The 67,538-nt window shown below is 44.0% G+C and overlaps 1 protein-coding gene across 1 annotated transcript; it reads left to right on the top strand.

The window, feature by feature from the left end:
- Positions 1–12,265: 12,265 nt before the first annotated feature.
- Positions 12,266–55,761, top strand: IMPA1 (inositol monophosphatase 1). The gene is made up of 9 exons (XM_029591557.1): positions 12,266–12,395; positions 15,061–15,129; positions 23,706–23,839; positions 29,333–29,437; positions 30,954–30,999; positions 42,707–42,815; positions 42,902–43,010; positions 51,281–51,432; positions 55,109–55,761. The coding sequence occupies exons 1-9, from the start codon at positions 12,270–12,272 to the stop codon at positions 55,213–55,215; spliced, it is 957 nt and encodes a 318-aa protein (XP_029447417.1). The 5' UTR covers positions 12,266–12,269; the 3' UTR covers positions 55,216–55,761.
- Positions 55,762–67,538: the final 11,777 nt, after the last annotated feature.

The following is a 67,538-nucleotide window of genomic DNA, read 5'->3' as shown; positions in this document are numbered from 1 at the left end:
CTCAGGCATTTCATTCTGTCCATTGGTGGGGCCTGGAAAACCCCACCAGCCTTCTCATCCCTGCTGCACAGTACCAAACCTGAGGCCTCCGGCGAGTTGGCCCAGGCCCCCAGCTCCAGTCGCCACCTGCTACTTGTCATCCTCCTCCCACTCTTGCTGCTGCTTCTGTCACCAATGCTTCTCCTGTTAGGGCTCCAGTGACATCGCTGTCCTCTGCACATGTGACATCATACTCACTTGGAGCCCCTTATAATTTGTTTTACTATACATACAGTATATAGATATAGCTCTGTATCTATATCTATATGTAACCCTTCTTTTTAAGTTCAAGTCGAGTTTGGAGGGGGACATAAAGTTATTTGTAAGCTCTTTGGGGCAGGGACCCTGGCTAGCTTTTACTTCTCCTCCCATCCCAAGGTGTAGGTCCTTCAGACTAGGGGTGGAAAGGAGTCCTCTATGGTCCCAGTACGGGGTGACTAGTGAGCTGTGCTGGAGTTTCCTCTTTCTGCTGTGCGCTGTATGTTGTGTGCCAAACGGACCACGTAGGCAGTGCCCAAAACAACACTTTACTGATACAGTTTCATTGAACGACACAATTAAATATGGTAAATCACACGCCACAGTCTCTGCAGTTTCTCTCTTTATTACAGACCTTCTCTCCTCTATCTGTCTTTATTAAGCCAGGAAGCCACCCACACTTCTGGATTAGATTGTGCAGTGGTCCCTCTGGGCCAAGCCCCCTTGAATGGCCGAGAAACCCCTCCCCATGGCACAAATGTCTATCTTGGCCAGAGCTAATATTTCCATCCCTCAGGGCTCTTTGTGGATGCCAGATGGGTGTCCTCCCTTTAATGTAGATCTTTTACTCACAATTAATAGATTAATCTTCTGGTGGGGTCTCTGGAGGAAGGAATCCTCGCAGACTGCAGTTCTTGTCAGGACTCTTGATGGGCAGGAAGAGGGGCAGAAAAACAAATCTTCTTCCCCAACTTAAATAACTGCAGGAATCTGCTGCAATGGGTCACCACTTTTGTTGGGCAGATCTTCCCTAAACACTGGGTGTCTTCAGCCCAGAGTTCCCCATTCCCTGGGCTTTGGAAAGGCCCAGGGAATGGGGAACCAGGGGGTCCTCTAAATGAAAGTCCTGAAATCCCAAATGTAATCCCAAAATTAGTCCCAGGGCAGCCATTTTGCACCTTGTGTAAAGAGTACAGCAGTGGAATCCCTTTGACCTATCCTGGAGGGATCTCGGAGGGTTTCTGAAGCTCCAGGCAGGCCCAAAATCCACATTGGGAAAAAAATACAACTTCTCACTCCCACTCTCAACTTGACTGCCCCCAGGGTCTATTGCAGAGCTCTGATATAAAACCTCAGGACGAAGGGTATCCATTACAGCTCTGCCAGTGGAAGGGCTGTGTATAAATACTTCCCTAATTATTTCCCTAACTGCAGCAGAATGTTGCAAGACCTATTAGTAACCCAAAAAGTAGTCTGGGTTACATATATATGTAAATATAGTATAACATTGTAAGGGGCTCCGGGTGAGCATGGTGGTGCAACTGTGCATGTATGCACATAGGATGCTCACCTGTATCTGGTGGAGTGGCCAGTCTGCCATTGCTGCTGCAGGAGGCCTCAATCAATGAGACATGTGGTAGCAGGATCAGCACTTCAGCAGTGGCAGCAAAAAAGCCTGTGGGGTTTCCAAATCCCACCAACCAAAGGCGAAAAGGCAGGTCAGTGGTAGAAGAAAGGCTAGCGGGGTTTCTCAGGCTCCACCAGTGGCAAGAAGACAAGGCCCAAAGTGGAAGGGATTGAGTGGGGATAGGAGGTAAGGAAGTGGAAAGTAGGGATGGAAATGGGTAAGGACCTGAGTGAAAAGGAAAGGAAAACAGGGAAGAGCTGAGGCAGAGGGCGGAGAGGGAAAATGGGAGGGGTGAATGAAGGGAGAGATGAGGGAGAGAAGAAGGAAGACAGGGTCGCGGTGAGGAGAGTAGGAAAATGAGAGGAACGGGAAAGGAGGGGTGAATAAAGAGAGATGTGAATAAGAGGAGAGGGAACATAAGGTAAGTGAAAGAAGGAGGCACATAAGAGGAATGAAAGAGAAAGTGAGTGATGGGGAAGGAGGGAAGGGTGTAGCTGGGTTCAAAAAAGGTTTGGATAAGTTCATGGAGGAGAAGTCCATTAACCGCTATTAATCAATTTTACTTAGGGAATAGCCACTGCTATTAATTGCATCAGTAACATGGGATCTTCTTAGTGTTTGGGTAATTGCCAGGTTCTTGTGGTCTGGTTTTGGCCTCTGTTGGAAACAGGATGCTGGACTTGATGGACCCTTGGTCTGACCCAGCATGGCAATTTCTTATGTTCTTAAGTGACAGGAGAAGTTTGAGTGAAGGAAGGGGAGGGGAGGGAGTGAGTGAATGAGAGGTGTTAAGACACAAGTGCCTCCCTGGAGTGAGCGACAGGAAATAGATCCATTTTGGGGGATCTGCAGGGTACTTGTGATTGGAATGGTCACTGTCAGAGCCAGAATGCTTGATCTGATGGACTTTGTTATGACCCAGAATGGTATTTCATATGCACTTATGAGGGTGAGGAAGTGAGGGAGGGAGAGGGAAGGGAAGGGAAAGGAGGAGAGGGGGAGAGTGAGAGGAGTAGGAGGGTGAGTGAGAGCGGAGAAGACAGGAAGGGGTGAGTAAAGGACAGGGTGGGGGTGAGAGGCAAGAGAGAGGAAAGGGAAGGGTGGGAATGAGTGAGAGAGGAGGGAACACAGAGATGGGGTGAGAGAGGAGAGGGGTGAAAAATGATGGGAAGAGGAAATGTGAAGAGCAGGACAAAGTAGAGACTGCAAGGGGGAAAGAGTCCACACACACCCCAATTCACAGTGGAGAGCCCCCTGGTGGGGTTGGTGAGCAGGGCACAGCCCCGAATATATAAATAAAATGGTAGACAGTTTTGTATGAGTGGCTGGGTGCCTGGCTAGCTTCCTGGCTAGAGGATCTGTGATATCATTAAGTCTTGTCAATGAATTGGCACAAGCATGGTGAGAAACCAATTGGGTTGAGTAGGCTTGCCAACTTTTAACACAGGCCAGAACTAGCACAAACTCCAACGCAAACCCTTTCTGTCTGTGCCCTTGATGCTGGCAGACTCAAACACATGCATGCAAAAGTAGAAAACTCACGAACACAAACATAAAGAATCACATAAGCACACACACCAAAATACACAAAACACCCCCCCCCCACACACATACAAACAAAACACCCTCATACACGTGCAATTTTCCAAAGTTCAAATTTTCTGTACATACATCACATGGAAAACCAGTGAATTTAGTGCTTCCGACCCTGGTCTTGTCCAGCATTATTTATTGTAGCTCACTATATATTGGGCATCCTGTTAATGCACTCAAAGTGCTCCAAATTTACAAAATTCTGCTGCTTGTATATTAAGTGGTTCAACCATGAGAAAGCACATCACTCCTATTCTCTACATTGGCTTCCTGTGCAATAGAGGGTACAATTAAACTTGCAGTATTAAGCCTCAAATTATTACATAATATTTCTTCTCCAAAGAATCTGTGACTCACTCTAATGGTATCCTAAGCAGCAGTGACAGATGCAGCATTTGCGTAATGTTTGGTCAGATCAAAGTGAGGAATGTTTCTATAGCTTGTCACTAACCAAAATAGTTTTTTTTAATAAATGCTAGTATTTCCCCATGAACAGGTTTCTTAGTGGCTCCTATGATGCTAAGAGTATCAGCTGCTTGCTAAAGAGCAGCTCACTAGGAAAAGAAGTAGCAATTCCACATATTTAAATGCCATAAGAACATAAGAAGTTGCCATACTGGGTCAGATCCAGGGTCCATCAAGCCCCCATCCTGTTTCCATCAGTGGCCAATCCAGGATACAAATACCTGGCAAGTGCCCAAACATTTAATAGACCCCATGCTACTTATGCCAGTAATAAGCAGTGGCTATTCCCTAAGTCAGCTTGACTAATAGCAGTTTATGGACTTCTGCTCCAGGAGCTTGTCCAAACCTTTTTGAAACCCAGCTACACTAACTGCCTTAACCACATTCTCAGCTGTGAAAGGAGAGAGCATTTTACAGAATTCTCTTTCCACCAGCAGCTTCTGTACTCTGTGCTGCATCTTCTCCTTCTTTCCATCCTGCAGCAACTCAGTAGCTTATACCCCCACCTCTGCCCTCCCCACGCCCCACCTCCCATGCCTACAGCGCACATGCATGCACACGGAGGTGAGGAGAGAGGGATGAAATGGAAAGTACATGGGGAAAAAATGCCCCCACCCATACATTCACCCCACCTCCCATTTCCTCCTGATTCTCACACGCCCCACACACACACACACAGACACAGACCCACGCAATGGGGGGAAAAGGGAAGAAATGCAAAGAAAGTTGAGAGTGTGAAAGGAAAAAAGCGTGTGTACACAGTACACACCCCAACACACTTCCCTAACACACATACAAATACCTCCCACACACTATCACTGCTCCCCCCACATACACCACATAATAACACCACTAATACCACCCTTATCACACACACACACACACACACACACACACACACGAATGAAGAAATAGGGAAAATGGTGCTCCCACCTAAACACAGAAACCCCTACCCTTGGGGGGAGGAGAGTATGAGGGGATGGGGAATGTGCCTTAACTCACACACACACACACACACACACACACAGGGGGAAGAGAGGATATAAAGTAGAGAGTGAGTAGGATACTGAGGGGAGGGAAGGAGAGGGTATAAGGTTTTGCATGTGTGCATTCTCACACCCTATATATACACACACAACAGGTTGAGGAGAGGAGAACAAATTGGAGAGCGCAAGGTGGAAAAAAATGCCCCCACACATATACACTTGACCCTCTTTCACCCACACACACATGGGGGGAGAGGATGACTACAAAGTGGACAGGGGGACAGAGACAAAGAGAGAAAAGAAAAGAGTGTGCACCCACACACACACACACAGGATGTGAGAATGGGGTAAAGAAACCCCCCCCCCCCCACAAACCACACACTTTGTAGTGGACCGGAGTGCCACAAAAGTGGACAGTATAAGGGGGAAGGAGGACAAAAAGGAGAAATTGTGTGCACCACGGGGGGAGGGGGAAAGACTGCCCCTCCACGCACACCTCTCCCCTAGCAGATACACACCCCATCCCAGCAGAGTTAGTGAGTGAATCAGGCAGGGGTGCAGCCACGAGAAGTCAATAGATAAGGTTGGCTTAGGAGGTAAACCTCAGAACTGTGGTGCTTATGAGATAAGGAGCAGGCACTATAAGGACAATTCAGGTCACCATTTTCAGAGCAGATATTAAAGGAGCTTTTTAGACTCTGAACCAAAGAAAAGAAGAAGGACAGCAAAGCATTATGGACATTCTTGTATACAAGACAGAAGTGAGAAATGCAGGCCTTGCAGAGAGAATGCCTGGGTTGTAAAAGATATCCTTGGCTCTGCTGCCACTCTGCCTACCATTAGCTCTACTTGAAAGAGAGCTTTGATACTGAGACTATGCATTTTGAGACACTGCAGTTTTCTATGCTAAAATGAACTCTTCACTTCTTATAAAATGTGTCAAACTCCCAGTCAGAGAGCTGTGATTGGCCTTCATTCATATGCATTGACTATGCATGTATTATGTGTATTCTTCTTTATAAAGGTAAATAAAATATAGGAGCCAGGATTCCCACCATCAGAGAGAATCTGCCATGAGAGAACTCCCACCGATATCAAAGGACAACACTCTTGGGACCACAGGAAGCCTGCCTGAATTCAGGGCCAGTACTAGCTTTTTTGCTGCCATGTGTAAACAATTGTGTTTCCCTGCACTCTCCCTCCCTGCCCCCGATTCATTCAGTCTCTGTCCCGGGCCCATCAAAAAAAAAAAAAAGCCCAGCTCCCTACAGCAATCTATATTTTTAAAAACTGACAAACGGAACCCATGGTCATTGTGTGCGCACACACAATTCAATTATGTGTTTATAACAGATTTTACATGAAAAAAAAACATTCAAAAGTATAGTCTTCGGAGGCAAAAATATCACTTACCACATGCATATTATATTTACATGCACTGCTGTGGTGCCAAACAGAAAATCCTGCAAAAAAGACACTTGGAACTTCTATGAAATTAGACTTTTTGTAATGCCTGCTGGGTGTGGGCTTGGCCCTCAGAAAGCCCTGAATAAATGGAATTACCATTGCAATATAGTAAACCTCCCATACCAAAACAACCTTAACTGCCAGCACTCAAACAGTAACAATCTTATCTATGAAAAGACAACACTGCACATATTACAACAGGCCCTAGAACATCAATACACTTCTTATTATGAAAACAAAGCAAATCAGACTGCTATAGATCCCCACAGATGAATTATACGGTAGCAGAATACCTCACCTTGGTCACATATGGAGAACACAGACAAACTCTGACTAAATAAAGAATTAAGAGACCAGAAAGTATAAATAGAAACATGCTGAGAAAAATTGCACTGGAACCCACAAAATGCCAGCCTCTATAAGCAAAGCAGCAATGAAAAAACAGAAAGATTACCATTTTTCATAAAATGTTAACAAATAAAATCAAGAAATACAAAACATCAATCATAATAGTAAAATAATAGTCATAAAAAGAATAAATATTTCAAACCAGTTAACATGGAATATCAACAATTTCCCAAACACCTATAAAATATTTCAAAACATCTGATGAATAAAAAAAATCCAATAATTAAAATATGTTCTAATATTTCCCAGAAAAAACATATTTCAAAATGGCAGAAACATCAAATTATACCCAATAATTAAAACTAAGGATTAAAAAATCTCCTGTTCTGCATACCTGGGATCTTTAGATTTCAGTCATCCTGAGATTGTCGTGGATTGGGGGAGATAAGACCACACAAACTTTATCTTCACACACACACACACACACACACACACACACACACACACACAGTGTACACACACATATATTCATTCTCTCACACACTCCTCCTCTCATATACAGTACATGCCTATGCTCTCACACACACTCACTCACTCTCTCTCACAGACACATTATGTGTGTGTGAACATGCCTGTGATAACCTATATGTGACACATAGGCTCTCACAGTTTCACACACACACAAGCTCTCACACAGACACACGTGTATGTTCATGTGTATGTCTCACATGGACATACACACGTGTATGTTCATATGTCTGTCTCACATGGACATACACATGAACACAAGCTCTCACACAGGTACACTCACATACACATGAACACAAGCTTTCAATATATACATACTCAAGCTCTCATACAGACACACACACACACACATGAACACAAGCTCTGACACAGGCACACATCACATACACATGAACACAAGCTCTGACCAGACACACACACACACACATATGAACACAAGCTCTGAATATATATACACTCAAGCTCATCATACAGACACACACACATGAACACAAGCTCTGACACAGACACACACTCATACACATGACATACACATATACATGAACACAAGCTCTGACACAGATTCACACTCAGGCTCTCACAGAGTTACACACCATGACACAAGCTCTCACACAAGACACATGCACACAGGTTCTCACACACACACATGGCCTCTTTTCTCCAGGCCATGTTGGGAAAGGCTCCACCGTGGCTCCCTCCATCCTCCTCTTCATTTCGGACTGTGGTGGGCTAGTCTTTCCTTCAGCCCCACTGGCCTTTCTGCGATGGAGGGGGTGGGCATGCTGGAAAGCTGTGGGTGCACACGCGCAGCTAAGAGGGGAACACTGCTGCAGTCTTCCCAACAATTTTGGCTGCCAGCAGCCGGCCTTTCTTCTTCGTGACCTTTTCTCATTTTCGGCCGCCGGTGAGTTGAGCTCTGCCAGTGGCCCCACATCCTCTCCTGTTGCCACCACCCACCCAGGTGTGCCGCCCCATGCAAAAACACAGTGATCACACCTGGTCGGGCCGGGCCCACCTGAATCCCTGCCTGATCTTTGGTGAACAAACGCTAACCAGGAAGGCGTCACGGGGGGAGGGCAAGAGGGAGAGAATCAAAGAAGGGGCTGTGGATAGAGGGAAGCAGGGCAGGAGAGATGGCACTTGGGAAGGGACCATGGGGGAGCAGCCTCCAGAAAGGGGCTGTGGTGGATTGAAGGAGGGAGGAAGGATTGTTAATGGGAAGTAGCCATGAGGGGGAAGAAGGGCAGGAGGGAGAGCATTCAGGAAGGGGTCATGGGTGTAGAGAAGAACCTGGGAAATGGTTATGAAGAGAGGGAGGACATCACTCATGAAGGGGCCTCGGGGCGGGGGAAGCACAATTTATATCAGTAAGCATTCTTTACTTAATAGTACGTTTTATACATTACAAATGGTTCTGGAGGGCACATTATTATTTATTACATTATGGAACGGAGGAATAGCCTAGTAGTCACAGCGGTGGGTTGAGAATCTAGAAAGCCATGGTTCAAATCCCTCTGATTTGTGATCTTAGGCAAGACACCGCCCTCCATCATCTCGGGAACAAACTTAGGGGGTCATTTACGGAGCTGCGCAGCAAATGGTCTAATGCAGGGATAAAGCTGTTTGATAGTGTTTGAAATGCCTCATATTATTCTGCCACCGGCACTGCATGTGTTATAATGTGCTGATTACTGTAAACTATTCAAATCAAATAACATACGGCTTGCCTCAAAAATTGCAAGCTGTGTTATTTGACTTGAAGTCCACGACAACTCAAGAGTTATAGCTAACTTTCCCTGGGAGCATTGGGTTACTAATGCACATCCCGATGCTCCAGAGGTCATGTTTTAAAGGGGGCCAATGACCCTGAACATCCTCCCCTCCACAAGATAGAAAAAAAACCCAAGGGGTCTCCATACCCCTCCCCCCCCCCCATGCCCCGGAGGCGGCTGCGTTAAAATAAAATAAAATCTTTACAGGTTTGGGACAGGCCCCGCCCTAACCCCGCCCCCCCAAAGGCCATAACCTCTGTATTCCCCCAGAACTTACATTTGAAGTCCTCATGGAGTAATGGATGCCCGGAGTGCCTCCTAGACTCTGGGCTCGTTGGCAGCCATTTTTCAAAACACAGCCAGCCAGGCCTCTGCCCCATCGAGTGCTAGGGGCAGCTGACACCATTTTGAAAAATGGCCAGTTGATCCTGGAGCTTGGGGGGGGGGGGCATGCTGGGCCCCCATTGTACCAGCAGAGCTTCAAATGTTAAGTACTGGAGGAATTTTTTTTTTGGGGGGGGGAAGTCTGCCCTCAGGGAGATGAATTTTAAATTGAAGGGGAGGGGTTGGGGGCAGGGCCTGGCCTGAATCTGTAAAAATGTTTGTTTTTTTTATACTATGACTGCCGCCAGGGGTGTTGTGTGTGGGACAGGGAGTTTATGGACACCCCTGAGTTTTTTTCCACCTGGGGGAGTGGGAAGGAGGTTTTATTTATGGCTGTTGACCCTTTCAACACATGGCGGCCCCACAGTTGTGTGGCAACCATCGCATGATTTTTTTTGGCCCTTTACTGCCGTAGTATTTTACCACTGGGGAACAAAGCATCAGTGTCAATTACTGCCGCTGTGCAAACCCCATGGAATTTTCTCCTTACATTTTGTTCCAGGGCTCCCTGTGTGTGTGTGTGTGTGTGGGGGGGGGGGGGGGGGGGGGGAGGGGGAGAACAATGGTTACAAGGCCCTTTTATCAAGCCCTTTCTGTCTTTGAAAACAGCACTAATAATGATCACAGACTTTTATATCCAAAAAAATACACTGAGAAGCAATGTGGTTTCCATCTTCTTTTACTGATAGTTGATTAGATGACTGAAGAATATTTACAGCTTCATTTTCAAATTCAAATAAAGTCAATAAATAGGATAGCAGCAAGATTAATAAACTTGTGACCTCACTCTTTTAGCAAAGTCTTTTGACACCTTTGGAAGTTCACTTCTTAATACTTGGTTTCTTTCCTCAGTTACTCAAAATATTCAGATTGAAGAAAGTTCAATCATCTTTCTAATTCACAATTTATCACTGCATGTCTTCCCTGCTGTGGAGTGGTTAGAATAAGGTTCCAATGCAAGCCCCAATTCTTGTATCTTTCCTGAAGTCTTCTGGAATACTTTAGCTCTCCTTATGAAGTCCCAGACAGATCACCAGACAGATTCATCCTCTGAAGGAGTGATAGACATCTGCCAGAATCTTACTCATATGGCATGGAACGGCTGCCCTATGAGGAAAGGCTAAATCCGTTTCGAGAAGAGACGACTGAGGGGGGATATGATAGAAGTCTACAAAATCATGAAAGTATTTGAACAAGTTAATGTAAATTGGTTATTTACTCTCTCAGATAATAGAAGGACGGGGGGGGGGGGGGGCACTCCATGAAGTTAGCAAGTAGCTCATTTAAAACAAATCGAAGAAAATTCTTTTTCACTCACAGCATAGTTAAGCTCTGGAATTCATTGCCAGAGGATGTGGTTACAGCAATTAGTGTAACTGGGTTTAAGAAAGGTTTGGATAAGTTCCTAGAGGATACATCCATAAACTGGTATGATGATAATTAATAAGCAATAGTAGCTTGTGATTTACCTAATGCTTGGGTACTTGCCAGGTACTTGTGACTTGGATTGGCCATTGTTGGAAACAGGATGCTGGACCCTTGGTTTGACCCAGTATGTTATGTTATGTTCTTATGTCCTTGATCTAATCTTACATAGGGACACCCCAATTCACTGTGAAGGGGTTCCAAGACTCTCACAAGGAAAATACTTAAAAAATAGCAAAATAACACTAAACTGGGTCAAACTGGCAGGTAGACTCTCAAGGGAAAACATCCGCTCCATTCAATAATTAGGAAAATATATAGGGCAAGATAGAGAGCTCTTGTCCCAAAGAAAGGCTAACTAAAAATCCACAAAGATTGATGGTACTGGAGGATGAAAAACAGAAAGATCACACCATCTGCTGCTCCCACATGGGGGAGAAAAACCCAAATCTCATTTTACTAATACTCTCTTTGAACTTACCCATGCTTGTTAGTAAGAGAAACCATAGGATCCCTACACATGTAAAAAATAAAGAGATCTGTGCTCCCAAAAAGATTGGGAAACCTTGGGCTACACACACAGCTGGCAAGCTGGAAGCTGCTTCCTTGCCTCCTCTCTTAGCCAGTCACTCTACCCAGACACCTAATGAAACACTGCCAGCTCTGTTTAGCTGTGCAGTCCCCTCCGCTCTACTCAGCAATCCTCCAGATTCTCCCTGTACAGCTTTCCCCGCCTTCCTCCAGCCAGCCCTTGTCTCTTTCACTTCTGCCAGCAACCAGAGCTGATTATCATAAAACGGGGAAGAAAAGAACAAAATACCAGTGGAGTAAAATTATAGCATCTCCAGCCCGCTGACAGCTTCACTAGCAGACACCTCCTCCCACCCCCAGCTCAAGGGAGCAAGCGTGGAGCCGGTCTCAGCTGCTCGCTGACAGCTAAACGAAAGCTGCAACATGCAGTCTCTTTTGAAGAGACAGTACACTGCCACCAAAGTACCTAAAAGCCTTATTATTGTTTTTATTATTTTTTTATCCCCAGTTATTATACAATTATATAATCTTTCAAAAAAAAAATCTTTTCCCCAGCTGTAGATAGTACCATGGCACTATTCCGCATGCCTCCCCCGCGGTTCTCGGTGCCAATCGGCCCGAGGATGGCAGGAGTGCGATGACGTCGCAAGATGTTGCCCGCAGCCGCGTAGGAAGAGCGCCTGTGTTCCCGCCCTCGCAAGGGCCAGCGCAGCGCTGAAGGCAGGCGAGGAGGACGTAGGCAGCCGGCTGGGCAAAGCATCAGCCCTCTGCACATGCCATCAACGTTTCTCTGTACAACAGCAGCGGGAGATTTTAGCAGAGCGCATGGCCCGCAGGAGATTATTACTGGCAGTTGACTGACAGCTCAGCTTCCTTGTTTGTATCCCTCCCTCTTCCTCCCAGCCTGGATCAAACGCACAGCCCCTGGCACACAAACCCGCAGCTCTGCAGACTCCAGAGCCAGAGGCACTCGGCTCTTGACGTCACGACACCGTAATCTGACTAATCAGCGGTCGAGCCAATCTGCGTTCCACATTTGTTTAAAGAGGTTCCAATAAAAGCAGCATTTGGATTGGCTGTTATCGTAGATCTGTAGCGTTTGATTATTGGTCTTGTCAGTAAATTATGCACCGATGTCATCAAGCCGGGGACTGGAAGGTGAGGGGGTCTGGGACAAGCAGGCAGAAAGAAAGAACCCCGAAGAGCGGAAGAAAGCAGCTGTCAGCGAGGTCGCCCTTGGGAGTTACACAGGTAGTGTGGCAGATGCAGCTTTCTAATTTAATTCCATGCGGATTTTGACTCTTCGGTTTTAGTATTTTATTGCTTCTGTCCTGCATCTCACCCAGTGATATATCTGCCGGTTGCACGTGGATGGTGGCAAGGGGTGGGCTTTGGTGATTTTCCTGCAGCTCGGATGACGAGAGGCGAGCCAGCGCTCCCTGCAGTTAGTACGTACAGTACCTTGGCATGACTGCTGTGTTGATTCTTAGTGGGGCACCATGCAGGCGTCATGTTAGGCTAACTCGCATTGAACTGTTTTTGTTGTAAAAAAAAAAAACAACTGCTGTGTCAGTGCTTCCCAACCTTTTCTCTGTCTGCACATCTGACAGATGATGCTCACATGCTTGACACACTAAATATAAGACCATCATAACGCTAAATGTAGACATATTCTGCATCCCCCTCCCCCAACAATAGGTGCAGAACAGAACTAGGACATTTCTCTGTACAACTCACCATACAAAAAAGATATTCTGGTATTACATCAATAACAGTTAACAAACTCCCACTACTACTAGGTGCATTGTGAAATATAAAACAATGTGTAGCAAACTTGCCATAGCATAGCAGCACTAACTCCGAGGACTCAAACATCAGTAAACCAACCTATGAAAAGCAAGCAATGCACCACCAATGAATGTCATGTTGCAAAAACACAAGACTGTTACACATCCATAGATGCTAGTAAAATACTTCACTTCAGACTGACTGACCTTCACTAAATACAGAATAAGAGACCACAAATTAGAAAAGTGGAGACAAAAACTGGAATGGAAACTCAAGAATCTCCTCTGCATGCCATGCAAAACTGGAAACAAAAACATTTCCTCCTACACTAAGCAAATCACAAAAAATAAAGAAAGGGATATATTGTAGCTCTTGCACACCATCATTCCTCACTTCTCCCAACTACTCCTTTCAGTCATCCCTTCACATGCTCATATCCCTGCACAGTATTTCTGACCCCTGTCCCTGTATCCTCTTCACTGTGCTACCTCTACTGCTCAATTCTCTGACCCCTTCCTCCCCTCTCCCCCTTCCTACCCAGCACACACTAACTGCCTCTTTCTGCTCATTTTCTACTGATCTCCCACTCTCCTCTCTCTACCCAGCAGAATCCACACTCCATCTCCTCCACCTCTCCCTGTCCAGCATCCCCAATCTTTCCTCCTCCCTTTCCTATGCAGCAGTCTCCTGACTCCCCACCTCCCCACATTTTTCTGTCCACCTGACTCCTGATCTATTATATCACCATGTATCCTTGGCTAGTAGCACCCTCACCCAGTCTCTCTTACTCTCCCCTCCTCCTGCCTAACAGCATTCACACACCCTCTCTCCCAATCCCTTTATGCCCAGCAGCTTTCCCAGAATCCCTCTTTCCTGACCCCACTTAGTAAACTCCTGACTCCCTTTCTCCCCACTTCTTATCTAGCAGCACCCACACCCCTTCTCCTCCAACCTTCCCTACCTAGTAGCACCCACATTTTCTCATCCTCCTGGCTTCCAGCCAACAGAAAAACTTCCAATCCTGCACAATTTCCCTCTCTCCTTACAGGCAGTAGATGAGGGCAGGAAGCATTAGGGCGAGGAGGAGGAGGCAGCAGCGGCAGAAGTTGGCAGTGGATCTGTGTTAGTAGAGCACACACCCGTCTCCCTTATGCTCCTGCTGTCTTATCACTTCCAGGCCCCCTTGGGGTGAAGAGAGCATCAGCAGCACATCACTCCTGAGCTTGGTGAAGGAAGAAATGTTGGAGCCCAAAAGAGTAGGAGTTGGTGATGTGTTTGTCTAGCTCTGATCTACATGAAGGAGGAGGGAACAGCCTTCCATTAGACCAGGAAGAGGAGAAGGAAGCAAGAGCAGCCTCCTGTCAGACCCAATAAAGAAATTAGCCAACTCCCACCCAGGCTGATAGAGAGCAGCCTCCTGGGACCTCACAACATACTACTGTGTCCTGACACACCTGTTGAGAACTGCTGTGCTGTTTTTGATAGATGTTTTCTCAGTATTTTGATTAACTTATTTTCTATTAGAAATGAGAGAGCATTTAGGAAAAAACACAAGTTAGAAATTTTTATTTTTAGGAGCTTCTTATACTCATTTGGCTTTAATTGGTGGATTTGTTTATACTCCACTAGCAGCAGCTGATGTAAAAGGAAGAATTTGCACCCTTGCATCCAGGGGTGATCTTCCTAAATGGTCTAGGAATGTCATTCTATCTGGAAGCCATCAGAACAATGGATGAGCGTAAAGGGAAAACTAGCACGTCTTAAAAGGGAGGATCTTTCACTATTTTACAAGCAACCCTTACAGTTTTCTTATTTTATGTGACAGACATACCACAAGACATGTTTTAATATGCTGTTTTGAATTTTAAGGGAAAGCATTTTGTTCTTTTATGAAAAGGAGTTGAAAAAAATGAAATCTAATGTAACATATTTATGGGGCTAGATTGGATATGCCAGCAAAGAATGAGATGCAAGTGCCCCTGGATCCACCTAAACTGTAAGGCAAAAAGTGCAGCCTATCAACAAAACTGCAATCAGAAACACCAGTCAGAGCAAATTTGTGTTTACATTTCTGGCCAGAGTTATGCAAGGCATTGTTGTATATAATAGTTTTCTTTCCATTTTCTAGGTGAAAATGGGTGATCCTTGGCAAGAATGCATGGACTTTGCAATTGCTATTGCAAGAAAAGCTGGAGAGGTATGCATACAAAAACCCTATTTTGATCAGAGTCAAGATGTGCAGCACTTTATTTGCAACTGATAAAGGAAATGTATTCACATTTTTCTCACAGCTAATTTTTTTTTTTTTTTGCTCTTTTGATGTTTGAGTGCAGTAGTCAAATTGCATGCTGATAAGTGTGATCCCTACCAAAGGACATGGAACTGAGAGGAGTTTTAGGGCAAATTGTGATCGAGAGGCTTTCATCGTAGACAGATTCAGCCAAAAGCATTCAGAAGATTGCAATACAAGGAGAGGTTTGCTAGAGAGAGAGATTAATCTGCCATATGTCAACTGGAGTATCCTTATCTATAGGAAAGAAGTAAGGAGAATAGGTAACAGAACTCACAAGGATAAGGGGTGGGTGATAGAGAGATAACTGTCTCTCTGTTTAGAAAATAGTGTTTGCATGTTACTAGCAAAAATGAAAGTGGGCATGGCAGTAGGGGCAAATGGGGTACATCCTAGGTCATTATAGGAGCATAGAGGTTTTTTTGTTTTTTTTTTAGCAAGTTCTGTTCAATCACTCTTTGGAGATGGGAAAGGTTTCATAGAACTGGACAAGTGCAGACATTGTCCCACTTCATAAAAGTGGAAACAGGGAAGAGTTTGGTAACTACTGCTCAGTCTGACCTCAGGGGTAGTAAATCTAACGGACTCATTATTAAAGGGAAGGATAATGGAGTATCTTGAATTTTGTATTGGTTTTATCAGAAGGAGATCATGTAAAAAAAAAATCTGATCTATTTTTTCGAATGGGTGATGAAAAAATTAGATTTGGGGAGAATGCTGTATGTAGTAATCTTGGATTTCAGGTAGTAAAGTCAGAAGCTAGTTGAGTGATAGCTGCAAGGAAATAAAGATTGGCTTGGTTCTGTAGTATATAAGATAAAATAGGCAGACTGGATGATTCTTGGAGTCCTTATCTGCCATCACTCCAAAGAAAGTGAGGTGGGTCTAGTCCTGTTCAGTATATTTTTATGAGTGATTCTGCAGAGATGCTGATAGGAAAGGTTGGGTTTTTTTTTCAGATGATATAAACATCTGCAACTGGTTGGACAATCCAGATGGCATAAAAAATAAGAGGCAAAATCTAAGAATGCTTGGGGTGTGGTCAAGAGTTTGGCAACTAATATTTAATGTAAACTAAAATTTAATGGTTCTCAAAAATCCAGACAAGCAATGCAGGATGAGGGAAGGAGGTGTGAAGGACTAATATGCACTAGTTAGGACAGAAATCTCAAGATTATCATATCTGATTCTCTTGGTATTTATATAGCACCCTAATCTAGGGTGGTTCACAACAAGTTGCATTCATATGCTACAAGTTTCTGCCCGAGAGTGTTTAGAGTCTTAAGTAGATAACTGGTTCAATGAGTAGTAAAGTGACTATTCTAAAGGAACATTCTCAAGATTGCAAAATGATGTGAGAATGCGGTGGCCAGAGTTAGGTACACAGGAAGAGAACCAGTATAAAAAAAAGGAGGTTCTAATGACTTTGTACAAATCACTGGTGAAACCTCATCTAGAGTATAGTATCCAATGCTAAGGCCAAACGTCTGAAATGATATAGACAAAGTTCAGCGTGAGGCTACCAGAATGGTGCAGAGTGTGCATCAGATATAAATCATACCCCAGAGGAATAAATCCTACACAAAAAGCAAGCTTTTTATTCACTGGAAGATACATGGAACCCCATACAGGTGATGGCAGCAAATGCAGCAACAGAATTCAAGAAAATGTGGGATAAGCAGAGGATCTTTAGTGGCAAGGATTTGACGATAAAGCCAGAGATCAACTAGATCCTGGGATATTTTATCAGGGATAGGCAGACAAGGTGGGCCTTATGATCCTTATCTATATTCTACATTTAATTAATAAAGGCTTCCTGTTCCATCCTGACACATAGCTAGAGAAGGAAAATTACTTGTTGAAGACCTACAGTAGACTCTCTTTATTTGTCTTCTTTTTGAAATTGTTTTTCCTTTTATCAATTAATGTATGACTTTGGCAACATATGTCAATAAAGTCTCCTGAAGTGCTCTGTCTAGAGTAATTGCTCCTGCAGTATTCCCAGCTGTGGGGCTCCCTGGGACACATAGGGGATGCTGAGTGACAGTTGGGAGTTGCGGTTCCATGTTGGCATGTGGGAGTGACCAGAGTAAGATTACATTACTTTGTAATCTGTTCAAGAATGTAATTAGGGCTTCTGGTTTCTTTAAACTGGGAAACACCCTTTGGTTTTCTTTGCTGGTATGGAGGAAAATCCACGTATGCAATTTTTCTTCTATAAAAAAGCTTAGTATTCTAACAGGATTTTTATGTTATTAGTGCTTCCTTCTGTCAATAAAAATTATTTTGACAAAAAAAAAAAAAAGCTTAGGCCACTAAAGTTGTTGTGTTTTTTTTTTTTAATTTAAATATGTGTTAGGGAATGTTTTTTTTCTGTAAGTGGGACAGTAACAGCATATAATGTTTTCAGCTAAGCAGAGAGGTGGAAAATATCACCAGCAAATTATGTCCTGAGGGAGTATCTGCCTCCATTCATGCAAACAGGATCATAGCTAAAAAGGAAAGAAAAGAGATGCCCATATTGGAGCTTGCACGTTAGCTGCCTCGAGAGGAGCTCGTGTCCATTCCCAACAAGACTGGAGGAATGTGAGTACAGCAGCTTCCCCTCATAGGAAGGGGAAAAAAAGCCGTAGAAAATAGCACACAAGCAAAAAATTCTACAAAAAGCGCTGTGGGACGTTTGTCAGGAAGTGCTAAATTTCAAGAATTGAGCAAAAGTTCCACACCCCATTTTTTTTTTTTTAAATCCAGTGCCATCTTTTTAGCTAGTATCTCCCACAATTTCCACTTCTCCCTTCCCCAGAGAGCTTGTGGTGGACTGCATAGAGGCTTATACCTCCTCCAAGGCAAACTCTGGCCCTGCTAATAGAGGCCTCCACCTTCTCTCCCTCCCTCTCCACCTCTGCCATGCACTCGGGCCTGGCCAGCTCTGCTAAATCAGGGACCTAAACCTGGATCACCTTACCACAGTGCTGGAGCCTGATCTGCTGTGCTTTTTTTTTGTAGAAGAATTTGCTTGACAAGTTGTGGTGTTTTGTTTTTTTTTTGGTCCCCCTTATAGAAGTTGCAGGATTTTAAATCTTTGGCCAGACAACGCACCATTTCAAAATCATGCAAGCGAACTGACTCGTATAAGACCTCTTACGCTTTATCCAAAACTTTAGGCCCAAGATGCTTCTCATTCTTTTACTGTCTGGATGAAAATCTGCAAACAGACAGGGAACCTGGGTTAAAAATCCAAATTAATTTAAAAGCATGAGAAGTGAAGTACACTGATTTTTGGAGATCCTGCAGCACTGAAACTGATCCAGCTTATTAATCTAGTTACAGAACCGGCATGGCCAAAGCAGTCTAAAGGGACCTTTTGTAAAAGCACAGGTCACCAGGCTGAATGCCAAACATACAGAATAGTAACTTCACGACAGCCCTGATGCATGCTCTGCTTCCTCTGGGGGATGTCTTGTTGCCAGTGAGAGTGCAGTATAATTTAAAATATTCACTGCATAGTTCAGAAAATCTACAGGGTAACTGCAACAATATCAATCGAGACATTGTGTTAAACAATATTGTGTCCTGGGTAGCCCGGTGTCTCAGTGGTGTGCACTGCCATGCAGGGAGACCTGGATTTGAATCCCAGTTTAGGTCTTCTGCTCCCTGGGGCCAGCTAGGATTGGGGATGAATTCATAGTTATTGTGCACTGATGACATCTGGTGGCTAAATTTAGTGCCTATAATTGCAGGGTTCTGGAAGGAGAGTTGCTTTGGGCCCCTAGATGAAGATATTCATATAATGACCGGGGTGGGGGAGAGATCTTCTGGTAGTTGCGACAAACTACACCTCGTCTCTCAGCACCTCCTTGATGCTCTTGACTTTGGTTCTGCTTTTGGATGATCTAAGGTTAGAGATGAGCAAAGTATTTAATACTCTGGATTATTTGTCTAGCATGGGCATCTGCAGCACTGACCTAAATTGGTTTATTTCATTTTTAGAAAACAGAATTCAGTTTGTTAGGCCAATTTCACTCTGAGTCCTTGCGTTTCCCTATCACTTCCCCCAGCTTATTAGCATCATAAGAACATAAGAAATTGCCATGCTGGGTCAGACCAAGGGTCCATCAAGCCCAGCATCCTGTTTCCAACAGAGGCCAAACCAGGCCACAAGAACCTGGCAATTACCCAAACACTAAGAAGATCCCATGCTACTGATGCAATTAATAGCAGTGGCTATTCCCTAAGAAAATTTGCTTATTTGGAATTTTGTCACCTGGTATTTTTTTTATATGTGGATGATATCCAACTATATATCCTCCTGGGCAAACAACGGGATCCAGGTTTTCAGCAATTAGCAGTTGGCTAGCTTTAAATATTTTGAAACTGAACTCTAATAAAACGGAGATTGTGCAGATGTCAAAACCAGGCTGCCCCTGTTTCCTGATGGGTTGACCGTTCTATTCAAACGCAGGTAAACTGCATGGAGCGGCAGCTACTACCCTTAACAGAAGGCATAGGTATTACTACCATTAACTGATTATCCTTGATGCTTTTGACACAACTGCAACATTGCTCTCTGCTTCGATTGGGGGGGGGGGGGGCGGGGAAGGGGAATTGGATTCAGAAGACAGCTGGGCCCTGACTTTTCAGTCCAGGGTACTGATATGCAGACATCAGGGGAAAAGGACAGGACTGCTTCTAAGGCCAAGTCCAAAAGCAAAGCATGTTCAAGCAGCACTGAATTATCAAGACTGCTCACCCCATAAAAATGTTGCTAGCAGTAATTTTGTTAAGGGTTTGACAGGTGCTTGGTTTTGAATATAAATATTTCTACCCTTAACAGAAACATGGGGGTAACCTGCATGTAGCAGCAGCTACCACCATGAGAAACTTGCTGGCCAGACTGGATGGACTATTTGGTCTTTCTCTGCTGTCATTACTAGGTCTCCAGTTTAGCTACCATTGTTACATCTTTCAGTGATCCCACAAACTACCATAAGAACATAAGAAAATGCCATACTGGGTCAGACCAAGGGTCCATCAAGCTCAGCATCCTGTTTCCAACAGTGGCCAATCCAGGCCATAAGAACCTGGCAAGTACCCAAAAACTAAGTAGGCGAGTTTGTAAATCCTGTTTTATTCATTTGCCTTTGCTAGGACAATTCCATTCTTTTTTGGCTAAGGATGACCTTATTAAGGTGGTGTTGGCTGTTATCACCTCTAGATTTGATTATTGAAATGCCTTGCTCTTTGGGGTACCTATGAAATACATTCATTGTCTGCAGCTTGTCTAAAGTGCGACTGCTTGCTTCATTACTATGGTTATAAGGAATTCTTGCTGGGGTGCACTGGTTACCTGTATATTATTGCTTATTATTCAGAATTCTTTGCCTAACTTTCAGGTCGATACAGTTATGCCGCGTTAGAAAGAGTGCGGCAGTGCTAGGCGCACCCTCGTTCCCCGCACGCACAGTTCTCTTCACCTACCGCTCGATACGCTCTTCAAATTGCATGCAAATGCATGCCGCGGCTGCGAAGTGTTAGGCGAAGGTTAGGCCCGCGCAACCCATTTTACCATATAGAGCGCCTATACAGTATCCTGGGTGCGCGGGCCTAACGCTTCACGGCCACGCTGGTATCTGTCATTTCAAATGTCATTTCAAATGACATTTGAAATGACAGATTTGAAATGACAGGTACCAGGAAGTGGACAGTTATGTTCTCCGATGCTCGGCAAACTTTCCCCCAGCCCCCGCTCACCTGCCCTGGCCGCGTCCGGTCTCCGGTGCAGCCCCAGTCCTGTCCCCTCCTCCCGAAGCAAAAAAAAAAACCCCCGAAAAAGTAGCAAGAGAGCGAGGGGAGAGACGGGCAATCCTAGGCTCGGGCCTGCTAGCCCCTTCTCCTCTCCTCCCGAAGCAGGGCGCGAAAAGCAGCCTTGCTCCGGGAGGAGGGGGGGGCAGTTTAAAGTGACGAAGCGACTTACTTTTGCAGCCCCCCCCCCTCCGGAAATCGGCGACGACCGTGGCTCCTGCCTCCAGCTGTCAGACAGATGCATCGCACGTGGGAAAGCGGCCCCTATGCGTGCAATTGGCTGCTCAAGACTTGACGTCACATGCCTTGACGCCAAACGTCATGACGTCACGTCTTGAACAGCCAATTGCACGCATAGGGGCCGCTTTCCCACGTGCGATGCGTCTGACAGCTGGAGGCTGGAGCCGCGGTCGTCGCCGATGTCCAGAGGGGGGGGCTGCAAAAGTAAGACGCTTCGTCGCTTTAAACTGCCCCCCCCCTCCTCCCGGAGCAAGGCTGCTTTTCGCGCCCTGCTTCGGGAGGAGAGGAGAAGGGACTAGCAGGCCCGAGCCTAGGATTGTCCGTCTCTCCCCTCGCTCTCTTGCTACTATTTTTTCGGGGGGGGGGGGGGGTTTTCCTTCGGGAGGAGGGGATAGGACTGAGGCTGCACCGGAGACCGGACGCGCCAGGGCAGGTGAGCGGGGGCTGGGGGAAAGTTTGCCGCCTACCCTTACCCCTGCCTCTAATGCAGGGGTAAGGGTAGGCGGTAAGTTAGCAGAGTAAACGCGCGGCAAAACGGCAGGGTAAAAAAGCGATAGTCGGGGCGCGCGTTACTGTATGGGAGGGAATAGCTAATTCGCTCGTTTACATTTAATATACATGCCACGTGCGGAAGGGGTCACCCGGGGATTTTAAGAGGCGGTAGGGATGAGTTAAAGGGGATAGTGTATCGCGGGAAGGGCTAACGCGGCCGGAAAGTGAGTAGAAGGCGAGTTAGGAGCAGGGTAACCGCGGCCGCACTTTACTGTATCGATCTGTGTATAGGCTCTTTCTCGTTTTGGTGCAGTGTATCTTAAACTGATTTCTATTTGATATGTTCCAAAGCATTAGATTCTCTCATCACAAGGAGACCTTGAAAAACCCTCTCAAGCTGGATAAATTGTCCAGTACTAGAAAATGTGTGTGCCAGTGGTAGTTTATTTTATTTTTTTCCTTTTCTTGGAATAAATTGCCATTTGAGGCCCGTACATCTTCCAATTATTTGGGTTTAAGAAAGTCAGACTTTTCCCTTTACTGAGACCTTTGGATGACTTTGTTGTTTGTCATCATCCTGGTGATGTTTGCTATCCAGCACTGAGGGTTTAATGTATGTGCATACATGTTGTGGGGTTTTTTTTGTTTTTTTTGACAGGTCCTTACTCTAGTCTCAAAAATAGATATGAAGAGTCTTGGGGTTGGTAGCAAGTGAAAAATACCTAAACAGATCAACGTAGAAGAAAAAGATTGCATCTGACAGTGAGACCTAGTAAAAGACAGATTTGCAAGCCAAGCAAAAAATAAATTTTCTATAATTTGACTTTAGATTTGAGGGTTAGAAACAGACAATTTATTATGTCTTTACATAATGGTAACTTTTTTTTTTTTTTTCTGTTTTACTGCACCAACATTCTCTTCCTCACTTATACTTCTTCCAGTTCTATGGGAGTTAGCAGCTGTTGGAAGCGGGTCTGCCTCTATACCTGTCTCCCATTTACTTGCCTTTTTAAGCCTGTTGTTTTTGATATCAAAGAAAGCATCAAAATGAGAAAAATATCCAAGATCAAAACACACAATGAGGTTTTTTTTTTTTGTGGCATTGCAAGGTGTGAGATTTCCTGGTTAATAATATCCATAATCGCTGATTTTTAATTCATAAATAACCCCAGCACCAAATTCCATTTTGTCTACCAGAGGAAGCTGTCTCGTGCTGGAGGACCACTTTTGCTTGAACGCCTGCAAAGCAAACTATGAGGCTCTTAGTTATGTGATGGTTGTGTTCCCTTAGAGTAGGGAAAGTACAGCTTTAGTGCAGAATGTCTGTGTAAAGACTTCTCAGGGAGTGCTAGAACCAGGTTCAGCATTTTGGGTGAAAATGAGAAAATGAAATCATTTAGATCATGGGTTTTCAACCCAATCCTCAAGTAAAAAATTCAAGCATTCAGACAGCAAAATTCAGGAATATGCCGGAGATAGATTTGCATGCATATTCCTGAAAACCAGATGGGCTAGGGGGTACTGATGGATGGGTTTCAAAACCCCTGTTTTCAATCATTCTTAGTAGCGAATTCAAAGGACCTTTTCTTGTGATTTAGCATTCTGTCCATTGAAATTCGTACTGGTCTCATAAATGTGCTTGAAGAGAAACAAGTCTGTCTCTACCAGCTTATTTTGTGTGCATGTCTCTTGTCTCCTTTACCTTCTTCTTATGGTGTGCCTGCACACTTGTTGTCTCAACATGTGGCCATTAAAATTTCCTCCAATTAAAGGTCACAGCCACACAGCCAGAGTTGTGAGAGACCAGTGTATCTGCATAGTCTTGTATGTGATGTTGTTGTTGTTCTACATATATATGCTTCCATTATACATTAGCATGAGAAGTACCGCTTTCAGCTGGAAACATTGTAGTTAAATGCTCGCTGTGCTGCCTGTTCATTCATTAACAGGTGATCTGTGGAGCACTGAAGAAGGAAGCTCGCATTATGCTGAAAAGCTCGCCAGCTGATCTGGTGACAGAAACTGATCAAAAAGTGGAAGCCATGATTATTTCTTCCATAAAGGAGAAATTTCCCTCACATAGGTATTGTATATTTAAAACTTGTACGTTAAATGGCATGGAAGATTTTTTATTTTTATTTTTTGCCACTCAGGAATTTAGAGCACCAATGCTAGCCATTTGTTTTTTTATGTAATTTAGTTCAACTTGAAAACAAGTATATTACAATTTCCTTTTATTAGTTTGATTTTTATTTCATTCTTGAGGGAACAATATTTAAAACATTTTAAAACACTTCATCCTCCTCGGCCACTCCCATCATTCTGAATTTAAGTCTAGCAGGAAGCTGCTGTTTATCACAACTCTACGTAAGCATCTAAGACAGCATACATAAATGAAGTGTGACCCATGGAATGGAGATTTGTAAAGATGGACAAGACCAGAGTGATAGGTTCACAACTTCTCTTTGAAAAATTATTTGTGAGAGATAAAATATGATGATAAATAGGGAGATCTGGGGATAAGAACAGCAGCAGATATTATAGAACTAAGGGCTTCATTTTCCATCCGGATCGCACGCGAAAAGTCCCTTATCGCGTGCGATACCAAAATGGGGATGGAGTCGGCCCTGGTGACGCCCCGACTCCTCCTCTTCCGCGAAGACGCTGCGGACGACCAAAAGGTAAGACCCTTTTCGAGTCCGAGTTCGCGCTCAATAGCTACACCTATGGTGGCGCTATTGGGTGCGAAACCGGTAGCGATCGCTGCCGGCTAGCGCAGGCCCGCCCCCCATTTCGGCCCCCACCCCTCATTCCCTAAAGTATCGTAGGCCTGCGATACTTTAGAAAATGAGGCTCTAAGAAAGAGCCACGCTGACTTTTAGAGGAATCAAGCTCGCCCTGCTGCTTTAATTGTCATGACTTGTAGTGTTTAAGACTAGTTTCAATTTTGTGGCTTCAGTAAGCACTGTCTCACTGATGTAAAAGTGTTTGGGTGCTATGTACAAAAGGGTTTTTTCCTATTTTGAGTCCATGAAAAAAATGCTTAGGAGTGAATTTTCGAAGGAGTTGCATTCTTAAAAGTAGCATATATTGTAGCAATTTTCAAAAGTTCATATGTGCCTAAACCTTTTGAAAATTCAGCTCTATGGAATGAACATGAGAAATTTCCATGCTGGGTCAGACCAAGGGTCCATCAAGCCCAGCATCCTGTTTCCAACAGTGGCCAATCCAGGCCATAAGAACCTGGCAAGTACCCAAACACTAAGAAGATCCCATGCTACTGATGCAATTAATAGCAGTGGCTATTCCCTAAGTAAACTTGATTAATAGCAGTTAATGGACTTCTCCTCCAAGAACTTATCCAAACCTTTTTTGAACCCAGCTACACTAACTGCACTAACCACATCCTCTGGCAACAAATTCCAGAGCTTAATTGTGTGTTGAGTGAAAGAATTTTCTCCGATTAGTCTTAAATGTGCTACTTGCTAACTTCATGGAATGCCCCCTAGTCCTTTAATTATCCAAAAGTGTAAATAACAGATTCACATCTACTCATACAAGACCTCTCATGATCTTAAAGACCTCTATCATATCCCCCTTCAGCCGTCTCTTCTCCAAGCTGAACAGCCCTAAATCTTCAGCCTTTCCTCATAGGGAAGCTGTCCCATCCCCTTTATCATTTTGGTTGCCCTTCTCTGTAACTCCTCCATCGCAACTATATCTTTTTTGAGATGCGGCGACCAGAATAGTACACAGTATTCAAGGTGTGGTCTCACCATGGAGCGATACAGAGGCATTATGACATTTTCTGTTTTATTAACCATTCCCTTCCTAATAATTCCTAACATTCTGTTTGCTTTTTTGACTGCTGCAGCACACTGAGCCGACGATTTTAAAGTATTATCCACTATGATGCCTAGATCTCTTTCCTGGGTGGTAGTTCCTAATATGGAACCTAACATCATGTAACTACAGCAAGGGTTATTTTTCCTTATGTGCAACACCTTCCACTTGTCCACATTAAATTTCATCTGCCATTTGGATGCCCATTCTTCCAGTCTTGTAAGATGCTCCTGTAATGTATCACAATACTCTTGTGATTTAACTACTCTGAATCCGCAAATTTGATAACCTCACTCATCTTATTCCTTTCTAGATCATTTATATATATATATATATATATATATATATATTGAAAAGCACCAGTCCAAGTACAGATCCCTGAGGCACTCCACTGTTTACCCTTTTCCACTGAGAAAATTGACCGTTTAATCCTGCTCTCTGTTTCCTGTCTTTTAACCAGTTTGTAATCCACGAAAAGACATCACCTCCTATCCCATGACTTTTTCGTTTTCTTAGAAGCCTCTCATGAGGGACTTTGTCAAATGCCTTCTGAAAATCCAAATACCCTACATCTACCAGTTCACCTTTATCCACATGTTTATTAACCCCTTCAAAAAAAATGAAGCAGATTTGTTAGGCAAAACTTCCCTTGGGTAAATCCATGTTGACTATATTCCATTAAACTAGGTCTTTCTATATGCTCTACGATTTTGATCTTTAGAATAGTTTCCACTATTTTTCCCGGCACTGAAGTCAGGCTCACTGATCTATAGTTACCCAGATCATCTCTGGAGCCCTTTTTAAATATTGGGGTTACATTGGCCACCCTCCAGTCTTCAGGTACAGTGGATGATTTTAATGATAGGTTACAAATTTTAACTAGTAGATCAGAAATTTCATTTTTTAGTTCCTTCAGTACCCTAGGATGCATACCATCCAGTCCAGGTGATTTGCTACTCTTTAGTTTGTCAATCTGGCCTACTACATCTTCCCGGTTCACAGTGATTTGGTTTAGTTCGTCTGACTCATCACCCTTGAAAACCATCTCCGGAACTGGTATCTCCCCAACATCCTCATTAGTAAACACGGAAGCAAAGAATTCATTTAGTCTTTCTGCAATGGCCTTATCTTCCCTAAGAGCCCCTTTAACCCCTCGGTCATCTAAAGGTCCATCTGACTCCCTCACAGCTTTCTTCTTTTGGATATATTTTAAAAAGTTTTTATTATGAGTTTTTGCTTCGATGGCCAACTTCATTTCAAATTCTCTCTTCGCCTGCCTTATCAATGTTTTACACTTAACTTGACAATGCTTATGTTTTATCCTATTTTCTTCAGCCGCAGGCTTGGAAAGGGGATATGACAGAAGTTTACAGTATCATGAGTGGGGTGGAACAGGTAAATAAGGAATTATTTACCCTTTCAAACAGACAAGTCATTTTTCCTAGACTGAAATTCCTAGGGGAAATAAAATGAAAACGAAGATCCCTACCTATCATTAGAATCGGCCACCCTCTAGTCTTCAGACACAGTGGCTACATTATGTAATGCTAACTTTTTTAAAAACAACTCTGGGATGATCCAGGAAACTATTCACCAGTGTACCTAACACTACTGGGCAAAATAGTAGACGTGATTCTTAAGAACAGATAGACGTGACTTAATAGGGAAGACCCACCATGGGTCCAGCCAGGGGAAGTTATACCTTACCAATTTATTAGAATTTGTTGAAGATGTAAACAACATGTAGATAAGGGTGAGAGGATCAATAAAAGTCTGTATTTTCAGAAGGCATTTGACAGTTCCTCAGGTGAGTCCTCAAGAAAATGTCATGGGAGAGAAGGTGATGTCCTATTGTGAATTGAAACTGGTTAAAAGATAGCATTAAAGTAAATGGTTAGTTTTCCCATTGGGGAGAGGTGAATAGGGGAGTGCCCCAGGAATCAGTAATGTGACTGGTGCTGTTTAACATTTTATATAAATGATTTGGAAAAGGGAGCAACAAGTCAGGTAGTCAAATTTGCAGCTGACACAAAACTCTTCAAAGCTGTTAAAACACAAGCAGACCATGTGAAGAACTGCAGATGGATTTTTCCAGACTTGGAAACTGGGCTTCTAAATGGCAAATAAATTTTAATATCGGAAAGTGCAGAGTAATGCACATAGGGAAAGGTAATCCTAACTGTGGGAACACAATGCTGGGTTTCATATTAGGAGCTGCCTCCTACGAATAGGATCTTGGCGTCATTGTGGATAATATCTTGAAATCCTGAGCTGATTGTGCAGTGGCAGTAGCATAAAGCAAATAGAGTTAAAGGAATGGAGAAAATTATAATGCCGCTATCGATTCATGGTGTAGCCGCACTGAGTATTGCGTGCAGTTCTGGTTGCCACATCTCAAAAAAAGATATAATGGAGCTAGAAAGAGTTCAGAAAAGGGCAACAATTGTGATAAAGGGCTCCCTTATGAAAGAAGGTTAAACAGGTTAGGGCTCTTTAGCTTGGAAAGGGGATATGACAGAAGTTTACAGTATCATGAGTGGGGTGGAACAGGTAAATAAGGAATTATTTACCCTTTCAAACAGTACTAATGGGTAGCAAATTTAGACAAATCCAAAAATATTCTCATTGAACACACAGTCAAGCTGTGGAATTTGTTGCAGGAGGATGTGGTCAAGGCAACTAGCATAGCTGGATGTAAAAGGGGTTTGGTTAGGTTTCTGGAGGAAAAATCCATAAATTATTATTAGCCAGGTCAATTTGTAAAGCTATGCCTTATCCCTTGGCATGAGCTACAAGAAATGGATTTTCTTTACTCATGTCCTAGATTGGCCACTGTCTGTGACAGAATGCTGGTCTCAATGGACCTTTCGTCTTGCCCACTATGGCAAATCTTACATTCCTATGCCTTGCCTCTGTTTTGGCTCAGCAAGCAACATTTCCTAGCAGCTGCTTCTTGAAAACTCATTCCCTAGTGTTTTTCCCATAAAGTATAGTCCTGAATCATGTACTAAACTTACGGGCCAATACAGTAAAGTCCGCGGGAGAGCGGACGAACGCCCGCTCTCCCGGCACACGCACTGGCCCTTCGCCGGTGCGTGCGATTCTCTATTTAAATTAGGTGACGCGGTAGATCCAGGTAAAAAGGAGGCGCTAGGGACACTAGCGCGTCCCTAGCGCCTCCTTTTTGACAGGAGTGATGGCTGTCAGCGAGTTTGACAGCTGACGCTCAATTTTGCTGGCGTCGGTTCTCGAGCTCGCTGACAGCCACGGGCTCTGAAACCGGACGCCGGCAAAATTGAGTGTCCGGTTTTCGGCCCGACAGCCGCGGGCTGAATTCAAATTTTTTTTTTACTTTTCGGGATCTCTGACTTAATATCGCTATGATATTAAGTCAGAGGGTGCACAGAAAAGCAGTTTTTACTGCTTTTCTGTGCACTTTCCCGGTGCGGCTTGGCTGCACATTTTACTTTCTGTATCCCGCGTGCATACCTAATAGGGCCGTCAACATGCATTTGCATGTTGAGGGCGCTTTAGGTGCCGCGGGTTGGACGCGCGTTTTCCTCCCCTTACTGAATAAGGGGTAAGGGAAAACGCGCGTCCAAGAGCAGGCTACAGTGCGCTCCGTTGGAGCGCACTGTACTGTATCGGCCTGTCAGAATGGGAACTTCTATAGTGCAGCCTGGCTTGAAGGATTAGAAATCTGTCATGTTTGCTTTTCAAACTGTTTTTTCAGCTTCATTGGCGAAGAATCTGTTGCAGCTGGGGATAAAAGTACCTTATCGGATAATCCCACCTGGATAATTGACCCTATTGATGGAACAACCAACTTTGTCCACCGGTCTGTATTTTTCAACTGTACTCTGGCAATATAATCTTCGTGTAATTTAGCATCAGGCTCCAGAGGCCCTTACAGGGGAAACATGAGCTTCAGAGATGCTGTGGTATTTGAGAAATATATTTAATACATTTTCGTTTTTAAAATTACATGGTTTAAAAGTGGCAATTTAGGGCTCTGTAGCCAGGGCAAGTTCACTCAGCTTTACTGGATCCCTTTGCATTCCTATATTTAGTCGCAGGCATTTTTATTTTGAGATGGTGCCTTCTGGCATGCAGCCACTTTTACAGAACAGGAGTCATTTATGCTGCAATTGTATCTTCTCTTTGAGACCCCCCCTCTCCCCCCCAACCAGTTTTGGTTATAGTTGGCAGAGCTTTAATGAACTCTGAGCTATTTACTAGCAGTTCTCTCACTAACAAAGACCTGCTTGCACTTGTTTTACGAGCAGACATTCAGTGGCTCCTTTTTAGCATGCATGCAGGTAAACAAAATGAACTTTATTTTACAGGAAGTTGGATACCTTTTGCATTAAATGATGTTCTTCACCGTTTATGTCCAACAGCACTTGACTGTTTAGTAAACGGAATGTTATTAGTGGATCAGGAGATAGCCGAGTATAACAAAACACAAGTTGGTTTTTTTTATATATTAAAAGCTATGGGAAACAAAAGTGTAAAACTCTTTCCCACTCAGAAGGGATTTACACATAGTTGCAGCACAGATTCTGTCTTATAAAGTGGAGAAGGGGGTTGGTCTTTGTTTTAATTTAAGCTGAATGAGACTGAACAGGGGGCAGCATTTTACAGCCGTACAGACTGTGAACTCTGGATTCTCTGCAGATGGTGGTACTTGCATATATTCATGTTCCCCCAATGAATAAACATAAGTGGTACAGAGAATGTTTGAGACACTATGTGGTCTCGAAAGCTCTCATGCATCCTCTTTGCCTGATGTTCTTGTTAGTCGCAAGCTGCAGTGTATACTGTGAAAAGGGAAGAGTATAACTAGGATGGGATGCATATTGAGATTCTCCAGAGCTCAAATGGCAATATGAACTTCATGCCACTGGGCATTTTCCGAGAAGGTAACATCAGTAACACAAGTCAGGGGAACTGTAGAAAGCACCAAACTCCGGGTGAAAATTCATTATAAAATGCACTTATGAACCAACCAACTGTCATTTGTGTTACTCTGGCTCAGAATATAATAAGCATTTATAACAAGTTAATCTAAAGGGTGGACACACAGTTGGCATGTCCAGATCTTTTCCTTTTTGATCCAGTTAAAAAGTCTCAAATTGTAAATGTAACTTCTAGTGTTTAATCTGGATTGAACACTGGATCACAAACCAGAAGAACAAGGGCTGCAGAAAATATTCTGGTCATTGCTTGCCACCTTGGATCGTTGCTATTGCAGTCCAAGAACTGGCCCATCTCTAATAATTGCAGTTGCTTTGCATGTAAAGGATAAGCCAGCTCATTCAAGGTGAGAAAATACATTTGTTTCTTTTTTAAAGGTTTCCATTTGTGGCAGTTTCAATTGGATTTGCAGTGAAGAAAGAGGTATGTTATTTATGATGCATAACTGCTTGACATTCTGAAGTCTGTCAGTTTTCCAGTATTTTAACCGCATCCAGACCCTTCTCTGCATGTGTGCTGTGTGTTCAGACATGGCACAGTCTCCATTGCAGCAGTTTCTGGAGACTCCCCTCATTGTTTCCCCACACAGACAGACTATTTGACGAGGCCAAGGCATCAGAGTTTAATTATCTGTGGAGAAATTTATTCCTCTAACAACATGTAAAGTACATCATAATTACCCAATAGGTAAAAGTTTCATTTTGATTTGCAAGGAGATGTTTTCTTAGAACTGATAACAGGCCAAACCAGGCCTTCACTTCACTCTTGGCCGCCCTTTTACAATTCATCCTCACAATAAAGACAAAGCACCATGACATGGGAATCAAAAAAGCCACAGCTTTATTTAACCAAATTAACAACCAGCCCGAGCCCCTCAAAACTCAACAAAAGATGGTCATCCGCCACCATCCAGCAAGACAACTCATTCGTAGGCCACCCGGCCTACCCCTTTCAGGCAACCCACCACAGGGGTAGGAACCTATGCCGCAGTAGCACATATTCCAAAGCCTCCTGAATAGTGTTGATGAACAAATCCTTACCAATAAATGACAAGTGAACTCCATCAGGTCGAAAAAGACCCACCTCAACATCCCAAGGCCAATCATGTTTGATGTGACACCCCCCCTTCACACACAGCCAAGCTGCTGATTAGCCTTGGCTCGAAGCACCCCCCAATGTACTGCTCCATTTCAGCAGGCCTTTTCCGACCAACAAATAATCGTGCCCGGCACCAAATCATCAGCATGGCAAGATCCTTTCTTACCAAGCTAATGAAGTGATGGTCAGACATTTTCCCCCAATCATTTCCCCCTAAGGGCACCACAACAGCATCTGGATGTCTTCTGCAACTCAGCCAAAAACATGTGTGTTGTAACAGTTCACTCCAGCACATTCCTCGCCGTCCTAACCAATGCAATGTAACACCATATACTGTCAAGCCAAGATGTGGCCCATAAGGCCGCTGACAGCATGTCTGAAGGACCATACCACAAAAGAGTCCCCTACGATCTACACCTGGCAACCGCCGATACCAACATCTAAGGAGAAAACAAAATTGGTGCTTCTCCCGCATCTCCCCAGCCCCAGTTTGAATATAAGTCTGGAAAACAGCAGACCTCCATCTCCCAATCCGTTCAATCATGTCTCCCGACAGCCCAGACCCTGCTGCTGATGTAGCAGCCCCACCGTGAAAGGAATGTTTTCCATAATGAGCCATCTCCAATCCCACCTTAGTAAGCACTGCTTTATGCACCATCTCAAACTAGTATCTGGTTAATGGCAGAAGATCACTAGGCACCAAAAAATGGGACATCCCCCAGCAGGACGTTTGGACAGATAGGGGTAGATTTTCAAAGGGTGACGCGCGTAACCCTTTAAAAACCCTCCTGCGCACGCTGAGCCTATTTTGCATAGGCTCGGCGGCGTGCGCGTGTCCCGGGGCTTTGAAAAAGGGGCGGGGACGTGGCGCAGGTCCGGGGGCGAAACAGAGGCCTCCGGCATAGCGGCTGTGCCGGGGGATTGGCACACCCCTGGACTGCCCCCGGGGACAGTTCCCTTCCCGCCAGCTGCTCCCGGACTGCCCCTGGGGGCAGCTGGCCAGAGGCAGGCATAAATACTTGAAATAAGGTAGGGGGGGGATTTAGGTAGGGGTGGTGGGTGGGTTAGATAGGGGAAGGGAGGGGAAGGTGAAGGGGGGAGCGGAAGAAAAGTTCCCTCCGAGACCGCATGTTATAAAATCGGGTGTACATTTGTGCCCGCCGGGTAGCACGCACAAATGTACCCCATGCATGCTTCTTTAAAAATCTACCCCATAATGTTCCACATTGGCTACTGGACACGTGCACAGACCTCCAATCACCCTCAGTATCAGCTTGGCCCCTTTTTCCCATTTGATCTGTCTTACATCTTGGTATAACCACTTTAATGGCGACCCTCATAACTTGCACATGATGAAATTGGAAATCCGTATGCTCTGCTCTTCTGCCAGCCCTCGCCACCAATTCTCCTATCCTAAATGCCCCAAAGAAAGCTAAAACAAATGTCACACGAAATAGGCTTACTTCGAAAGAAGAGGTACACACAATGCCAGTCGCATCCCATAATTCTATCAATATGGCATGTGTAATAGGCCCATCTGCTGTCTTGAGTGTCTCCTACACATCCAGACCAACCCGACAATAATGTGCGTTCCGAAAAAACGGCCCTTCCCTGTATGTACCCGGATCAGTCCAGAAGGTGGGTTGAGCCTCCTGTCCAGCAGATGGAGACAAGGGAAAACTGAAAGAGTATCCTTTATCAGGACAGTGCTCACTCTGCGTCCCTTCAGTATTTCTCTGTCTCCAGCAGATGCAGGCAGTTGAACCTGCGGTTCCCTAGCATTATCTACCTTTCTTTATCTTTGGTGATTTCTTTGCTCTTCTTCCCTCTGGGTTGATTACAGGATCAAGTAAGTATTGTTTATTCAATTTTGAAAAAAAAAGGAAAATCAGACTTTGTGACAAAGTGAGACGGAGCTGTCTCCTAGCTCTTACTGGGTCCCAGGGGGGATTTTCCCTTGAGTATTCAGCCTGGGACCCACTTTCCCGGTGACCTTCAGCCTGGCTGCATGGAGTGATACTAGTGGTCCAGTCACTCCCCCTTCTTTGCCTAGTGTGACCATGGAGAGGCTTCTGCCTCGGGTTCCATAGCAGGGAGAATTCATTCCTCTGCTCTCCTAAAGTTTTATAAAAAAAAAAAAAAAAGGGCAAAAGGCAAACGGCAGCACATTTCAGCGTCACTTACAGGGGAAGGAGCGTAGCAGGGCTTGTGCTCTCACTTCGGCTCATTTTCAGCCAGGCACTGCCTTTTCAGCACAGGTACACAGCGTGGTTACCCCCACCGGAGTGAATGCCGCGTTCCTCGGCCTGTCTAGCCTGCGGGGAGCCTGCTCCTCGGCTCTCCCGCGATGGTCTTTGCTCTTTGTGTCTGCACTGGCACATTAATCGCCTGGAGGCCCAAGCGGTCCGTCTGGCACTCAAGGTCTTTCTGCCCCTGATCCGTTGCAAGGCGGTGCAAGTTCTCTCTGACAACACCACCACCTCCATTAGATCTCAAGCATGGTCCCAGTCCTTTGGGGGCCGGCGACCCTTCAGAGACTGCACCCACCAAGGCTCCGCCGCAAAGCCCTTGCAATGAGATGCGGCCGGCCCATTCCTCTGTTCCAGACTTGGTGGTTGCCTGTCCTATTTCTCGAGGAATGGGTCAAAATTACTTCAGATCAGTGAGTCCTCAAGGTGATCGAAAGAGGTTACACTTTAGAATTTGCTTGGGATCTCCTGGACCTCTACTTAATCTCTCCCTGCGGCACGCGGAAGTGGCCAGCGGTCTGCCAGACTCTAGACAGGCTTCAAGCGCTCGGAGCCATAGTTCCGGTCCCCCTCAAGAGCAGGAATCTGGCCAGTATTCCATCTACTTCGTAGTACCCAAAAAGGACGGCTCCTTTCGTCCAATCCTGGACCTCAAGAGAGTCAACAGGGCACTTAAGGTCCCCCACTTTCGCATGGAGACCATAAAGGGCGGTCATAGTGGCGGTGCGCACAGGCAAATTCCTCGCCTCTCTCGATTTGACGGAGGCCTACTTTCACATCCCAATCTGTGAGGACCACAAAATGTTCCTTCGTTTCAACATTCTGGGACGACACTATCAGTTTCGGGCGCTCCCGTTCGGTCTTGCCACCGCTCCCCGCACATTTACAAAGGTTATGGTTGTACTGGCGACCTTCCTCCAGCGGGAGGGAGTCCTAGTCCACCCGTACCTGGACGACTGGCTCATTCGGGCGAAGTCAGAGGAGCTGTGCATGATGGCGGTCAACCAGGTCTTATTGGTCCTCACCTCCCTTGGGTGGATAATCAATTTTTCCAAGAGCAACCTCAAGCCCTCTCAGGTCCTCGAGTTCTTAGGAGCACACTTTGACACCTGTGTGGGCAAAGTGTTGTTACCCGAGACTTGTGCGCTCAAGATCAGGCATCAAGTGCAACATCTGATATCTCTCTCTGTTCCCACGGCCTGGGACTATTTCCAGGAGCTGGGTTCTATGGCATCAACTATAGATTTGGTTCCGAGGGCTTTTGTGCATATGCGTCTACAGAAAGCCTTGCTGTCCCGCTGGAAGCCGATCTCGGAGGAGTTTCAAACGCCCCTGCCGCTCTCCGATGTTACCATCGCCAACATACAGTGGTGACTCTCTCTCGCCCACCTATTAAAGGGGATGCCCCTGGAAACTCCTCAGTGGATTAATGTAACGACGAACACCAACCTCTTCGGCTGGGGAGCGGTATGTCAGTCTCAGTCTACTCAGGGATGCTGGTCCCCAGTTCAATCCCACTGGCACATCAATCGCCTGGAGGTCCGAGCAGTCTGTCTGGCACACAAGGTCTTTCTGCCCCTGATCCGTCGCAAGGCGGTGCGGGTTCTCTCAGTCAACGCCACCATGGTCGCCTATATCAATCGACAGGGGGGCACCAGAAGTCGTCCGGTGGCTCTAGAAACCAGCAAGCTGCTCGCCTGGGCGGAGCGTCACCTGGATCGATTGGCAGCATCCCACGTTACGGGGAAGGAGAATGTTCAAGCCAACTTCCTCAGTCGTCAACATCTAGACCCCGGAGAGTGGAAGTTGTCCGACGGGGCGATGGATCGGATCGTGCGCAGGTGGGGGGTTCCCCACTTAGACCTGATGGCTACTCTGCACAATGCAAAAGCTCCCAGATTCTTCAGCCGCAGAAGGGAGCATTGCTCGGAAGGGGTGGATGCCTTGGTTCTTCCCTGGCCTCATGATGTTCTTCTCTATGTGTTTCCCCCTTGGCCTCTGGTGGGAAAGGTACTCAGAAGGATAGAACTCCACAGGGGGCCCGTCATTCTCGTAGCATCAGAGTGGCCTCAGAGGCCGTGGTACGTGGATCTGGTGAACCTCTGTCAACTCCCAAACCTGCTCCGTCAGGGTCCAGTATTTTTTGATCAGGCAGATCGCTTTTGTTTAGCGGCCTGGCTTTTGAGCGGCGGCGACTGAGGAAGAAGGGGTATAAGGAAGAAGTTATATCTACTCTGTTGCAAGTCCGTAAGCCTTCTACCTCTCTCGCTTATGTTCGCGTGTGGAGTGTTTGAGAATGTGTGTGCCGAGTCCGGCGCGCCAGGCTCCGGTATCCCAGGTCCTCTCCTTTCTACAGAATGGCCTTTCCAAAGGTTTGTCTTTCAATTCTTTGAGAGTTTTGGCTCTGTGATCCCTCTTAGGAGGTATCTATGGTTACACGGTGGCGGCCCATCCGGATGTCGTTTGATTCCTCAAGGGGGCCAAGCATTTGATTCCGCCTGTCTGGGCTACTTGTCCTTCGTGGAGCCTTAACTTGGTGCTTCGAGTCCTTTGCGAGGCACCCTTCGAACCCCTCCAGCGGGCCACGCTTAAGGATCTAACTCTTAAGACAGTTTTTCTCATTTCTATTTGCTCCGCCAGGAGGGTGATCACTTAATAACCTCAACCACCCCCAGATTATCACACCAAAATACCACCTTACGATCCCTCAACCGAAGTTCTCCCTCTCACCTCCCCTACTCTGCCCTCTGCCCTCATCCCTCATCCTCTTCCAACCTTTCTCAAGTCTTTACCTGTAGCACCTAACATGCCCCGAGCTCCTACTCTTACCCATATCCTACATCAACCCTATACCGCTCAGATTGCTATTCGGTCCACATAATAATTAATGAATATCATATATTTACTCCTCGTGTCGATTACCTCTTTCATATAAATTTCTCTTCTAATATGTTAAATAAAGTTATACTATATGAATGTTAAATACAGTTATAAGTTATTTGTATGTATTACGTTGTTATCCTGTAAACCGGAGTGAAGGCAAAACGCTATACTTCGGTATATAAAAAACCACAAATAAATAAATAAATAAGTGCAAAGCAACCACAATCGGGAACAATTCCAGAAAAGCAATATTCCTAGCGACCCCTAACTGCACCCATTCCTCTGGCCATGGGGACACACACCAGGATCCTTGAAAATAAACCCCAAACCCTTTTCCGCCTGAAGCATCAGAAACCAATTCTAGATCCTGACTGGACAACAACTCCTTCTGCCACAAATGCACGCAATTAAACTTTGATAAAAATGCCTGCCACATGTCTAAATCCTCCCAAATTCCTTTAGCTATTCTAATGCAATGTTTAGGCTTTTGCACCCCCAACATAGCAACAGACAATTTCTTCAAAAACACTCTTCCCATCTGGATGACCCTACATGCAAAATTTAAGCTACCCACCAGGGACTGCATTTTCTGCAAGGTCAACTCTTTGCTAACACGCCCCCCCCCCCCCCCCCCCACCCCCCACCAGTTCTCTCAATTTATCCACTTTAGCAGCCCCACTATGCCTATGGAATCCAGCTCAATCCCCAAAAACACCAAACAACTGCAGGGTCCTTCAATCTTTTTCTCCGCAATAGGTATACCAAAATCCTCTGCCATGCTCAAAAAAGCACCACATGATATCCTGACACGTCCTGGAATACTTAGGTCCACCAAACAAAAAAATCATCCAAATAATGAATAATGCTATGTATCCCCGACACCTGTTTGGACACCCAGTGCACAAAGGAACTAAACACTTCAAAATAGGCACAAGAAATGGATCAACCCATGGGCAAACATTTATCAAAATAAAACTTACCTTTAAAAACAAAATCCCAACAAAGGAAAGCTGTCAGGGTGTATTGGCAACAAACAGAAGTCGGACTCAATATTGACTTTAGCCATCAGTGCCCCCTCTCCACATCTGACCACTAACTGCACTGCTGAATCGAATGGCGTATAGGACACTGTGCATAACTCCCTAGGCATGAAATCATTAACTCCCAGCAGGAAATGACAAATTAGGAATAAGCCTAAACTTGCCCAGCTTCTTCTTAGGTATCACTGCTAGAGGTGACAGAATCATTTTTTCAAAAGGAAGCTCATCAAACTGTCCCGCTATTCTCCCCATCTCCAATTCAGCATGCAATTTACCTTCCACAATATCCCGCAATCGAACAACTGACCTACAATTCCTGAACTCACACTGCTCCAAAGTACCCATAAACTGAATTAGAAAACCAAAAGAAAACACCTCAAACAAAGTCCTGACTGTCTCCACTCTGGGATAAACCTGCAACCATGGCTCCATTGCACCCAAAACTATAGGAGAAGGAGCCCTCTGCATCCTTTCATTTCCCCAAATTCCCAGCCGCCGCATTGCCTCCGCTTCCAGCCCCTCCCTGCTTTGTACTCTTGCTGGCTGGGTGATTGGCTCCATAATTGGAGCACAGATGCTTGAACTTACAAATCAGGAAGTTGCTTATGGATTGGGTAAAGCACCAGCACACATCAGCAACCCTAGATCCTGTTTTTGCCTGCACCAGCCAGTGCGGATCCTGTCCAAAAGGGCCAAATTGCAGCCCCACTACCTGTATTCCCCTCCTGCCCCCCACCCTGCACTGCCGGTGCTGCTTTGTTTGTCATCTGAGTGAGCCAGAGACTCACATCCTGAGTTCCCCAGGACATAAACCTGTTCTCCTCCATTTTGTCCTGAAAGTACTCATCATAGTTGAGCCAAGCCCAACTCTCATAGTCCTTATGCACTGCAAGACTAGCATCCACATATGTTAGCATAGGCCAATACTGCGAGGAATCCTGATTCCCAATTACACTGGCCAACCGCAAAAAAACACTGAATCCAATTCAAAATAGTCTGTGGGACTCTCTTCTGGGTTCCTTGTAAACTTTCCATCTTTTTTTCTTCTTTCCCTTCTTTCTACTACCTCTCCTACCCTGTAATCTTGAAGATATCAATATATCTATGCTTCCAAATTTTTCGTCTCATAGAACATTGCACATCCTCCCATAGTTCTGACAACGTCACTAAGGCAGGGGCGCACCTCTGTCTTGAGCTTTGGATCTTGATTCCTTCGCTGTTGCCATCCCCTCTTTGCTTGACGATGTAGAGGAGCTAGAGGACGATGACGTAGAGGATGATGAACTAGAGGAACGAGAACAACACCTACATTTTGACACCTACATTTTGATCTACCCTGTTTCCTCTCTTTCCTGACCCCCCTATCTTTAACTACCTGCTTCACCTGTTCCCCTGCACTTCCACCAACAGTAGCTTCAATGGAATCCCTGACCCTCTCCATAGCCTGCCTCCGGGAACCATGCACATCCGTCCCAGAATTATCCACCACCAGCAACTCACTCTGCGCACCAGACTCTGTTGCAGCTCCAGAATTCCTGCAACCGCCACTGCTGCTGCTTCTGCTGCCACCTCCATCACACTTGTTGCATGGTCATCAATCGCTTGCTCTCCTGGACCTCCAGCCAACACTCCCACTGCATCCGACCAGATGCACCAACCTGTGAAGAAGAAACAGCAGACGCAAATGCAAGAACAGAACCAGGGTTTCAGGCTTGTGGAAGTCCCCAAGCCTGAAACCCTGCAGTGCCTGATCCGCCCCCAGACACCAAACCCGACCCTCCATATATCAATCCCCAAAGCCCACAATCGAAAAATGCCCCTCTGGTCCACTAAATCTCCATGTCTGCAGAGAATACCCAGGAAAACACCAATTCCCGTCTCCTTGAGGGACTTGACTAAACCCCAACCAAGGGGGAAACCCCTACCCCCACCAATCAAGAATTCATGCCCAGAAAAGGCTCCCCTGGAGTCACTCAGGACCAATTCATGGCCTGACTGGTCTCTTCTAGTGACTATGGATCCTCCCATGCCCCCAACCAGCCTTTCTGGAACATCAGTGCCTCAGGCCCTTGCAAGCTGTCCGACCTCACACCATCCCTCCATTCTGACAACCTGATCCTATGTTACACAACACCTGCTCGCTGATCCCCTAACCCTGCCCTGATGTGCTATACATTCCATAGCTGCCTGTACGGAGAAGGCATTGGAGTGCCGGGACTCCTCACATTGAGGTGCACTTCTGCTGCCAGAAACTCTGCCCATTCCTATAGATTCAACTATTGCACTGCCACTTTCCTGACCAAACCCGACACGCCTCCCCCATGACCCACAGCAGACTTGGCAATGGCTTGCACTGAGGCTTCCACATTCAAGGCCGCACCTCCCCAAACTGAGGTAGCTACCCTGATGGCGCTGTTTTTCTCAAAAAACATGGTTTTACATGTCACAGTGTGACATCTATATAATATAGGTATATAAAAACACGCGCGTATTCGAATGCAACGACGTGTCAAAATTTCAAAGCAATCGGTGAAGAACTTTCGGAGATTTAAGATTTTGAACAAACGAACATTTACATTTTTATTTATATAGATTTTATTTTATACTGAATATGTCATTGTATTTTTAACCACCAATAATATTATTGTTGTTTTATGATATTTTTTATGATGTGAACCGTTGTGATGTTTTTTGAGAATGACAGTAGACAAAACTTTTAAATAAATAATAAATCAGGCAAAACCTGTAGAGGGGGCTCATCTGGCAGTGCACTACCACCGGATATCTCCCTTTCAATCAGATCTATGCTGCTCGCAAGCGGCACCCTCCCGGGCCCAGCCTGTCCCTCTCCCTCTGAGTGGGCCAATGCAAGTAAGTTTAGATCTGCAGCCATGTCATAGTTTGGATCAAGAAGCAAACTGTAGGGAGATGAGCATTTAGGGTTAGCACCAAAAGGGATACATGTGACTGGATGGGAATACATGGAATGAGATTGGATCAATTGATGTCAACTTTAATATACAAGGGGAGAAACATACTCATTCTGATTCACATAGTAGGCGCTAACCAAGCTCATAGTAATGAATTAAGGAAGGGTTGGATAACAGCGTTATTCCTATGAGCTAGAATTATCTGATCAGATAATATTTATTTATTTAGGTTTTTTATATACAGTCGCTCCAATATAAGATCACAACGGTTTTGTTTGGTTTCTGGGTCAGCATTCCCATTCTAGGTCAGCATTCATATTATAGATTCAACTATCGCACCGCCACTTTCCTGACCAAACCTGGCACGCCTCCCCCATGACCCACAGCAGACTTGGCAACGGCTTGCACTGAGGGCTCCACATTCAAGGCCGCACCTCCCCAAACTGAGGTAGCTACCCTCTCCAGGCTTTTTTCCCGACCCTCCCCCCCGCAACATCGCCTGGCCCAGTTGTCTGGACTGATCTGTGGTACTACAGGAACGAGAATTAGCAGAGAGGGACCAATTTTCCTATCCTGAGCACATTTGAAACTTGTCGGAGCTAATTCTTTTTTACTCAACGCACAGTTAAGCTCTGGAATTTGTTGCAAGAGAATGTGGTTAGTGCAGTTAGTGTAGGTGGGTTAAAAAAAAGATTTTGTATAAGTTCTTGGAGGAGAAGTCCATTAGCTGCTATTAATCAAGTTGACTTAGGAAATAGCCAGTGGGATTTAGTTAGTGTTTGGGTACTTGCCAGGTACTTGTAGCCTGGATTGGCCACTGTTGGAAAAAGGATGCTGGCTTGATGGACCCTTGGTCTGACCCAGTATGGCAATTTATGTTCTTTATGGGTCAATACAAACAGCTAATACCATAGACCACGTCATATTCATGCATTATCTAGTTTCTTACAATTATAAATACCTATTCTAGGTCAACACAATAGCATCAAGTATGAGTTAATTAAGTGCTATTTCATTTCATTTCATTATCCTATATGCCATACTCAGAATGAAGTCTTTTACACTTTACATCATTCAATTCTTTTTGCTCAATTCACTCATATTGTCTAAAGATCTGATAGTGACGTCATATATCAAGAACATCTACGGGGTACAAAATGGTGATGAAAGAGATGGAATTGATTTAGAAAATGAGAAAATTGAGAGGCAGCTAATCCTTCTTCATAGACAAAGACAATCCTTGAGACAACCTCTGCCTAACAGTCTTCAACACAAGCTTTCTATATCGGATTATCTAACATAAGCTTTATATACCGCATTATCTAACATGCTAAGCAGTTCACAATAAAAAATTTCATAATATCCAAATACAACACAGACAACAAATCCAACTCAAAAAACAATAAAAACCACTGCAAAGATAAAAAGCAAACAGGACCAGCAGACCTGCACTGTCCGGCTTTGCCATGCAAAAAAAATTTGTGGAGTTTTCCATACCTTAGTTCATAGGACTCTGACATACTAAAGCCTCATAGTACTTTTTTGTGGCTGTAAGATTTCATGTTAAACAAATTTATATCTTCCTCCATATACACCAGGCAAAATACCAATTATCAAGATGGCCTCCTAGGTGTTCTCAGCATTTAGATGGCTGTCAGGTGTGCCAGCATTCCTTTTGAACTCCTGAGGCCAAATCTTAATGCTTGGGGGTTGCAGGTCTCACTGAACCCAAGCGTGCAAGGACTTTCAGCTTACCTAGCTCAAACATGCAGCAACCTCTGCTGTAGCTTATGAGCAGAGCACATGTCCTCTAGTAGGGCAGACCCTCCTTCGAGACCAGCCATGACACCTTTTGCCCTAACAGTTTCTCTACAAGTTTTTGTGAGTTTCCTGGTGGTAATGTAAATTAATGGCATTGTTTCTGTTACAGATTGAATTTGGTGTGGTCTATAGTTGTGTGGAAGACAAAATGTACACTGGCAGGAGGGGGAAAGGTGCATTCTGCAATGGGCAGAAACTGCATGTGTCTGGACAGAAAGGTAAGGTGGAATGCAGAAAGTCTGGGGCATTTAGTAGCTGGTTATAACCTTGATTAGAATGAAAAAAAAATATTTTTTTTTGACAGATATTACAAAATCCCTTATTATAACAGAACTAGGGTCTAGCCGTGACCCAGAGACTGTCAAAATCGTCCTTTCAAACATTGAAAGACTTCTGTGTATTCCTATACACGGGTAAGTTGTTTTTTTTTAATTTTACAACCTCAAACACTATTCTTTAAAAACAAACACTATTCTTTAAAAAAGGCCTTTAAAAATAAGGACAATTTTTTAAAAAGTGAATAAGGAATTGTCTCAGAGTTGTATTTTTTTGGGGCAGTAAAGGGAGAAGTCTATATGTAAAATGGAAAGTCAAATTTCAAAGACAGATGACAGCATCTTCCATGATGTAAAAACCAGACTGAACAGTTTAGAGTAATTGTAATTTATATATTAATATATATATATACACATATTTATGTATTTAACATGTTTTGTATACCGTCATTCGGTTTCGCCATCAGAACGGTTTACAGCATCATGAAACAAGATTAGTTACATATAGATACACATGTATTCTAATATACAAAAAAAAATTCAATCTAATCAAAACAAACAAAATATATTCAGAGTATACATAAATACTTTTCAGTCAAGTTCATTTACTTGTTTGATTACTCACTATTTCTTATATTAGTAAAACAAAGCTATGCACAAATTTTAAAGAACTAAAATAATAAAAATAATTGTACAGTAATAAAGTACAATAGAACATAATGAACATAAAATGCAAAGTACAATGTTTAAGTAGGACAACATAAAACAAATTAAACAAAAGATAAGCTTAAAAAGTTTTAAAAACACTGAATAAGGAATTTTGAATCACAAATAAACCACAGGTTATATAGATATGAGATTGTATCCAGATATAATTCAGAGTTATATATAATTAGATAGGTTAAATCTGAGAAAAAGAAAATCTTTTAATGCATTCCTGAAGTTTTTATATTATTTTATAAGTCCTAAGACTAAAGGCAGAGAATTCCAAATGCTTGGAGCGAGATAGGAGAAACCGATTTCTTTGGTGGTTTCTAACCTAATTTCTGTCAGGCCCATACAGTAAATTCCGCGGGAATGCGATTCAGTATTTAAATTAGGGCCTGCGCTAATAAGGAGGCGCTAGGGACACTAGTGCATCCCTAGCGCCTCCTTATTGGCGGAAGTGGCGGCTGTCAGCAGATCTGACAGCCAACGCTTAATTTTACTGGCGTCGGTTGTCGAACCCGCTGACAGCCATGGGTTCAGAACACAGATGCCGGCAAAATTGAGTGTCCATTTTCCAAACCACGGGCTGCAGGCAGATTTTTTTTTTTTTATTTTTGGGGTCTCCGACTTAATATCGCTATGATATTAAGATGGAGGGAATACAGAAAAGCCGTTTTTTCTGTTTTTCTGTACACTTGCCTGGAGCCATCTGAAATTAACTCCTGCAGCCGCACATTTTGCTTTCTGTATTGCGGTGACTACCTAATAGGCTCATCAACATACATTTGCATGTGATGAGCGCTATTAGTTTCAGGGGGGGGGGGTGTTGCTGCAGGTTTTCCATGTAATAATAGCGTGTCAAAAACATGTGGCCAAACGGGGGCTAACAGTGCGGAGCGCACTGTACTGTATCGGCCTGTTTGATTGCTACAGCATTCAGTTGCTAAGACTGGAGTGGAGGTGCACTAGTCAAATCATATCAAGCGCTCTACCTACAACTAGCCTGTGTGGGAGGGTGGCTAGAAAAAAGCCATTACTGAAGAAAAACCACATAAACGCATGTCTGGAGTTTGTCAGAAAACAACAGTGTTCCAGGTAAAACGTGGGATAAGGTTTTGTAGTCAGTTGAGACAAAAATGGAGCTTTTTGGCTACAATTCAAAACACTGAGGTAGATTTTAAAAGTGTTGTTCGCGCAAAAATGGCCCCAAATGCACGTATGTGGGCCACACGTGAGGAATGCGAAGTAAATGTGTTTGAGGGGGTGGGGCATGGGCTTTCCAGGTTGGGACTAAGACTTGTGCTCGTAACTCTGAATTTTAAAAAAGCTGACAATGGCGTGCATCCACGTGTTATCCATGTAACTTTACTGCAGGTCCTGATGAGGAGCAAGTCTAAAGATCTCGAGTTTTAGGGCTTTCAGCACAGCATGAAAGTTCAGGGTCAAGTGAGGGGCTTACAGGATGAAGAACCAGCGGGGTCTTATAGACCTCAATATCAACTGGACAAACTGGTGGACTAATTGGAAAAACTGTTAAAATCTGCCTGCATATGTATGTAAAAGCCGCTAAAGACCTAGCGAAAATATGCACGGGACACTTACTCAAGTTGCCTTTTCTGCGCACATATGCATGGCAGAGGGATTTTAAATGATGCACGTACTTTCGCGCGCAATGGAGAAATTACTTACCTGATAATTTTGTTTTCCTTAGTGTAGACAGATGGACTCAGAAGCGCAGTGGGTTTATGCTCCCTTGCCAGAAGTTGGAGATGGAGCAAGCTGATTTCACAGTAGATATAGCCATGCAGTGACCCCAGCCTGCCAGTATTCTCTTCAAAACAACTGTGGGCAGACTAACAATAAACTATTAAAAACAGGTAACCAGAACTGTACTCAACCAACCATAAACACTGAACTCACGAAAGAGTCTAGGTACCCCAAGCTAGGGACTGGATGAACACTTACTGGTAAGCCCTTGGGATCCAGAGTCCCACAGGAGGACTATTGACACACTTCCAGCCAGACACACTTCCAACTGTACAAGAGCGTCTGTTCCCAGAGACCATTGATCCCTCCTGTGACTGTAGAATCGAGGAACCTTAGCATTTCGAGAAGTCACCAGCAGATCTAGGAACGGAAGGCCCCCAGCGATCAACAATCAGCTGAAATGCCTTGGCTAACACGCTCTCCTGAGTCGAGACTCTCCCTGCTGAGAAAGTCTGCTCTTACGTTGTCTTTACTTGCAAAGTGAGAGGCTGAGATAATCTGCAGATGACCTTCTGCACTTTCCACTTTTCCTGCGACACTTGCTTGTTCTTGGTTCTTCCCTGGTGACTGATGTAGGCCACAGTTGTTGCATTGTCCAACATCATGTGAACTGCTTGATCCCGAAGCCTGTGGCTGAAATGCAAGCATGCCAGGTGTACCGCCTGGGCCTCCAAGTGAATGATATTCCAGCAAGACTTTGAGCCGTTAACTCCAGACAGTGAGCTCCCCAACTCTGGAGACTCACATCTGTCCTGAGTACCAACCAGGTCGGAGAGGACAAGGGAACTCCCTTTCTCAAATGATCCTCCTGCAACCACCACTGGAGGCAAAAGCAGATTTCCATCGGCAAGTGGAATCGAACCGCATAGTACTGAGACTGCGGGTTCCAACGAGATAGAGAGCGTTGAAGAGGACGCATATGCGCCCTTGCCCACAGCACCACTTCCAGGGTAGCCACCATCAAGCTGAACACCTGTAGGTAGGTTCATCAACCATATGAACGCACTTGAGACATCAATTTCTGGATCCGAACTTCTGGTAGGAAAACTCTGCCCTGGCCCGAGTTGAATCGGACCCCTCTTGGTCCGGTTCACCACCCGAGGTCCTTCAATAAGGAGATCACCTTGGGTGTCAATCAGCTCTCTTCCTGAGACTTGGCTCGAATCAGTCAGTTGTCCAAATACGGATACACCAGGATTCCTTCTTTTTGCAAGGCCGCCGCTACTACCACCATAAACTTGGAAAATGTTCTGGGTGCTAGACAAAAGGCAATGCCCAAAACTGATAATGGTGCCCAACACCTCAAAGCGTAGAAAGTGTTGGTGTTCCAATTGGATGGGAATATAAAGGTAAACTTCTGATAGATCCAAAGTGGTCAGAAATTCCCGTGACTGCACAGCCATTATAACAGAGCATGAACACATCCTGAGGAATACTGCAAAACTCCAGTGCTTACCCTTCTTGAATCACCTCCAGGACCCACTGGTCCAACATGATCTCGACCCACCTCCGATAAAAAAAAAAAAAAAAAAAAGAAAGAGAGACGTCCCCCTATTTCCTGTTCCAGAAGGTGGGTCGGCAAACCTTCATTGGGAAGCTCGAGAAAGTCCACCACCCAAGCCCGTTCCTCTTGTCTGCTGTCAGGGATGAAAGGACTGAGACCTACCGAAAGGCAGAGTCCACTGAAAGGTCGTCCCTCTGTAGAGACAAAAATGACTGGAACTCCAGAGATGATCCCTCATATCAAAAGGGGCGCTGTAACTGCTTCTTATCCTCCAGCAACCGAGGAACCAGAGACTCGCCCCACTTACTGGCCAGTTTCTCCAATTCGTTCCCAAACAAGAGTGAGCCTTTAAAGGGCATCTTGGTAAGATAAGCTTTGGAGGCTGCATCAGCTGACCAGTTTCACAACCAAAGTTTATGCCTGGCCACTATCACCGAAGCCACTCCTCTGGCTTAAGTCCAGACCAAATCACAGCCTGCTCCATAACCACTCTGGAGTTTCCTCCAGACTCATCAACCTCCTGAGAGAGAAGCAAATAAAATTTCACCAATAGGATGCAACAGGACGCAATCTATATAAATTTGTCGCCACCACCTCAAAGGCTTGCTTTAAAGGTAGCCTCAATCCATTTATTATGTACATCAAGGCTGCTCCTCTCTCTATGGGGATAGTTGTCCTCTTAGAGATGGCACATACCAGTGCATCCACGTTGGGAAAACACAAATGGTCTCTCACAGCCGGATCCAGGGGGTACAGGCCTTCCAGTGTCTGACTTGCTTTAAAATTTACCTCGGGGGCATCCCATTCCAGATCAATCAATTCCTGAATGGCATCCAGCACAGAGAAAAAACAAGAGGCATTACGAAACGAAGCCAAAATGGGATTCTCTCTCGGATCTGACATAGCATCCGAATCGGGGACACCCAGCTGCTTCAAGGTCCGGGAGGCCTCGGCCCCGCTCACTCCCCGCCCCTTTTTTCAAGCCCCGGGACATAAGCGTTTAACCTTTTAAAATCTGCCCCACTGTTTCTGAATCCATCTGTCTACATGCTAGGAAATATAAAATTGCAGCGTATTTCCGCTCACACACCAATACGCATGTTTATAGGCGCATGCATGTGTTTTTTTTTTTTTTTTTTAAATTAACTAGAATGTGTGGCACAAACCTAGCACTGCCCATTCCTCAGTAAACACCATCCCAACAGAAAGTATGGAGGTAGCAGTATAATGTTATGGGCCTCTTGTTAGAATTGAAGGAAGGATGATGGTGTAACATATAGGGAGATACTGCAAGACAATCTGCTTCAGTCTGCTAAAAAACTAAAACTTGGGAGAAAGTTCACTTTTCTGCAGGACAATGATCCCAAGCACAAGGCCAAAGCAACATGGGAGTGGTTGAACAAAAAGGTAAATGTTCTACAATGGCCAAGTCAAAGTCCAGATCTCAATCCAATCGAGAATCTGTGGCACTATTTGAAAATTGCAGTCCATAAGTGTCATCCAACCAATCTGATCAACCTGGAGCAAATCTGCTAGGAAGAATTGGCAAAAATCACTCCCAAACAATGTAGAAAGCTGGTAGAAAAACTTACCCCACAGACTTAAAGCTGTTACTGCAACAAAAGGTGGTTCTACCAACTACTAGTTTGAAGGGGTTGAATATTTATGGAAGCAGCATTGTTCAGTTTTTAATTTTATTTTACAAAAAATGCAGAGAGATAATGAATTGAGACTTTGAAAATGTACTTAAGAAAATACTGATTTGCAATAAACATACTGACAGGAACAATCTCTGTGCTGACATTTTAGGGGGTTGAATACTTTTTGCAAACCACTATGTGACTAGAAAGAAAACATGACACTGTTTAATTATCCATATTCAACATTTATTGGACCATACGATGTACCTTTAAAAAAAATAAAATAAATAAGTGGCCTAACATTGCCCTCTGTCTTATGGCAGTTTCCCCTCTTATGTAGTTGGTGGAGGCCATCCTGCTAGCTCTGAAAGATGGTGAGAGAAGTGGGACAACTGGCAGAGCGATGTGGCTGTGGAGAAAGTTACAGAACCTATAATCTTTATTTTATATATTGATTTTCTACCAAATCACGATGTACATTAAATCAGTTCATACACACCAAGAGAACTGGTTCCTCACGTCATAATCAAACTTTTTTTCTGAATTGTCTAAATCTTGGTAGGTCTTAAATATGGCACCTTTTTCTTCACGTAATAAAGGGCTGGGTTTGATCAAGTGGTATACAAATGTGAATGTAATGTAACATTCTTACTCAATGATCAGTCTCTGAATGCAAATGTCGTTGAAATCATAGTTTATTTATATCATGCCTTTTCAGCCACAGATATTCTGATCATGGCTAAGGCATTCTGATAATGGCTTCAGCATTCATTGCTTCCAAAGCTCTTGCACTTTGAAGCAACAGAATAGTATTGAGTGTCCAAAAAATGATCTGCAACTGAAAAACTCATCCATTGTCTGAATATTTAATGTAACAAAGTAACATTTATTGGTACATGCCTTTCCATGCAAGTGTACAAAGTGGATTACAGCACAAATACAGTAAAAAGAATGAATATATATAATATATATAAATACATACATGATACATACACACGCATATAACATCCTATAAAATAAAACTAAACAATAAAATAGTTAATATCTAACAATAACAGAAAAGCAGGTAAAATCTCAGAAGATTATGCAGTCATGTGGGAAGGTAAATCAATAGAGTAGTAACCATTAATAATTTGGCTTCAATCTCATATACAATCCCAGTAAAACAAATAAAAATGCAGAATAACCAGAATTATAAGCCTGATTAAAAAAAAAAAAAAAAAAAAAAAAAAGGGGTCAGGTTATTTGCCTGCAGGTGAAATTTATTGGATTGCATTCACAGATCCCAATAAAATGAATCCAAGAAATCCATATTTATAATAAATGACAAAAGTTCACATATGTATTCAATGCATCTCAACCCAGCATAAATACATTGGTTTACACTAATCTACAGCCAAAATGCTTCTGAAATCAGTGAGGTCAAAAGTCTGCTAAATCTGGGTCACTGAGAATGAAAATGATGCTTAAAACATTTGATTGGCTTTAGTTTTCAAGATCTGGTACTGGTTCAGTATATACGACCTTTGACTTGGGAATTGCAGAGGATAAATGAGTTAAGGAAAAAGATCTCAAATTAAACCAGAAATGACCAATTTACATCTTTGACAATGTGGGCCGGATTTTAAAAGCCCTGCACGCATAAATCTGGCTGGATTTATGCGTGCAGGGTACTCGTGCGCCGGCGCGCCTATTTTGCATAGGCCGCTGGCATGCGTGTAAGTCCCGGAGCTTCGTAAAAGGGGCGGGAGGGGGCGTGTCGGGGGTGGGACCAGGGGCAGTTCGGGGCGGGACTGGGGGCGTGGCGCTGGCCCGGGGCGTGGTCGAGGCCTCCGGACCAGCCCCCGGGTCGGGTGATGGCTGGCGCGCGCAGATTTACACCTGCTTTTGGCAGGCGTAAATCTGCCAACAAAGGGGGGGGGGGGGGGGTTTAGATAGGGCCGGGGGGGGGGTGTTGGTAAGGGAGGGGAAGGTGAGGGGAGGCGGAAGGAAAGTTCCCTCCGAGGCAGCGCGTGCCGACCCCGGATTTTATAAGATATGCGCGTATCTTATAAAATCCAGCATACGTTTGTTCGCGTGCGCGTAAATTTATAAAATCTACCCCTGTATGAATAAATCTGGTTTTGGACAGTAGTAGCTTTTTGGGCACAACAATGAATAATGCAATCTGAAGCTCATATTGCATCATACATGATATGAATTGCATTATATTATTTTTAGAAGTCATGGATGAATGCAGTCATAACTCAGTTTATATCACTCTGCTGAACAAATTGTCCTAGATCTGCTGTACTGTTTGTCAGCATTTGATTTTGATTTCTTTCTGAACAGGATCAGAGATGCCTCATACTTTGAACGCAGATAACTTCTGCTATGTTTGTGGTGAAGTGACTTTTGCATCACAAGAGTGCAGTATAACGGCTGTGATTAAGAAAGCCTACCACCTGTATTTAAGTTTACAATTTAAAATAGACAGAGGTAAAATGTAAAAACTTAAATATCATGGAAACTGCAGCCAATCAACTGGTTTGTCAGATATGAATTCAGTACATCAACATCAATAATAAATGACACATTTTATTGCTGAAGCAGATATTTCCAAATATTTGTATACCAGTGTTGACAGTATTTGCCATTCCATTTTCACTTTACCTGATCATTAAAAAAAAAAAAAAAGTAGCCCTGGGATCATGTTTTTTTTAGGAGGAAGATTGAACTATTGTATTTAAATGTTCTCAAGTCTGATAGTTTACCAAATAACTGCCTTTAACACACTCTCCGCATTACAGGATTCGAGCGGTTGGTACAGCAGCAGTAAACATGTGTTTAGTAGCAACTGGAGGAGCAGATGCATATTATGAGATGGGAATTCATTGCTGGGACATGGCAGCAGCCGCAGTCATTATTACCGAGGCAGGTGGAGTTGTGCTGGATACATCAGGTAAATCGATATGAAATACTGAAACGTATCTATTTCTATACACATGTGCATAGCCAACATTAAAATGAAGATATGACCAGTTCACTCATGCAGCTAATAGTAATGCATGTGAAGATGTCAGTTAAGTTTCTTAACCAACTCTTTTTTTGAACTGTATCAAATATAGAGATGTCGCCGTCAACTTTGAACAGTAAAACTCCTTCACTAATTACTGTTCGTTCCTATTACTGAACAGACTATATTTGATATGGTAATGGTTTTCTTTTGTAGGTTGCCCGAAGACTTTCTGCCATGCTGAGAAGGGTCAGAAATGGTGGCCTACTAAACACAGATATTTGGGTTCTTTGGTCTTTCCAATAGCAGATGTAGGAAGGCCTTAGATGGTGCAGTATTTAAATACAAATATGAGGGAATGTAAACCTGATATGTTCCACAAAATGTGGACTGAATGCAATTTCAAAACCTAGCCCACAACTCAGTTTCTTATGTATAAGTGACTTCAAACAACACTAGAGCACCAGAGCAAATAAAAACTGCAGGACATTTTGTACTCCTGTAGCAGGGGTGGTCTGGTTTTCAGGATAGCCACATGAATATAAATGAGATTTGCATGGACTCCATTCTATACAAATACAGCTGTATGTTCATTATGGATATCCTGAAAACCATACTTGTTTGTGATTTATTGAGGTCCACAGAGTTTAGCTGGACCCACAAGAACTCAGGCTGTAACTGTTTATGCTCTCAATTAAAACCAGTGACTGGTGATGAGTAGAAGATAAAAATCCCTACAAGCATCTAAATAAAAGTTAATTTCTAAAGCCCATCTTTCCATCAACTCCTAATACAGTATAAATAAAACACATCTTGAAGTAAATTTGCCTTCCGTTTGAGACAACTGCCCATGTAATTCCTTTCTCCCCAGTAACGAAGGCCCCATTTCCATACAACAGCAACACCAAATGAAGTCAGTCTAAAATGTCTGGCAATTTACTGCATGGGCCATCCAGTGTGCCACAAAGCACATGACAACATCAGTTAGAGATTTATGCTATGCTCTGCCTAACTTCAGAATAAGTTGAAAACAATTATGTGGACAGTCAGATACCAGTTATTAAGACACTCATCTGTTGTATCATGGTTGTCTTTAGGCAGCATTCACATAAAATAAAAATATAGTAGTTGTTATAAGGACAGTCACTTACTAAGGTCAATGAACTGCTAATTTTTTTTTAACTTGATCCTATTTTGGAAAAAAATGTTTTCTTTAAAAAAAAAAAAAAAAAAAAATAGAACAGAGTAGTGGATTTCTGGTTGATGGTCCTGAGCATGTCAAGAAGAGGGAGCCTGCTGAAGTCATTCTCTGGGTTACTAGTAAACTTTCAGGAATTATTCTCGCTGGTGTAAAAAAAATATGCTCTAGGTATTTATACTTACAGTAAGGGCTTCCTTCCTCAACATCTATAAAACTGCTGCTTTTAAATAAAAGTGAAGGTTGGCACTGTGACAGAATTATGCATGGGAGAATAGATGGTTTCTTTATTAATTCACATTTCCTTCAGTTTCCAACTAAATTGTGCTCTACTGGGATGATGGCACAATAAGCCTTCATTTGAATCTTCCTGGGTTTTTCTCATCACCCTTCCTGTTTAGCCCAAACATTGCCCTGATATGCACAACTCTTAGAATTTACAAACCGGTAAGACATCTTAGATCTCTTACAAAAAACTTGCTAGATCTACCGTCTGCTCGAACTGCAAGGCCGGAGTTAACTCGTAAAAGAGCCTTTTCTGTGGCTGCTCCATTCCTTTGGAATTCTTTACCTGATTCTGTTCACCTCAAATCACACACACGAGATTTTAAGAAAGCACTAAAAACTCATCTATTCAACAAAGCATTTCAACACCTGATAAAAGAATAAATTCAGTACTGACTGGATTCATAGTTCTAGTTATAATCTGACAGTTATTTTCCTTCTTACCTGCCCTCCCTCCATTTTCCATTCCTCCCTCTCTCTTTTCCTTTTTCCTTCTATTTCCTTTTTCAAACCTGGCAGTTGAATTATGGCACTTATGTTAAGTTTTGTTTGTATGATATTTTTTGTGGTTTTTTTGTTTGTAGAAGATATTATTTTATGGTTTACTATTTTATTGTTTTTTTAATGTTTATATTATTTATTCTACAACTGTGTTTGTTTTGCTGTAAACCATTTTGATCAAATACTATTTTGTAAAGGCGGTATACAATTTTTAAATAAATAAATATGGTAAAGGGCCACAGACCAGGGTTCCCTCTGAAACCTGGTAGTGTACTACATGCTGCCATGATAAGATAGCTGGGACTCCCCATCTCCCACCAGGGGCAGTGAACACTGGCTGCAGTGTGTATTCCTGGTCAACTGAGTAGCAGAAAGTGGGCTCAGGAATCAAATCCAGGTCTCCTACATGGCAGCACATTAGGTCAGTCCAGAATAGTTTTCTAAATGACTACAGGACAATTTATACAAAGGGTGAGCAACTCCAGTCCTCAGAAGCCCCAAACCAGTTGGGTTTTCAGGTTATTCCTTTGAATATGCATGAAATATTTGTATACATGCAAATCCATTTCATGCACCTTCATTATGGTTATCCTGAAAATGTGATTGCTGTTGTTTACCCTTGACTCACAAGTAGTGAGAAGAAGTCTCTCTCCAATTAAATCTTTGCTGGCAGTCTCTTTCAGTTTTCTAAAAGTCTACTTGTAACAAAGGACTGCTGATGCTCAAAATGGGAGTCCACATATATGGCAATGTCTCTTTAAAATTCATTATAAAGGCAAAGATGCACCAAAGAAAAGCCCAGGAAAAAGCACTATACATATTTCCTTACACGCACAGACAGTAAACACTAGAATTAACCAGTTGCCATATATAAAATTTTGATTTGGCTGCAGTACCCCTGCTTCTAATACAAGCTATCAGCTCCCACTCCAGCTTTACCAGCTGAAATTCTGTCTCCTTACCAGTCTAGTAGTAAAAATACAAAGCAGCTAAGTCCTATCATAGGAAGGTATGGTTTCCTCAACACTTTGGTGCCGATGTAATACAGTAAGCTCAGCCGAGCGCACTGTATAACCCGCACTCTGACGCGGGTTATACAGTGCAATAGGGGATTAGCGCCTATTTAACCTGCGTCGGACGCGGAGTGAATGCAATAGCGCTCATCTGATGCAGAAAAAAAAAGTGTGCACATTTTGCACTCAGCTATTAACGTCTGCCTGGGGCAAGCGTTAATAGCTGTGCACAGGTAAAAGAAGTACAGAAAAGCAGAAAAAACTGCCACGGCGGGGTCGCATTAGCAAGGAGCGACCCTAGCGCCTCCTTGCTAGTGCTACCCCCTAATTTGGTTATAGCATGGCGTCCCCCTTGCGGGCGCTATGCGCACGTTAGGAAAGCGGGTGCTGACTTTTCAGCGCCCGCTTTCCTCGCTTTTTATTGCATCGGCCCCTTTCTGTGTCCATGGGGTTCAGCAAACTGTGCAGGGATCTAGAAACACACCAATGACTCATTCTAAAAGTCAATATAGATTCTTTCCTTCATCTGCCAATGTCTGATAGGCTTTTCTCATCGCTAACGTTTAAATGAGCAGGTGTCAATTTTGTAAGTACTGAAGCTACAATATTTTTGTGTTTATTATAGGGGGAACATTTGATCTGATGTCACGAAGAATTATAGCAGCTAGCAGCAGAGAACTTGGCGAACGAATAGCCAAAGAACTTCAGATAATTCCTCTGGAACGAGACTAATTTTATAAGGACCATTTTATGTAACCGTGCTGGCTACCTAGCTATCGCAGTTTTATTGATTTTAAAAGACACCTGTTGCTCTGAAATGTGTTCAATACTGGGAAACTCAATGTACAATTAAAAAGAAAAAACAGTTAATCCTATGTCACTGTAACACTCATTTGTCTATTAAAGTATCTTTCCAGTTGTAAAACCTTTTGCTTTTAGACGACCAGGCTTAGAATAAGATTTAATTCTTTAGCTCAAGTGTATTAAGATGCTACAAGTGCTCAGATGTGGATTAGTTGGCTCCTGCTGAGGGGGAAGGGAATGTTATAATGGAGATTTAATTACTCCCTTAGTGTGAACAGATGGCAATAATTTATTACAACTGAAGTAGCAGTATAGAGCTAGCCCCAGCCTTAAAATGCAGAGTATTTTTACAGCTTTCCATGTTACTAAATGACCTGCCCCCTCTTGCCCATCTATTTTGCCCACACGTAGTAGAGCGCTGCTTTAATATTTTACTATATAATTTAAGTTTACAATAAAAATGAATCCAATGGAGATTTAGTCTGTTTATCACAATCCTGTGGCATTTATCAGAAGTTCATCTTTAAGAGTTTCCTCAGCATTTCAGAACACATGTTCTGCAACAAAGAAAAATTCCAAGAAGCTAAGTTATTAAAAATATGGTTCTCTGTATATGCAGAGAGAACACTCCATTGGTGACTCAGTGGAGGAACTGCAATTTTTTGTTTTGGACGTGGTCTCGATCCCCGGTAGAGGTGGTGATTTTGCAACTATGCTAATTAAAAGGAAACAAAAATGGATATATATTTTAGACACAGTAGTTCCCAAAGGATTGAATGCGGAGCTCGAATGGCATTATTTCATCTAAGAATGTATGTAACGTTATAGGGAGTGTTGTCTGTTGGGTAATCCATTAATTAGTCACTACTGTGACAAGCGTGGTTTCGCGCCTAAATGACCTGCTTTAAATTCAGCATTTATGATCGGCACTTTGTGCTCCTGAACCCGGTATAGAACAATTTGAGACACAGGTATGTAGATTTGAACATCTTTTGTTTGTTATCGGTTTGCCTCTTATATCCTTGGCTAGCAATTTAATCTTTCTTGTTTACAGATTGTTGTTGTAAAAAATCCCCCCGAAGCAGTCGGACAGGCGAAACACGGTCCGTGTCGGGGACTGCTGTCAAAAGTTTCTGACATGTCACATTACTAATTCAGGAGTTACCATATAGAAGAAATAAAAAATCTTAAAACTAAAAGACTTTTCCAAGTGAAGTTTATGTGCACTTGTGGTATCCCTTATCTACAGAGTAGAGTGCACTTCCGCTCCAGAGTTTATCTGGAATCTCTGTATATGCTGCAATATATTCCTGCAATGACCTATAGTAATATTTATATAATATGCTGGTATTTAGGGGGTAATTTTAAACAGTAATTTTAAACAGTGTTCATATGTGAGAATCTACAGATATAATTGTGTGCACATTTGTATATCTTTCTATATCTATTTTAAAGTACAGGCACATATTTTATGCACAAAATCATTTTACATGTATTGACTGCAGTTTATGCACAGAGCTAGGTATAAAGTATACATGCACTCTGCTTCTGAAAATACTGGTGCATCAGTGGTTCACAGACACCTCCACCCAAAAGCTGCAGACAAAAAAATGAATTACATTTCAGTGACTCTATTAGCAGGTGTCAAAGTGTGGGTGCAAGTTTAACATATGCGTATATACCACTTAGTGTTTTGTAAACTTGTGTGTGAACTACTATGTAACGCCATAGCTGCGACTGTTCTGTTTCAAGAATGTTGGTATATAAAAATTCCAAATAAATAAATAAATAACTACTGATCTCCACCCCAGAACACCTCTAAACTGCTCCTTTTCATTTACATTTATCTGCAACACTGCTAGTATGGGCATACTTAAGACTTTTACAAAATTCTACTTTCACATAACTTCCAATTTTACATATGGAAACCTTATGCAAATTACCCAATTACAGTTTTACATGTATGATTAGGCAACAGTTTCCCAAACTGCAGGGCACTGGAGGTGCTTAAAGGAGGCATGCAAAAAGCAGATTTACCTTTTAAGCAACACTGGCCTAGAATGGCAAGTATGGTAGACCATATTCTGCAGGTTGGGCAGTAAACTCTCTCTAGCAAGGAACCGGCATTACACGAGTTTGTGGCCAGTCTCTGTCTGGATATGCTAGATTAATTCATTAGAAAGTAAATGATCTGCATATAAGGCAGGCTTATTGTTTTCTGAGTGTCTTTATTAATCTAAATATACACAGAAGGGAAGTGGGGTTGGGAGAAAGTACTATTTATTGTATTACATTGTATTGTTGAATGTTTCGAATAAACGGATTGTTTCTTTTTTTTTTAAACAGTCAGTTGCTCATAGCCCTGGTTAAGGTAGAGGAAGATCTTTCAGACCGGCAGCTTCTCACAAGCGAGACTACAGGTAGAGCCCCTTCCTTATCCTTCTGTCCCACCAATCAAAAACATGTGGATCATGTCCCTTCATCCAGCATCTGGAGGCAGAGGATTTTATTCTTTTTATAACATCTTTACCAATGTCATTAATGGAAGCAGTATAGCCAGTGTTCTCTGCCTCCAGCTACTGGATGGATACCCTGAAGATTTGAATTTTTTTTTTGTTTGTTTTTAAGGAGGAAAATTTGTTTTTCTGGTTTAGTTTCTATACAATTTCTGTAGAGCAAGTTTTTAAAATCATGTCCAGGCTTTCCATTTGAATCAAAAATTTATATTGCCTTCTTTCGATAAATCTGAGTCTTAAGGGACCAATGAAGTCTATTCACTTTCTGGATGTGAAGAGTTGTCTTTTAAAGTATTTGCAGACTACAAGAGGAATTTGTCAGTCAGAAAAATTATTTGTGTTCGTTGGAGGTCCATGAAAAGGCGAGGCCACTTCAAAAGCAACCATTGCAAAAGGGATTAGAGAAATCATTTCTTCTGCATATTTATTGCAAGGAAAACAAACTCCAAAGGTGTTAAAGGTATACTCAATTTAAGCACAAGCTTCTTCATGGGCTGAACTAGGCATGGCTAATCCTATTGATATTTGTAAGGCAGCCACATGGACTACTTTAAATCCATTTGTAAAACAAGAGGCATCCTTTGGTGCAATTGTTTCAAGAGCTTGGTACCTCCCACATGTTCTTGACTGGTGGAGCACAAGAATAAGGAAGGAGAAATTAAGATTACCTGATAATTGCCTTTACTTCTGCTACACCAGTCTAGAAGCCCACCTGGGAAGAATACTTCACGCTGCCTTGATATCAAAATAAAAAAAAAAAAAAAAAAAAAAAAAAGAGTAGTAAGATTAAAAAGACATGAGCGAGAGAGTTTTATGCAGGGGTTTGCTAGCTACTTTTTTTTTTTTTTAACAATATGAATGTTTATATTTTAGTGAATGTATAGCGTATTGTATTTGTTTAGTATTTTTAAATATTTTGGTTATATAAGGAAGAATTTAACTTTTTTAGATTCGTAGTTGATGGCCATAATTTGTTAGCTTTGACGGAAGTAGACTGGGTATTCTGGTTCCATTTAGGACATACGTAAGATTGAGGTCGGGGGCGAAGTCCCAGCCTGCCATTTCTAACATGGCAGTGGGATAGGACATGGGGCCCAAGCTGGGAGATTACGGTATTAGGGTTTTCCAGGAAAGCCAGCAAGTCAATTCAAATTGCAGGATGGCAGGCAGGATGTAGGTTGGTGATTTAATAAAGCCACTTGCTTGTTCCTGACTGCAAGTTTCGACATGCCCGTTCTATCTGCAGAGCAGGGCATGCCACCACCAAGAGTGGGAGGTGTCCAGGTGTGGGGCCCGGTAAGAGAAACTGTGGTGCCCATTAACTCTGAGGCCATGAAAAGATGGCTGAAGGTTTATCCCTATAAAAAGGCATCTAGTTTATTAAGGGAGGGGTTTGGCGTCCATATTCCTTATGTAGGTCCAGGAGAGTGTATATAGAAAGAAAGTCTATTGTATTTCCTGAACTTTATTGGCAACCTATTTCACCACCATGTGCTTTGGCAAGCTCTTTGTCTACCATGTGCTTAGACAAGTCCAGCACCGGAAGAAGCCAACTCCCCAGAGACAGTACTTGTCAGTACCTGATTGGACTAAAAGCAACGATCCCCATTGGTTACCGGAAGTAGAAAACACACCCAGGATGCGTGTCAGAACATTTCTATTGGACAATGCAAAAAGTTTAAAAGTTTCGGACACACGGCTCCGCTCTGAGAAGCAGCGCTGAATACCCCGTTGTAACAAACCCGCTTCTCCGGGGGAACAACAACTTCCTCTTTTCTTGTTCCGCCTATCCCTTTGTCCCTGTCTTTCTATCAAATAAACTTGCTTTTTAGATTGCAAAGCTGTCTGAAGTTGCCTTCCTGAGTCCCGCTATAAACATTTTGGTGGAGAATGCGAGCATCATCATCAACATCATCCATCGTCGAAAGCGAGAGCACCAGCAACAATCGGAAGTGGTAATTTCCCCGAAGCGCTTCAGAAAACCACGACGGCCTCATCAACTATAAAGCAATTGAAGAAGTGAAAGTAAGTCTAGCAGAGAAACTGTTCAGAAGGTTTTTATTTTTTGTGACTCAGACTCTAGCACGCACTGCTCTCTGGAAGCACCTGATCAGACCAATCGGTAAGCCCAACCCGAATACTGTGACATACCACCTGGGGCTCTGGCGTACCGGAGTAGGAACTTGTCAGGTGGGATCCCGAAGTAGAAATAAGACCTTCAGATCGAGCATTCCACGGGACACATACGTGGAGCTGTCTGGAAAGGTGAGTTAACTTGTGTTACACAAGTAAGTCATAAGTTTCCGTTAGTGAACAAGACCAAAGCAGAGGTAAAACTGATCAAGTGCCTCTGTACTGTCCCCGGTTGTTTGGCTGTGACGCCCTGGTACCCCAGATGATGGTAACCCAGGCCAACGGAAGGAGTAGATAGGCTGTAGTACCGTTGTCTGCAAAATATCTCTCCCCCCCCCATACAGCACACCGGAAACGCAGATTCGTCGAGCCCACATACCGAGCGGCATTTGAATCGCGGTACGGTGAAAACTACAATCAAGGTAAGGTTGAATCACTCTCTCATAAGAGAGTGACTACACGAAATTTATTATTCATTACTATGTCAAAGTTTTGGTCTGCAATATTAAGAGGTCCCAAGATAGCAGTAGAAGTTTGTCCGTCATGTCCCCTGAACAGAGTCATCTCTCTGCATAAGCCCAATGAGAAGTTGATTCGCAAATGCCACTCTAAGTGGGTAGCGTGGGCAGCAAAGAATAGTTCCCTTGAATGGCCAGCAGGGGGCTCCTTTGACCCACCCACGCTCATGCAGCTAATAGCCTTCTTTGAAAACAGGTATAGCAAGTCCAGGGCAAAAGACAAAAAGAAGCTAGCGGATCATACACAAGTGTCCAGATGGTTCGCTATGACACGAGCATATTTAGAAGCTATTAATTGTGATGGAGAAGTGTCACCACCCCCATATGATTCACTTCATGCTCGAGATTGTTTAGTGCATGAGGAAACAGTGACTGCAGTGGGTAATTTACATTCAGATCCTGCTGCACCTCCAGAAAGGGGAAGAGAACCCCAAGTAAGCCCCACAGTTCACACAAGCACGCCCCTACTCAGTACAGTTGAGATTGAAGGAGACCTTTTTGAAGATGCTGTTCCTGTATTTGAGGAGTACAGCATGTGGCTAGATAGCCCAGTAATTGTAGATTTGCACAACCCAGCAGACACAGAATTAACCGCTGGAATGCCAGTAGATTCTGCACTGAGTGTCGTCCTTGTGCCAGAAAATCCATCACCTCCCTCACCTCCTAGTCCACAGTCTCCTCCTTCACCTCCTCCCTTACCGCCTCCTCCAGACCTGTCACCACCTCCTGAGCTTCCTGAACTGCCTCCAGCTCCTAAACCTCCTGACCTATTACCCAATCCTTGCCTCCACTCTATGCCCATTTTGATTGCAAGTAGTGATGAAGATACGGAAAGTAGTGAGGAAGTTGAAATAGTCACTGTAACTTCAACTGCCGCTGGTCCCCCAGCAGCCAAAATTGCCAAATTGGATCATTCATTTTTTTATGTCACTATTTGGGTTGATTCATTTCATGGATGGACACTTGCCTTAAGCCCACAAATGAGAGTCTGTCCTCTAGAGGGATCCCTGACTGCAATTGAACTGAACACTGCTCGGAGTGCCGTAAGCTGTAACCATGCCTCCAGGTCCTCAAAGAAATTAGGATATATGACCTTGAGTCAGGTGGCTTCACTCCTGATATTGCAGTGGCATTATAAACGAAAACAGTGTCAGCGTGAGATAAATGATCTGGTAAGACAATACAATGGTCTATTTCAAACCAGACTACACCAAGTAATGGCGCAAGCAGAACACACCTGGAAGGAGTGCCTTTCGTGGGCCTTGATATTCCGTTACAGGAAACCTGCGTTTTTAGAGCGCATGTCCCCAGATAAAGTGAGTTCATACATATCAGAGAAGGTATCAGCGTATGTAGGGCCTTATATTGCCACTTTACTGAAGCTTGGACAGGACACAGTGTGAGCTCAATATGAAATGCTGTTTTAAATAGGACCATATTTAGGATGACCTCCTTACTCTGAGCCTTATTTTTCATAGCCATTGCTTGCATTACTGCAGTATTCATTTTTAAGACAAAGTAAGCTAAGATAGGATTTGTGTACATAAGACTAGTAAATCCTTGCCAGTCTTCCAGGTGTCTGTCATATGTTTCTGCAGACTTTTCCTGACTAATTACGTGCCTCCCTGTCTTCTATAGTAGGGATAGCAGCCATGAACTGGGCTCAGATGCATGGTTAGTTTTTATCAGATTACAGAACGTTTACAATGCCATCACAGACGAGTGTCTATATATCGCCCTAAAAGCAATGGGCTTGTGGAGAGATATGACGGGTTGCTTGAGACTAGGCTTCGCCTGTTAATGTATTTGCTAGTCTTATTGTTTCAAGCCATCGTGATTTAGTTTAAGCTTTTAAGTGTAAGTTCTTTCTTTCAATCTCTGTGAATACATTTCTATTAAGGTGATCACCAAGCGCATGCGATATTTTCCTCTTACAACATATTCTTTCCTTTCTGATTTAAACTGTGCGTTGCAGATTTTCCTGTGGTAAAAGAGGGATCAAGGGGGGGACGGGATAGATCTCCCACCAATATAAATCCCCTTTGCCCTCAACTTTACATGCTGAACTTTCATTACATTAATAACTTCACATTTCTTTAATACTGAACTGAGGTTACTGACAAGGACATATACCAGTGTTAAAATTTAGAATCTGAGCTACTGAATTATGAATGAGAGGAGAATTATGCATTTGAAAGGACATTTTAGCTAAAGAGTTAAACTGTATCTTAGAAGAAAAAAAAAGGGGAAGTAAGGTTTGCTAAACAGCAGAGCACTGCTTATCTGTTCTGCCAGTGCTGGCTGTGCGGCGAACGGAAGAAAAAAAAAAGAGAAAAGGTTACTGTGTTTAAACGTAGCATATTTAAGTTCTAATTTCCCGTCGATAGCAGGGCTGAATTAGCCATGCTGTCATGGGATCTGTTCGTCAGGTCCGGGAGGCGGAGCTTGATAAAGCAGAGGTTAAGTTTTTAGTCCCTCTGCGGCTGCGCGTGGGTTCCCGCGCAGGAAGTACTAATCTCCTCAGTCTGTGATTAAGCTGTGTTGTAGTTGGTTACTCTCCTCAGTTATAATGTCAAAATCGGGTTTTAAAAGGTGCCGTTGCGGCAAGGTCATGTCCGTTACAGACGGGCATGACTATTGTTATCGTTGCCTGGGAGTTAAACATAACGTTTCGGAGTGTGAATTTTGTGCTCGGATGTCTCCGAGAGCACAAAGGCAAAGAGCATATCGCCTCAAAGAGCTGATAAGCACTTCCGAACCCTCTGAAAGTCGTTCTTTGCCGGCACCGGCGAAGATACCTACCCAAGCAAAAAAGCGAGCGGCATCTGCGGATGCCACCAAAAACAAGAGTCAGGGCCCTGATTCTTCGGACCGGGATCGGTCCTCGACAGAGACCACGTATCCCTCAGAAAATCCTGAGGGCTCTAAGCCGCCGTCGACTCATGCTCAAGGGAGCCATAAACACGGCGCAGACAGGCCCGCTAGGCCTCGGAAAAAATCGGAGCCGCATGTACCGCGCCGTTCCACGGCGCCGTCGCCACCATTAAAGAGAAGAAAACACGATACGGCGCCGATAGCTCCTCCGTACTACACGGCGCCGTCCTCTTCGGTGCGGAAGGGCCAGTCCCTCGCATCGACGCATACGGCGCCTAGACGACAACCCACAACTCCGGTGCCAAAAAGCGCAACGGCGCAGACATCGGCGCAGATGATTTCAGCATCTCAGTTGGCGCCACGATCGACGCCGAGGGGCGCAAAACAGTTTACAGCACCACATTCATCGAAACAAGATTCGGCGCCGTCGCCACCCTTACCATTACAGACTACGGAAAGGGATACAACCACGACGCTGACTCCTACTCAATCGCCTCCCAGAGGAAAATTTTCAAAAATCCCTAATCGCCGACGAGACTGGTATAGTCTTTCTGGGGTGGCTAACCTCCCTACAGGACACTGAGTTCAACCTATGACCCTTCTACAAAAAGGAGGTCATCTCTCCAGTCATTCATGATCTACTTCCAGTAGCTCTAAGCAACCGTCGGTCGCCTCATCTCGAACAAAAAGACGGCATCACAGCCATACCAGACATGACAAACGTGACCACAAACACGCTCGCCGTGCTCATTCACGCAGAAAAGACTCGAAGAGAAGATCCACAGAGTCTAGACGTCGTTCTTCACGATCTTCCTCAAAATCCAAGCATAAAACGGACTCTCCAGTCTGCCTGTCCTCTTCGCGCTCATCGAGAGACCCAAGCAATTCCCCGGCTTCGTCTCAACACAAAACTTCTGAGGACCAAGCTCGGCGGTTACCAAACCAGCCTAAACCTTCCATGCCAGCGCATGCCAAGGAAGCGTTTTTCCAACTCTCCCAATCACTTACAGGTTTCTATGAGACATTGGAGTCAGCATTCGTAATATCTAATAGGGACTTACCACCTTCTCCTCAGAAAGCTCCACCGGCGGACAAGGCCAAACGGGAAGCCCCTGTTTCGCCGTCCTCAAGTCAGACATATCAACTTCCGGCTAGTCCACAGGACATCGGGGATCCTCTTTCCCCTTCTCTATCACCTTCCTCATCGACGGGATTCCCCTCCGATCCACAAGAGCAACCTCCTGAGCCTTATTCCCCACCCGAGGATCTTTCTTATCCTAAATTTCTAGAAAGGATTGGGAGCATCTTACACTTACAATTACAAAAAGAGGCAGATCCATGAGTGGAGACTTTAGGCCTCCTTAAAATATTCGAGACACCGGGTGAACCGACGGCGTTACCGCCACATGACTTATTGCACCAAGTCCTTTTAAAATTGTGGGAAACACCGCACACTATATCGGCGGTCTCTAGGAAATCGGATCTGAAATTCAGAATGAAAAAGGATCCTCCATACTCTTTACCTCAACTGCCTCATGAATCTATTGTGGTAGAATCCGCGATGCAGCGGTTTAAGAAGGCGAAGACGCACTCCTCTTATCCCCCAAACCGGGATCATAGATACCTGGATGAGGTGGGCCGGAAGATATTTCAAAACTCCATGCTCACGACAAGAATAATGCACCACCAATTTTACATGGTGCAATATTTATATGAATGTATACAGGCTTCCAAGGGATTACTACCCACATCAGCGGAGGGCTCACTGCAAACGCTTCACGACATGGAAGAGTGCACTAGGCACTTACTCAGGTCAATTTACAAGGGCCTGGAGACTTCATCTAGAGCTTCTGCTATCTCGATTGCAGCCCGACGAACGGCCTGGTTACGCTCCAGCACAATTCGGGAAGACGTGCATCATAAACTTGCTAATCTTCCCTGTGTAGGGGACGCTCTCTTTGGAACGCACCTTCAAGAGACAGTGGGGAAACTGAAGGAGGAGGCTATTGCGGTCCAATCCCTACAATCTTCCGCATCTTCCCAGTTTCCAAGGAGACCATACACATCTAATAAGCGCTCCGCTTACGGTCGAAGGCCATATCGTTCTTATCAGACATACAGACCTAACCCATACCCTGCCTATCAAAGGCCTCAACAGCAAGCTCAACAACCTCAGTACCAGAGACGAGGGAAACCCCGAACCCAACGTTCGCAATCTCAACAGTCGACTACAGCGACAAAACCGGCGCAGTCTTTTTGATTCCACAGCCACCACCACAACCCCTAGCACCACCAGGGAGAATACAAGTGTGTCTTCCAGCCTGGGAACACATAACCTCAGATCAATGGGTATTACAGATTGTACGTCAAGGTTACCAACTGCAATTTCAAACCACGCCAACTCTACCTCGCCCCCCCGATATACAACATCGGAAGGCGCAAGATCAATTGCAACTAGAGATCTCCTCCTTGCTCAGACATCGAGCTATCCGGACTCTTCCCTATTCTCAAAGAAACAAGGGATTCTACTCCCCCTATTTCCTGATACCAAAGAAATCGGGGGGCCAACGTCCCATTCTAGATCTCAGAATGCTCAACAAATTCCTAGTGAAGGAAAAATTCAAAATGGTATCCTTGAAGTCCATTCTTCCTCTCCTGCAACCCCACGACTGGATGTGTTCCATCGACCTGCAGGACGCCTATACTCATATCCCAATGCACACCACTTCGTGGCGCTACCTATGCTTCAGTTTCCAAAATCACCATTATCAGTACAAGGTGCTCCCCTTTGGGTTATCGACGGCGCCCAGAGTCTTCACCAAGTGCATGGTGGTGGTGGTGGCTTACCTCAGACAGCAAGGCATAACAATATTTCCATACTTGGACAACTGGCTCGTCGTGGCACAGACCCCGGACGTCCTGATCACTCACCTGCACAAGATTATTCTCTGCCTCCAAAAGTTGGGCCTAGTAGTAAATTTTGCGAAGTCACATCTGCAACCTACCCAACAGTTGCAATTCATAGGGGCCTATCTGGATACTACCAAGAGCAGGGCATTCCTTCCCACAGACAGAATTCTTCTCCTACGATCGCTTCTACGCAAACTACTCAATACTCCCTCGCCGACAGCCAGACAAGTCTTAGTGGTCTTGGGTCACATGGCAGCGGCAAATTTTACGGTTCCCAACACCAGATAGCATATGAGACAACTTCAGTGGGGACTAAAACGGCAATGGAGACAACACTCTCAACCTTTACATCAAACAATTTCGCTCACTTCGCAAATGAAAGAGGAAATAAATTGGTGGCTGTTCCCCAACACATTATCAAAGGGAGCTTTGTTCAAGATGCCCGGCCACGACATAGTCCTGACCATGGATGCGTCCAGAACAGGCTGGGGGGCACACCTAGAAGTTTACGAGACCCAGGGTCTGTGGTCCTCGTCCGAACAGAACCTTCAGATAAACCTACTGGAACTTCGAGCAATCCGCAATGCCCTGATAACATTTCAGGAATATCTGAAGGGCCACAGAGTAATGGTCTACACAGACAATCAGGTAGCCATGTTCTACATCAACAAGCAAGGGGGAATCGGGTTCCTGGCCCCTTTGCAAAGAAATGCTACTGATTTACCGCCATGCTCATCAGCACTGGATCCATCTACAAGCGACTTACCTTCCAGGACTAGTCAACATGAGAGCGGACAAATTAAGCCGGATCTTCCACCCACACGAATGGACTCTCAATCCGGAGGTTGCCCAACATGTTTTCGTACAGTGGGGCACCCCAACACTAGACCTCTTTGCAACGGAGCTCAACGCCCAAGTTCCACGTTTCTGCTCCATACATCCCAGCCTTCTCCGGACAGCTCAAGATGCGTTTCTGCTCTCTTGGTCCACAAACCTCCTCTACGCTTTTCCACCCATTCCCCTCATAACGAGAACTATTCAAAAGTGCATAGAGGACAAGGCGCGACTAATCCTCATAGCCCCAGCGTGGCCGCGCCAGCCTTGGTACAGTTTCCTGCTCCGATTATCACAGGAACCTCCCATACGTCTTCCTCAACGTCCAGACCTTCTCATTCAAGATCAGGGGACTCTATTGCATCCTTTACATGCCTCTCTTCATTTGACGGCATGGCTGTTGAACGGTGCCTTCTAACAGAGCAAAACATATCGAAACAAGCGCAATTGATACTGCTGGAATCAA

The sequence above is a fragment of the Rhinatrema bivittatum genome, chromosome 2 (assembly GCF_901001135.1).
Source record: "Rhinatrema bivittatum chromosome 2, aRhiBiv1.1, whole genome shotgun sequence".
NCBI lineage: Eukaryota > Metazoa > Chordata > Amphibia > Gymnophiona > Rhinatrematidae > Rhinatrema > Rhinatrema bivittatum.
Note: the sequence above shows the minus strand (reverse complement) of the source record. Positions and strands in the feature narration are given on the sequence as shown.

What these genes read in the sequence shown, in the direction of transcription:
- IMPA1 (XM_029591557.1), top strand. Translation starts at nt 12,270, where the DNA reads ATGCACCGATGTCATCAAGCCGGGGACTGGAAGGTGAGGGGGTCTGGG. An exon ending in ACAACCAACTTTGTCCACCG is followed by an intron (nt 29,438 to 30,953) that starts GTCTGTATTTTT and finishes TCTTTTTTAAAG; the next exon opens with GTTTCCATTTGTGGCAGTTT. An exon ending in GATTTGCAGTGAAGAAAGAG is followed by an intron (nt 31,000 to 42,706) that starts GTATGTTATTTA and finishes TTTCTGTTACAG; the next exon opens with ATTGAATTTGGTGTGGTCTA.